Here is a 65,484-nt window from a genome sequence, read left to right on the forward strand (position 1 = left end):
CTTATCTATTAAGCACTTCTTCACTTCGGTTGCAAACCCCCAAGCAAATTGTCAAACGGAAGTAACCAATTGCACGATACTTCAACATCTCAAGACAAGGCTGGGAAGTGCCAAGGGAAAGTGGGTTGAACAATTATCCAATGCTCTGTGGGCATATCGAACAACCCCACGAACAGCAACAGGAGAATCCCCATTTAACCTAGCTTTCGGAACAGAGGCTGTAGCACCCGTCGAGATTGGCGAACCCTCTTGGAGAGTCATCAATTATTCACAAGAGGCAAATGAAGAAGCAATGAGAGCTAACCTTGATCTCGTCGACGAACTAAGAGAGATTGCCTCCATCCGACAGCAAATGTACAAGAGTCGCATGGCGAAAGCTTATAACTCCAAAGTCCGCTCTCGCTCTTTCCAAATAGGAGATTTAGTTCTCCGCAAAGCCGAAGCCTCACGCCCAATCGGTAAACTCGACCCGAAGTGGGAAGGACCATATAAAATCACGCAACTGGTCAACAATGGAGCATATCGTCTCGAGAACCTCGACGGACACCCTATACCCCGAACCAGGAATATAGGGAATCTCAAAAGGTTCTATGCTTGAGGTATACATCCACCTTAAATCAAATTTGTTTATGTTTGCATCTACATTTTCCTCGTACGAAAGTCGCTTAGAAACAACTACCCTTGCAGGCTTCACAACCTTCCACGTCTCTCTTCTTGCAAGAATGTCTCTAAAAGCTCGAGAAGGGGCTCCATAACGAGGTGCGTAAACATCCCTCCCAAACTGGGGGGCTATTGATATTATCTACATCAACATTCCATAACACGTCTCATCATCTTCTTACAGATTAAGAGTCAATTACGAAAGGATGCCTACCGCCCACCACTCGCCCAAAGAGAGAAGATACTCCGTAATATCTCACAAAGGGTAACACCACTTTTTACTAAGTCATATCACAAGCACATTAGTGGATCTCTATACTAAACAATAACGCCATCTTCTTTGACAGGCAGGGTTGCGCAGCAATTCACCACAACTCATGAGTTGATCTCATATCTCGGAATGCGAAAAACAGAAATAGTCCCCATATTGGGTACGTGATCCCAAATACGCATCACTCCAACTTATGAAACAATTAAATCTTCAATACAAGTACTTGAATTTTTCTTTTTACCCCAATACTTTTCAGGCATAGAGACACCAAAGACAGTAGACATACTACCCATACACCAAGTACGGATGAGCACAAGGAAGACGTGGAAGAAGAATAAAACTCTTATAGTTACATAGATTACTTTTCGATATTTCGATTTATTTGTTTTTACGAGTTATTTCCCTTCGCCTCACGGAGGCTTATGACATTTCGCATTCCCTATTAATGATTAAATCAAGTTTCTACTTTACTCTCAAAGTTATTGTTCATATATTACTTAACCGTTACAACGGGTTCATACCGGGCTCTTCACGAAAACAGAGCAAAGGGGTTCCCAGGGCTAACATGCACGTCTATCCAAAGGGTGCCGAGGAGCGTAAGGGTAGTTATCCCATCCCTACCAGGCCTTCTCCCAGAGAGTACGCAAGCAATCCAGTGATAAAGCAGGAAGCAAGGTCCTTGCCATTCGATGGTGGTCCAGGAAGCCAGTTCAAGCGGCGGTAAAAGGCTATAGGCTAACATTCCAACCCTACAAACACTTAGAGAAATTAAGATAAGGGGTAATATGTTAGACACCCCTTAAATCAAACATAATTAGATATGAGGAACAACCTCAAATAAAATAGTTTAACTAAATCCTTAGTTTTAAATAAAATTTGAACCACATCCTTTAATTTTTATTTAACCCGAAAATACCCTTAATATAACTAATAAAAAATCAGATTTATTTCTCATTTCTCTCTTTCTCCTCACCCTTCTTTCTCTGCCACGCCGCCCCACCCACTCCTTTTCTCTCACTTTTGTTTCAACTGCAACTCTCTCTCTCTCTCTCTCTCTCTCTCTCTCTCTCTCTCTCTCTCTCTCTCTCTCTCTCTCTCTCTCTCTCTCTCTTTTCTCTATTTCTTTATTTTTTTTTTCTACCAGATTTGAGTGCTACATCGAGGGGTATGGTGGGTTGTTTATTCTCTCTCTTCGTCTTCTCTCTATTTTTTTTTTGGCAGATTTGAGTGATAGGGGGCGGCGGAGGGTATGGTGGATCGTTTATGGAGGCGGGTATGGTGGCAACGGCGGGTATGGCGGCTACGACGGGTATGGCTGAGCAAGTTGAGGCGGATCTCTGTTTGTGGGGCTTGGTTATGAGATTGACTATGATGGGTGGTGGACCTAGCAAGTAGCAGCGTATGGTGACGATGGGTATAAAGGCAGGCTACCATCGTGGATGACAGACTGACGATACGGCTATGGGGTCGGTCGGGATGGAGGCAGTTACAGTGGTGGTGGTGGATGCAGTTACAGTGGGGAGTGGTTATGGGGAAAAGGTAAGGCGGTGGCTATGTGGGCGGCGCGGCTGTTGTTGTAGATCTAGGGTTTCGTTTTTTTTACAAGTGTGACTATGAATTACTATGGTTTACTATGAGTATCTACAGATGGAGGACGGCTAGGGTTCAAAGGCAAAATTACGGTTTTTAAATTATGAGTACGAATGACTATGGGCGACTATGATTACTATGGGTTCCTATGGGTGTCTACGATTACTACGGGTTCCTATGTCTGTTGGTGACTATGGCAAAAAAAAAATAAAAAAAATCATAATTTTCAATAATGTAAAAAAAAAGGAAAAAAAATAGATTTTTATAATACTAAAAAAAATACAAAAATGGAAAAAAAATTTCGTGTTCTACAAAAAAATATCAAAATTATTAGATGTAAAAATTAACAGTGTATATTGCAGATTTTTTTGATAAATACAGTTTAAAATATTACTTAGTGCAGATTTTATTTTTTGTGTATGGAGGGCATTTTTGGAATAAAAATTATAAAGGATGTGAAGCTAATTTTATTTAGACTTGTCATTTAGTTCTAATAAGGTTTGTCACCAGGGACTTATATCTTAAGACCCCTTAAGATAATCCACATAGCCTGGCCAGCTGGATTATCTGAATCTTTCTATGTTGATTTATAGGGTCCTCATATTTAAAACGTGGCCATGGTCTAAACAATACTCCGACCTACGAGGTCCAAAACAAAGGGCATGATCCCAAAAAATAAAAAAAAAATCTTGAGAGACTGATCCCCTCATCAAGAATATTTCGAACAATGCTATATGCAAAACATTAGTGCGAAATCAATAAATAAGAAGAAACAATAACTTTGATAGTAAAATCAACGTCTCAAGGTGCAAACAAATATCAAGTCATGAAGCATGCAAAAATACTAGTGGACATACCCACTTAATAAAAATAAAAAATAAAAATAAAACCAAGTCCTTTTCTAAGGAAAATAAACTTAACATCACACCAAACTACACTTTACGAGCAGAAGTAGCTTCGGTAGTTCGGTCATCCGCTTCCGCATCCGAGGCAATTTCAGTACACTCGACATCGATATCCTCTCCATCATCAGGAATGTCCTCTTCCATACCTCGAATAATCTTCTCGTCAATTCCACCAACCTTGCGTAAGTACTGACGACACGTCCTAACCAAAGAAGCATAAACCCCAGCTATTGCTCGTTCTTCGATCATAGCTCGACAGATATCACTCTTCTGAAAGCGACGTTCCCCTTCTAACATAACCGATTCCTTGTAAGCAGCTCCAGCTGAGGAAGCCAAAAACCTCTTCCCCGTAAACTTCTCGGCATCATACTTCTCCTTCAGCTCGTCATAGCACCGATCTAGTTTCATTAGTTTAATTTTACTCGCCTCGGTCTCGCTCCTACTAATCTCCAATTCATCGGTCCTCTGAATGAGCAGAGTCTCGGCCACTTCTAGTTTGGATTCCGCTGCCTCCAATTAAGCCTTTAGCTCTTTCTCCGTTGCCTCCCAACCAGCACGCTCCTCATCATTGGTCTTCTCGACTTGCTCCTCCTGCTCCACAAGATACCTCCATATAGCTATAAGCTATATCAAAATTCAAACAGATAATATTAGATTATCGAGACTTATAATTTAAAACGAAAACATATTAACCTAAAACAAATGTTTACCCGACACATGTCTCCTCCAGCCAACGAAAGCATATGAGCACGACCTTTACCCGACATCTGACCTAGGTCGTACTCCCCAACGAAACCCTCGGTCTTCCTCAGTGCGATAGTATGATCGGTCGTATCCCAAAAAGAATCATTTCCCTCTCGGTTCACCCCGTACGTGAACATGCATTTGCCTGCACCCCCTCGAGGCACATGAGAAACCTCAGGATCCACTCGAGGCCGTTTCGGTGCAGGCACATACTCGATCTCAACCAACTCATCCTTCCCATTATTAACCACTCGATCCAGCTCATCCCCCTCAACACTATGATTACGATCATCTCTGCTCACATACGGGGCCTCCACGCGGGTCACTTCGCGCGATTTGCTACTACTTGATTTCGCTTGCTTCAAAGGATCCCTCTTCGCTTGCTTTTTCGCACCTCCAGTAGCCTTCTTCCGAAGAGCCGCGAAATCAATACACCCATCTATTAAAAAAAAAAAAAAAAAAAAAAAAAAAACCATTTACTCACAGATGGATAAAATAGAATAGCAGAGACAAGACAAAATAAGGCACAGAGACATAAAACATGTAGACTACACGCAACGGTGTAGGCGTCTGACCCTTTGGAATAAGACAACTCGGATCGAACTCCAAAGCACATAACCTCGACTCCTTAATACGTTTCTTCATATTCTTCATTATCTTGAAAGATTCGCATACCGGATTCCAAACAAGGGGAACATCGGACGTCGGAGCCTTTACATAAAAAAATAAAGTACTCCATTTTTCCCACTTCAATTTAATCTCCTTCAAAAATCTGTAAGGAACCCGAGGATGTGTGCAGAAGAAGGGTAAATCACTTGAACGATGTAGGGTAAACAAGGCCTTGAACATCTCAACACTAATCGGTAATCCTACTTCGATCATTCTTTGTCGAAAAGCTTCGAACGTGAGAATCACGTTCGGAGTTAATTGACTATATCCTACCCGAAATTCCTCACATATCTTCAAAAGAGTGGAGTCAGGCACAATCTGCGAGGAACATGTCAAATATGCGACGTATTGGGTGTGGAACCCTACAGGGGGTGCATACAATCGTTCACCTTTTTTAGGTAAGAGCATCTCAATATTCCTCGGAGCCCCAACTAGCTGACGAAGAATACCGAATTGAGATTCGGTTAACGAAGTATCAAAATCCACCAACTTCAGATTAAGTGGTTTTATTTTCTTCCCTCTATTTTTGTCTATAATGACATCTTCGCGTGGAATATCATCACCATCTCCCACATCTCCATCCGGATTTACATCACTCTCGGATCCCTCGGATCCCTCGGACTCGTTAGAAGAACTCGACTTAAGCGATTCTTCACTATCACTCCCAAAGTCCACAAATTGAGAACCCCCCCTACCCCTCTCCCTCTCTCTCTCTCTCTCCTCCCTACCCCTACCCCTACCAGCCCCACCTACCCTCTCATCTTCTCTCTCTCTCTCCTCCCTACTCCTACCCACCCCACCCACCTTTATCCTTCTCTCTCCACCACCCCCACGTGAATACTCCCCAACAACCCCACCTACCCCCTTTTCTCTCTCATTCCCTCTCTCTTCTCTCTCCATTCCACTCCAGGCTTCGTGCCCGGCTTCACCCACACACACCGATAGCGCGGCTCCACTTCGCGCGGAGCCAAGCCGCGCGACTTCTCTCACATCCTCGAGCCGCGCGGCTTCTTCTACTGGTTCCGCAGCAATTTCTCCGGATAACCCTAATCGCGTGCAATCGGAACGCGCGTTTTCTTTTTCCGGTGCAATTTTTTTTACCAGAACTCGACCCAATTACCTTCCCTACGGTTCCAAAGGTCATCTCGGTCTCTACAATCGACTTTCGCAGGATTATTTTCAACTGTTTCGCCTTCACCACTTGGGACATATAATTATTTAATCTGTTGATCTTCTCAGCCAGATAATATATTCTTTTCTACAACGAAGTATATGGAGCAAAATAAAAGAGAGAGATATATAAAATAATAAATTTGATTACTCACCCATATTTATTCGACGTGGTTCTTGATACTCCTCTCTACCGATTTCACAAGGAATTACCTACTCCAAGGCAAATTTTTATATTTAAAGCACTTTAAATATGGATCCGCTCACCAATTGGAGCCCAAAGTAATAATAATTTTTTTTATTTATTATTATCCTCACGTCAACGACACAAACAAGAAGATCGATATACAATTCTACTCTCGACACGATCCAACACCTCTCTACATTCGCTCCCACATCGATTCGAGAGTGGGGGGCTTAATGATATGTCTATTGGCCCAGCCCAATAGACCCACATTTAATGGGCCACAGGCCCAACTTAATAGTTATTTCTACAGAGGCCCAATCACATCCAAATAAGGTTGGGCCCGATAAATTGTCTCGGCCCGATCAATAAAGTATAAATAGAACTTAAATTCATTTAATGAAGGTACGCATTTTATTATTCAATCACTTCCTCCACAGAAACTCTCTCAGCTATTATTATTATCCGCACGTCTAACTTGAGCGTCGGAGGGGTTTCCGCCGGATCAACCCCCGGCTTAGATTACGTGTTTTCTGTTCGCAGGATCCGTGAGTAAATTAAAGTTTTCAGGACCATCTAGCTCGTGTGCACGTGACCTACTTTGCCCTCCCAGCTTCACACCCAGGTGATTTATTTAATACGTCATCACGTTTCAATATCAAAATTTCAGACAAAAAAAGAAATCAATTTAATTAAATGAAGCAATGGGAACGGTTATTCGGATAAGAATAGGTGATAATATTAGTTGTGACGGTTTTTAGCATACCTCATAGGTGATAAATTACACTCACACCTCTGAGGTATGCTAAAATAACTTTAAGATCCTTGTGGTATCGATAATTACACTCACCTCCCTGTAACATGGTTAGAAACTCATTTGGGATAATGCATTGGATACGTTATTTTGATAGAATTCTAATGGACTATTAGTTTCAGGAAGTGGCCGGTGGAAACAACAAAGAACTATTGGTGATTTAAAAAATGTTGGGGGAACCATGTCACCTTCTAACTCTATGTTGTCTCTACCACTAGCTAAAAGTAATAGTCTGTTAGAACACTATCGGAAGAACGTATCAAATGCATTATCCTATTAGAGTTTCTAACTATGTTTCAAAGTGTTAGTGTAATTATCGATACCACAGAGACCTTAAAGTTATTTTAACATACTTTAAGAGTGTGGGTGTAATTTCCCCTAAAATTTAACATAAAGACAATGAAAATTAAATATCATTATTAACAAATAAAAAGTTTATCAGAACTCGACTTTTTACCCAATCAATTACCATGTTTATTAAAATTTAGGGGTCTTAAGATATAGGTTCTTGGTGATAAAATTTATTAGAACTAGATGACAAGTTTAACTAAACTTTTGCTTCACATCCTTTATAAATTTCATTCCACAAATGTCCTCCATACACAAAACATGAAATATGCACTAAGTAATATTTAAAGTGCATTTATCATTTTTTTATTCTGTATTTAACATTTTCACTTTTGTATCTAACATTTTATTATTTTATTTTACGTAGAAACACGTTACTCTATTATTTTTTTAATTTTTTTTTTTATTTTCGTATTTTTCACTATTATAGAAATCTATTTTTTCCCCTTATTTCTACATAATATTGAAAATTATGAATTTAAAAAAAAATTCGGTCATAGACATTTATAGACACCCATAGGAAATCGTAGTAATCCGTAGACATCTCTGATCCCATATTCTAGAAACCCTAACTATTTTCTAGCCGCTAGACACCCATAGTAACTCATAGACAAATGTAGAGATCAAATCGATTTTTTTTAGATTTTCCCAACCAAACCCTAGCTTGTGACGCCAAGGCCACCCACCTCATCCACGCCATCATTGCCTCCCCCACCCACGCGGCCATCGTCTACCCCACCATCACTGCACCACCAGCATCATCCTCGAACCCCGAGCGCCGCCGCTGGCTAGAGTCATCCTCCGTGGCCCAACGCCGCACCACCACAACACCTCATTCCATCGTCGTCGCTTCCTTACCTTCATAAATGTCTTCCCTATGCCGCCCCCTCCACTGTCTTGGTCGTCGCCATAGCCACCACCTTCCTCAATCATGGGGAGAGGGAGGGAGGGAGAGAGAGAGAGAGAGAGAGAGAGAGAGAGAGAGAGAGAGAGAGAGAGAGAGAGAGAGAGAGAGAGAGAGAGAGAGAGAGAGAGAGAGAGAGAGAGAGAGAGAGAGAGAGAGAGAGAGAGAGAGAGAGAGAGATATATCTGATGGAGAAACGTAAATATGTAGTTATAAGATTTAGAGTATAAGGGCAAGATAGAGATTAAATTTTTTTTAGGGATGTGAGTCATATATTATTTCAAACTAAGGATTTAATTTAAAAAATCAATTTAGACTTGTCATTTAGTTCAAATTATATTTTGTTTGAGGAAGTCATAGCATATTACCCCTAAAATTTATCTTATTTGTTGTTTGTTATTTTGTTTAATATTTACCTAGTCCATAGAATTTTACCATGAATATTTGAAACTTATAATTTCTTCTGTATTTAAAAAAGATAAATATTAAAAAGAAGAAGAAAAAAAATTATGTAAAATAAAAAAATGGTAATTCAATCATTTTTCTCTAGTAATTGCGTTGATGTTAAAAAAAAGCAAACATCAAACACTATTGAATAATGGAAAGCTAAGAAATTCAGAATTTGATAAATCGTACTCCCTCCGTTTCTAAATAGGTGTCGTTTTTCACCTTGGCACAAATCTTAAGAATCTCAATAAATATGTCTTGATTTTAGGAAAAAAAAATAGATATTGATGGACCAAAATACCATTTTTTATTAATTAATGCAGGAAGAGTGCTATAGAGTTAATAAAGGTAAAATTGAAAAATAAGCAATTAATGCAGCATTGGAATTGTAAAGTGACAGATAATAAGAAACAAAAAAAATTCTCAAAGAGACGGATATTATGGAACAGAAGGAGTATTATTTTATACGAGAAATTATCATATCAGAACTAATCATAGCAACCAAACAGACCCTACCTCATAATTATGCTATTAATTTCACCTAATATAAAATTGGGAGGATTATATTATCACTCACTCAACCGACAAACCAAACAGTGAACAACAATGGCAGCAGCTTCTCCTCTACCACGAATTCCCCACTTTGTCGTCTTCCCATTTATGGCCCAAGGCCACACCATCCCTATCATCTACCTCGCCCGCCTCCTCCGCCGCCGTCACCATCTTCACCACCGCCGCAAACTCCCCTTCCATCCGCGCCACCCTCCGCGGCGTCGACGGCGTCTCCGTCGTCGAACTCCCATTCCCGGAAAACATCGACGGCGTCCCCCCGGGGGTCGAAAACATCGACAAACTACCCTCCCTATCCAGCTTCCTCCCCTTCGTCAAATCCACAAAGCTCATGCAGAATAGCTTCGAACAAGCCCTCGAAACCCTAGACCCGCCGGTATCGTGCATTGTCTCCGACGTGTTCCTCGACTGGACCCTCCGGTCGGCCCGGCGGTTCGGCGTCCCGAGGCTGTGTTTCAACGTGACCGGGCAGTTTAGTTTCACCATGTATCAAATACTTCTCCGGGAAAGGCCGCACGCCGCCGTGGATTCTCTCGACGAGCCCTTTTCGGTGCCGGGGTTTCCGCATCTCACGTTGACGAGGAACGACTCCGAGCCGCCGTTCAACGATATCGAGCCCTCCACCGGGCCGTTCATGGCGATGGCTTTCGAGCATATGGAATCCGTGAGAATGAGCCAAGGGGTTCTTGTCAATAGTTTCTACGACATGGAAAAGCGCTACGTTGATCACTGGAACGAGAAGATCGGGCCGAAAGCTTACTGCCTCGGCCCGCTCTGTTTGGCGGCGCCGCCGCCGCCGCCGGAGAAGCCGGATTATATCCGGTTCCTTGACGAGAAGTTGGAACTAGGGGAGCCGGTTTTGTATGTGGCGTTTGGAAGCCAGGGGGATTTGGCGAAGGAGCAGTTTGAAGAAATTGCTAAGGGTTTGGAGCAATCGGAGGTGAGTTTCTTGTGGGTTTTACGGACGGCGGCGGCGGCGGCGGCGGCGGAGAACGGCGGGTTGGATTTAGAAGAATTTGATTCTGCTGAGTTTGAAGAGAGGGTTAGAGGAAGGGGAGTTGTGGTGAAGGAGTGGGTTGACCAGGTGCGGGTGCTCTGGGGGGGTTTCTGAGCCACGCCGGATGGAACTCGTTCATGGAGAGCATCTGCGGCGGCGTGCCGGTTATTGCGATGCCGTTCATGGCGGATCAGCATCTGAACGCGAGGTTTGTGGTGGAGGAGGCGGGGGCCGGGCTGAGGGTGTGGCCGCGGGGTGGGTCTGTCAGGGGGTTGATGATGGCGGAGGAGGTGGAGAGGAAGGTGAGGGAGCTGATGATGGGAGGTGAGGAAGGGGCGGAGGTGCGGCGGAAGGTGGCGGAGTATAGAGATGCCGCGTGGCGTGCGATGGAAGAAGGCGGTTCTTCTATGCTGACGTTGGATTTGCTGATTCATGAAATGGGAACAATTGAAATAGCAAAAACATAATAATTTGTAATATTATTTGTTAAATTAAATAAATTTATGATAATTCAATTGTATTATTTCCGAATTCAACAATAATCTCTCAAAAGTCAAAAGTCAAGATCTATCGTGATAAAAATTATTTGCCAAACACCAAACAAAATCGAATTATTTAATTAAGGGCGTATTAGAATCACCCACGTGAGATTAGATCAAATTACAAAAATACCCTCTTGTTTGGATAATTATACCTATCTATTATCTTAAATATTTTTACATAAAATTTATGTAATTCAGTTATTTACCGAACCAAATCGTATATTCAGTTCGGTAAACGGTTTATTTTTACCGATTTAACATCCCTAAATTTTCTCTGGAGGGATATTTTCGTAAGATAATACGTAGTCGAGGGGGGTGACAGTATAGTTACCCAAACAGGAGGAAAGTTTTTGTAATTTGACCATAACTCAGGAGTAACCATAATTTACCCTTTAAGAATTGAATACAAAATAAATTACAAGGATTCTTATGTCCCACATTACATAAGTTATAAAATTATCGATGGTCCCGCAATGGATGGTCTCATGGTTGGAGTAAGTGAGTTTGTGTCAATTGATCCACGGTTTAAATACCTTTGCCAACGTTTGCTAGGTCGGGTTTGTCACAAATAGTTAGCTTAGTGTGGTTTACGTCTCTCGTATGGTTTGCAAGCTATTATACGAGACCGTAGATTTGCGCAATACATCTATATAATTAGTTGTGGATTACTTCATTACAAAATAAAAAATAAAAATTATCAAGGTGTTAATGTAACCACGTCTACATGAAGACAAAGTGATTAATTAATTTAGTTAGTGGTCACAATTAATCCCTATATTTTGAGATGATTACCACTTGGATTATTAGATTAGATTTTGAATTAAGTATATCTCCAATGTCAATGTTATGACATAATGGTCATTTAATTTTTTTCATTATTAATTTTCTGAGTCTTTGCTTATTTATTTATTTTTTCCCTTTTTGAAGCAATACCAAGAAATAAATAGGAAATAAATAGGAAAGGTAATGACTTTCGCAATTTGCAATTTATAATGTTATTTATTGAGGCATACTTATACTTTGCACCTTCGAAGCAGTTGCATTTTGGCCCTTGACACCGTTGAGAAAAATAATAATAATACTTTGCACTCTTGAATTACAAGAAATTATTCGCACCTTGAATTAAGTATTTAAACTTTAATGAGAGAAGTTTCATTTTGTATTGATTTTTTTTATTTTCATGCTGCAAAATAAAAAAATAAAATTATTATTTTCTTCCATCACAGTATAATTTCGAGCTTACGAAATGCGGAAAAAAAAAATCACAACGAATTATTGAAAAACCTATATTTTCTTACAAAAAACATCTCACTAAACTATTCAATTGATGTATTTTTTTTAATTAGTGAAAATATTTGGTAGAAATCTTTGAAAAAAAAATATGTAATTTTCAAATAACTTGATACTTATATAGCTGAGGAATTTCAAATATTAATTTATACTAATATAAAAATAATTTATTAGATTTATTTTTGTGGGTATGACTTCAATTTGGAAATAAATTTAATAATTCTAATATATATATATATATATATATATATTTTTTTTTTTTATTTTTTTTTTTTTTTGGTAATGAAGGAACCCGCAGCCAACCATATAGGTGCACTGGGTAAACCTACACTCTCGTATAATAGCTTGCAAACCATACGAGAGATGTAAACCACACTAGGCTAACCATGTGTGACAAACTCAACCTAGCGACCGTTGGCAAGGGGATTCGAACTTGGGTCAATTGACCCAAGCTCTCTTGCTCCAACCACTAGGCCACCCTTGCGGGTATAATTCTAATATATCGTCTACATATACATGTATCATGTATGTTCCTAATTTATTTTCTTAACTTAGGATCTTAAACTAATGTCATTTATAATATTACTTTTGTATCTCTGTCTGTGATCCAAGTTCTCTAGCTACTTATCATTCATCAATTTATGAATCATTACTTGTTCAATCATGTGACTTTGACATAAGATAGTATCAACTTTAATTATACTATCCCAACAATAATGTTATTATTATTATTATTGATTAAATTTTATTTCGTGAAGATATTAATTATTTGTGTCAGATTCGATTTTTTGTTACGGTTGCGTGATGTGTTGCAATAGTTCGTGAGACAGTTTGTAAAAACAGAAATAAACGAGACACAAATTTAATGTGGTTCGGATACAATTGTACCTCACGTCCACGAGGATCTGCAAAATGCATATTCACTATTTTAGTTTTACAAGCACAATGTTAGAACTTAAACAATAAACTAAAGACTCCTCTTTATCTTGACCCCGTTCTTGTGCAATACTCAAAACTAGTGACTCCGATTGTGCCAGTCTCCTGTCCCTTCGGTTGAACTCCCTTCAATGTTGAATCCCTCAGTCGGCGGATCGATCTCCTCCCGAGATCTGTTTAAGCCCCTTTCCCGAAGAATCGATCTTCTTTTTGTATAGAAGAAGCAAACTTGTGATAATCCTTTAATCTTGGTGTCTTCACCACAAAGCCTTAAAACCGATATATTTTCTATGAAAATCACGTATAACAATGGAGCAATAAAAACGAGAGGAAAAAAATATTTTCTCTGACCTCCTCTCGATAAAAAGTCACAGCACTAACGTATCTTTGCTCTTCTTTTATAAGTCTGATAAAGAATCCTACAAGAGTCCAACATCAAATACGTATCAGGCTTATTAGGAATAAATCTTATCAAAAGATATTAACTTCTATTCAAACACTAATTCCCAAAAAATATAAAATACCAATTAATGACAAATAATAAGAAAATATAAAAATGAATTATCCCTTCTCTTGATTCTCACACGTTTGTGTGAAATATATGGAAATAAGGAATTCTTCTTTCACAAGACTTCTACACAAGTCATTAAGTTAAGAATAACAATTTTTAATTAATAAGATAGTTTCCTATATAAAAGAAACAATTAATAACAAATTAAAGAATTAAAGTAAACAAGGAGACTTTCCTTTTTGTGTTTCACGGTACATAAGGACTTGTTGCACAAGTCATTACATCCCTTGTTTATTAGAATTCAATTAGATTCTAACAATCTCCCCATTTGTCATCGATTGATTCTAATTATTTTCTCCCTCTTAGTAAAATGCCTGAAAATAAAACAATAGAGGATTGAAGAAAACCAATAAAGCTAAGATCATCATCAGCATCAAAGGAACAACTCATCATCATAATCTCTTTCGGCAGCAAGAGTGGCATAAATTGCTGTTAAAGTTTGAGCCCAATGAAATGATCTGTGAGGGATATGGGTCATGTACTTAAATAAATTGCAGCCCAATTCCTGAAATCGGGCCCAAATCAACATAAGCCCACTGATCCAGTCAAACCTACATCTGGACCGTTTATTATGGGGTTTCAATCTCAGCCCTTCATTTGCCCCACTCTTTAACTCTCCTCTCAAACCCTAGCAGCATTTCTCTTCTGCGCCAATTCTCTCTCTTCTCCTTGTCCCCTTCTCTCTCTACAGTATATCGTCACTCATTGTCGTTTTCCGGTGACACCGTCGCAGGTCTAGCCGGACAATGAGTGTCCTTGCCGTCGCAGCTCATTTAATGCTGAAGACCGTTGAATCTTCGTGTATAAATACTGTGGTGAGAGAGAGAGACAAGTGTGATTCACCTTTTATTCAAACCGAGACTTTTCTGGCCTTAATCCTCTTCTGTGAGGGTTTTGGTAGTCTGACTGAAGAAATCTGGGTTTGTGCTGAGTGGAGAGGGTGAGTTATTCACTGAGTTGATTGTGCATGTGTTGGTGAGTCAACTCAGAGTGAGTTCGGGGGTCAGATCTAGGGTTTTGGATCAGAGGCTGTTGCTTGGTGCTTGTTTTTCGTTTTGGTGTTACCACCTGACATTGGATTGACTGTATGAACACTGGAAAAGGGAACCGAGCCGTTCTAATTCATTCTACAGTTTTATTTCTCTTCCCTTATTTCTTTGGTTCTACGGATCTATGGCTGAATTTGGAAGAACCTGTACCTCACAACTGCTGCGACAGTAAGTGCCACAGTTAGAGCAACTGTTCCAATGGCTTCGGCAGGTGGTTCACAACGGAGTCAGCTCCCCCTGTATGTGTTTCTTCTCCTGTACGTGGTACTTGGGCAACTCCTCTTGTAAATGACTTCATTATTTCCCTTTGCGTACTTGGCTTGGTAGACTTGGAGGGCGGTGGAGGGTGACGTGGTAAATCATTCACGTGATAAAAGACTCAGCAAATAACGTCAGCATTAGCTACTCCTTTTATATTCTTGTGAAGACCTCATACTAATACAAATCTCCATAGAATTCCACTTGGTGTTGTGGAGTTAGAATCCCACCGAGATTCTTCTAACAATTATTATATATATACATGGTAAATTATGGCAACACCTGAGATAAGGTCAATTACAAAACAAACCCCTCATGTTTGGGTAATTACAACCACCTTTCAACTATAAATCTTCTTACACGTCCACCCTTGCGCGTGTCAAATTTAGTGTAATTTTCTGATTATGTGGAATATTCTCTAATTTGTACCCGTTTTACCACATTCAAGCTCCACATTTTGAAACAAGATGATCATAAGATGTGTCTCTTGAAATGTAAATATTAGATTGTAATGCATCATAAACTACATTATTTGTGCACAAAACGGATACAAACTAGTGAACATTCCACGGAATGTAGAAAATTTTGTTGAATTTGATACCATAATGGTGGACGTGTAAAAAAATTCATAATTGACGGTTGATTGTAATTACCCAAACATGAATGGTTTTTTTTTTTAATTTGGTCTTCCATCGGTGGGGTGGCCGTGTATATAGTATATCACAAGAAAACAATTTCTTAGGCCACTTGTATCAAAATACCATTTTCAATTTCATGTTTGCCCACCAAACTCTTTTTCCCTTTTTTTTTTTTTTCAATAATTCCTACTTCAAGAAATTGTTTCAATTCTACTCTATCAAATGAAAAAAAATGTCAAATGAACTCACCAAACATGTCTTTTCCTTATCAATGAAATTAAATATCATCTATTTGATAGTGTAATTTTTGAGAAAGTGTGTTCTTTCTATTGCAAGTAAGAAAAAATTAGGTGCTATAAGGAAGTGTTTGGCAATCAGGTATGGGATTAATTATTCTTGATCTTCAAAAGCTACGATTATTCGATGTTTTCTAGCTCGTAAAAAAAAACGAAGGGCATAATTAATTATGGTAGTGGAAATAATAATATCTGTGATTCTACTATTAGTTGGAATAGCCGTTCTGGTTACAATTCATGTTTGTGTTGTGGGAAGAGCTTTCGGGGGAAGAGATTCCGTCAACGGTGGGAATCCGATTCCGAGTCCGATCGTGCGGATTCCGAGCATGGATGCGGAGAGTATAAAGGAATTGCCGTGTTTTAATTATGAAAGAGAAAGAGAAGTCGGGATTGTGGATTGTGCGGTTTGCCTCGAGAGTTTCGGCGCAGGTGAAAAATGCAGGATTTTGCCCAAGTGTAATCACATTTTTCATGCTGAGTGTATAGATTTGTGGCTTGTTAAAACTGGTGCTTGTCCAATTTGTAGAACTGGTGCAATTGCAACTACTTGTTAGAACAACATAGTAATATTTTATATACTATATTTAGTGATTCTTGATTCTTGATTCTTTAGTAATATTTTATATACTATGTATAGTGATTCTTGATTCTTGATTTTTGGTTCTCTCTCCCAAATTGAAATTATTTATTTTGGTTATGCACAGGCAGAGTTTTTGGAGTCTTGGTAAGAATTATTGAACCAGGTGATCAATTTTGAATTTTATATTTTGAGGCAAATTACGGCCACTCCCTTGAGTTATGGTCAAATTATAAAAACCCCCTTCTGTTTGGGTAATTACGGCCACCCTCAAATATGTATTATCTAACGAAAAGAATCCTCTAGAGGTAAATTTAGGGATGTTAAATCAGTAAAACCGATTCGAAATTTCGTTATGCCGACGTTTCATTCCATTTACCGACTAAATATACGATTTGGTTTGGTAAATAAATTACATAAAATTTATGTAAAAATATTTAAAAGGAGGGGGCTGGCTGTAATTATCCAAACAAGATGGTTTTTTTCGTAAGTTGGTCATACCTCAGGGTGACCGTAATTTGCCCATATATATATATATAAAATAAAAGATGAAAAATAGAAAATAAAAATCAGAAATGAAAAGTAATATTAACTTCAAATATCGATCCAAATATTGTTTGATATGTTAAGTATTCTGGTCAAATTGTTCAAGATATACTCAATTAAATACTTTTCCAGTCAATCCTTTTTTAACAGTAAAACTAAATTTGAATAAAGCTTATGTCACATTCGGAACAATAACTAATTCATCTCCACTGGAATTATTTACATCAATAATTATAATTAGGTTAAGTGATGTTAGGGTGATTTTTAATCTTTTATCTGCACACAGTCGCACACATATCTATGTGTATGTGTGTTTAGTGGGTGGATTGTCACTCCATTAATTGACAAAATCATTCGGTGTACATAACTCAGTGTAGCATCTAAACCCTCGTAACAATTGATTTTGAAATTTTATTATCCTGCTATCAAATAGCGGGGAAATCTTATGATATATCGGATTATTTACTCCGTGTAGTCATCTAATCTCATCTACTGTTTCCAATCATCCGACGCAAATAACCCGGTATATAACTTTTCATCTATGTATCTCTTTAACAATGTATATAACTTTTTTCATATTATGTGTCGCTTTCAAATTTGAAGGTAAAATTCCTTTTTGTCTACCAATTTTAGAATTATTAGTAGGTATTAATATGTCTCTAGACAAGTTCACTTTATAAGTTTCTTAATATTCTTTAAAAGATAATTTTTTTTTTCCGGTTTATGATTAAAATCATTGGTTATGTTTGTTAAGCTTTCCAAATTCTTTTCACACTTTCCCCAAAATAAAAATTATCTTTCTACACTATTTTCAAAAACTTTCCCCAAAATAAATTCAAATATTTCTCTCTCTAACAAACATGATTTGACCGCTACAGTGAAAATTGTCTTCACTAAAATACAAAATCAAATCACTTTATCTTTTAAATTCTTCTTCCAAAATACCTTTTCCCAACACCTTTCAGACATGATTTGACTTGCTACAGTACAAATTGTCTCCTCCCAAAACACAAACAAACTTTATTTAATTTTCAAATTCTTCTCCCAAAACATCTTTCCCCAAAATAAAATGGAAATGGAAGCCCAAAAGCTTACCAAAAAAAATTCATTAGAAGGCAAGATAAGTCAATGTAAGGCAAGATAAACCATGATTATATAATTTTGGCGGGTCGACCCGGTAATTTATTGAGGATACCAAGCATCAAACTAAGTCTTATTATTTAATTAATCATGCCTTATCTTGACAACAAAACGGGGCCTTAATATATAAATAATAAGACTATTTTTTTCACGACGGACTTCCATAATAAAATCTACAAAATTTATCAAATTATGTAACAATTATATATTATAAATTAACAACTATTAAATTAAAAAAAAAATTCGAAAAATGATTTCAGCAAAAATACTTTTAATGGTATTTAAATTTAAGTGTGAATGGCAAAAATGATCATCATATGGGACTTAAATGCACATTGGTCAAAAAAAAAACATTCTCTCAATTAAACGCATCCCCATGTCTTTAGTCTAAAATACCCTTCATAATATAATTCTTACCAATTCCATCCATTACGCTCTAACTTTCTTAATATTACACATTGACCCCGGATTTAATCAAATATATCACATTAACCCACAAAATATTTTTTTTTTCAGAAAATAAATTTTTTTGGGTAAATTACAAAAACCCCCTGAGGTATGATCAAATTACAAAAATTCCCCTCTTGTTTGGATAATTACATCTACCCCCTCAACTATGATTTTTTCTTAGACCTCCACCTTTATGGTGCCAAATTCAACATAGTCATCTAGATTCCGTGAAATGTGCTATAGTTTGTACTCGTTTTGTGTAAAAAATACAGTTTCCGATGCATCACAAACTGATATATACAAGCTAAAAATCACATATTATGATCATCTTGCTTCATAATGTAGAGTTTGAATGAGATAAAACGGGTACAAAAGTGATAATATTCCATATAATCTCGAAGATTCCACTAAATTTGAGGAGTTGAGGGGGTGGTTGTAATTATCCAAACAAGAGGGGTGTTTTTGTAATTTGACCATACCTCAGGGGGGTGTTGGTAATTTACCCTTTTTTTTTATATCACATCCCCATGAAAAAAAAAATTCCGACAAGATTCCGGCGTTGATTTTTTTTTTTTTTTTTATCACATCCCCATGAATTTTTTTCCGGCAAGATTCCGGCGTTGGATTTTTTTTTTTTTTTTTTTGAAAACTTTTTTTTTTCCTGAATTTTTTTCCGGCCGGTCAACCACATTCTGGCGTTGACTTTTGTTTTTCTTAGAAAAAGATATTTTAATTAATATTATTGTCTTGGCTACTAAATTACTGTCTCAGACAGTAATATTATGAATATTATTTTCCCGAACAGTAATATTATTGTCTAAGACAGTTAAATTACTGTTGGAGACAGTAATTAAGCAGCCAGGGCAGTAATATTAATTAAAATAAATTTTTTTAAGAAAAAAATTTCAAAAAAAAAAATCAATTAACAGTTAAATTACTGTCTCCGACAGCTCATAACTGCTGGAGACAGTAACTTAGCAACGAATACAGTAATATTAATTAAAAATATTTTTTTAAGAATAAAAAAGTCAATTAACAGTTAAATTAATGTCTCCGACAGTTAAATAACTGCTGGAGACAGTAATTTCACAGCCAAGACAGTAATATTAATTAAAAAAAATTTAAGAAAAAAAAAATTTATTTAAAAAAAAAAGTCAACGTCGGAGACTCGGCAGTCAACGACAGTTGACCTACCGAAAAAAAAAAAAAAAAAGTTCAACGCCGGAGACCGGCGGCGACTGGCGGTCTACGGTGGTGGCGGGTCAAAATTGAAATTAGGGTTAAAATTGGTTAATTGATGAAATTGAGCTAAATTGTGGTGTAAATCATGAAATTGGAGTTGAATTGGGTTTCAATGAATTGGTGGACATTTTGGTATATATAAAAGGATTTTCCTTATTTGCAAATAAGAGGGTGTTTGGCTAAGCTTATAAGATGTTAAAAGGAGTTTATAAGATATTTTAGAGCTTATAAGCTCTTCCAAAGTGTTTGGTAATTTTTTTAAAAAAATCTTAATTTGTTAAAAAATAAGCTGTTGGAGAGCAAATCAGATCTTTTTAAAAAAACACCTCTACCCCACCTTTTTATTTAAGATCTTATTATGAGTAAAAATAAGAAATAAGCTAGGGTAAATAGCACATAACCCCCTTGTGGTTTGACCTTTTGGCACATAATCCCCTTGTGGTATTAATATAAGCATATAACCACCCTGTGGTTGTCCATAGGTAGCTGCCGTTAAGTTTTCTGTGAAAAGTAACAGCGCGTGCAATTCAACCGCTCCAAAAACGTGTGGTGATATTTTCCTATGTGTGAACTTTTTAAAAATGCCAAAGTGCCCTTTTTCTATTTTCTATCAATTTTTTTTTTTTGATAACTGTATTTTCTATTAATTAAAGGGTAAAAAGCATTTTACCCCCTGGACTTTGGGGTGTTTTGCACGGCGCCCCCCCAGCTTACAAAATTTGCATGTTTTTACCTGAACTCGTTAATTCGTTGCACGATGCCCCCTAAACTCAATTTTCCGGCAATTTGGACCGGAATGTTAAAACATGTGCTTTGAACGTGAGATTTTGAGGGGTAAATTCGTCCATTCACTTGCATCTTTAATATAAAATACAAATAGATATTAAAAAAAATAAAAAGAAAAAAGAAAAAAAAGGATGACAGCTTCTTTTTCCTATGGCAAATGGATAACAGCTTCTTTTTCTTTTTTTTCTTTTTTCTTTTTCTTTTTTTTTTAATATCTATTTGTATTTTATATTAAAGATGCAAGTGAAGGGACGAATTTACCCCTCAAAATCTCACGTACAAAGCACATGTTTTAACATTCCGGTCCAAATTGCCGGAAAATTGAGTTTAGGGGGCACCGTGCAATGAATTAACAAGTTCAGGTAAAAACGTGCAAATTTTGTAAGCTGGGGGGGCGCCGTGCAAAACACCCCAAAGTCCAGGGGGTAAAATGCTTTTTACCCTTAATTAAAAGCATAACAAATTTCCTCATACATTCTTCTCAACAGCCCTCTTTCAATTTCTTCTCAAGTCTGTTCCCCACCCATTTCACAAAAAAACAGAGGGCTTTGTGAAAGAAAGATGAACACCCACCCCAAATTGTTCTATAAATATTTTAGTTTGGTCTGATTTGGTTTATCTCTTCTCATCTCATCTCAGTTCTCTGTAGACATCGCAATTATTTCCCTCAATTTCTATGGCTTCTTCCAGCAATAGCAGAGATGGTGCATCCCTTTTTCCATGAAAGCTAATTCAACACCAGGGAAGATGATAGAGGGTGGATACTATAGGAAGAATAGAATAGGAGAAAGAGAGAAATAATAATACGTAGAATAGAAACCCCCATTGTGTTATGGGTTGATTACATGTAATATATATAGAGAAATATTGCAAGGTAATAGAGTTTGACTAGGTAACTAAATCCTAACTAATCTAGGTAACCGAATCATACTAGAATCCTAATATTACAAGAGTTCTATAATATAATATTCTCAATATTCTCTAACACGCCCCCGCAGTCGAAACGTGACGAACGTGAAGACTGGACATTCACTTGCTAGCACGCTCCCGCAGTCGGAACGAATAAACTTCAAAACGAATAAACTTCAAACGTGAAGACTGGAAACTTCAAACGTGAAGACTGGAGAGAAACCGCGAAACACATCGCTAGAGAATTCCTCTGTTGAAATATCTGCCAAATTTTAAAAATAATAATAAAAATAATAACGGGAGAGAGAAAATAAATTGCTCTTCAAAAGAGTTTTTTTTTTTTTTCTCGAGAGAGAGAAGATATGAGAGGGAGAAGATCGACTAAGAAGAAGAAGATGTCGGAAGAAAAAAAAGAAAGTTACCACCACCGGGGGAGGGAAGAAATTGTGGTGGTGGTCGCCGGCCATGGAGAAGAAGAGAGGCGGCGGCTAGGTTTTAGGCCATGGAGAAGAAGAAGAAGAAGAAGAAGAAGAAGAAGAAGAAGAAGAAGAAGAAGAAGATAGAGAAGATACACCACTGAGAGAGAGAGAGAGAGAGAGAGAGAGAGAGAGAGAGAGAGAGAGAGAGAGAGAGAGAGAGAAAATTCGGTTTGGTGGTCGCCGGCCATTGAGAAGAAGAGAAGCGGCGGCTAGGTTTTAGGCCATGGAGAAGAAGAAGAAGAAGAAGATAGAAAAAGATAGAGAAGCACCACCGGGGAGGGAGAAAATTCGGGTGGTGTTCATAGAAATAAAGAAGAAGAAAGATATTAAGAGTACCACCACCGGGAGGGAGAAAATTGGGTGGTCGCCGCCATGGAGAAGAAAGGCGGCTAGGTTAAAAAACCTGGTGCTCTGATACCATATAGGAAGAATAGAATTGAAACCCCCATTATGTTATGGGTTGATTACATGTAATATATATAGAGAAATATTGCAAGGTAATAGAGTTTGACTAGGTAACTAAATCCTAACTAATCTAGGTAACCGAATCATACTAGAATCCTAATATTACAAGAGTTCTATAATATAATATTCTCAATATTCTCTAACAGATACGATAATGACTTCTACGAATACAAGGGTGAAGTCAAACCAGAAATACTGAAATTGGTGATGTTTGGTGGCATAACGCAAAATTGATAAAATGAAGAGAGCGTTTTTGTGATTTTCGATTCGATGCAGAGGATTCTCGAAAGAAAAAAAAATCTAAACCCAAAAATCGATTAAATGGTTTTCTTGATATGAAAGATAATTTTTTTATGAACATAGAATATCAATCAAAGAAAAATCTGATTTTTTTTAGCAGAAAAAAAAAAGTGTTTAGATTGAATAATTACATTGGAATCTTGACTTTTTGTTTCCTGGTAGAGTGAGGATTAAAGAAAACGTAAATTAACTCCGAAGTCCCAGCAATAACACCTAATTGCAAAAGGTAAATACATGAACTTTAGAGGGGTATATTTGACATTTACATTATTCTGTTAGTTTAGCTAACGTTAGCTACCCCTTGATAACCACAAGGTGGTTATGTGCTTATATTGATACCACAAGGGGGTTATGTGCCAAATGGTCAAACCACAAGGGGGTTATGTGCTATTTACCCAATAAGCTAATTATTCAAACGCTCTAAAAACTAATCATAAAAATAAGACGTAAGCTTATCAGCTTTTAAAACATCTTTATGGGTCCTTGTCCTATCTATTTGCCATTTGCCATAAATTTAAATGGTGTAAGTATTCATGAATTTAAAAGTCAATACTTGTAGTGGGCTACCTTTTCTTTTTTTGTCTTTTTCTTTATAAGTTTTTAGTGGGCTACCCTATCACTATTTAGTAACCACCAGTCGTGGGCATTAACTCTACTTCAATTGACCAAACATGCATGCTCTTAATTGTACACAAAAATTCACCATGAATGAATTCCAATGGTAAATCTAATTCAATACATGTGAATACGATGTATAAATTATATGTAGATCTACAGTTTATATTCATCTACAGTTCATATTCATCCGATATAAATAATCTAGTGTGGCATTCCAGATCTAACTTAGACGTCCTTAATTGATAAAAGGCCAAAATGAAGTTGTACACCTATAAAATAAGGTACCATTAAATTCACTCAAACCACAATTGAGAAAAAAAAAACACACACACACGCAAACACACACAACATGGGTTCTCATCCACAACCACACTTTGCCATTTTCCCATTCATGTCACAAGGCCACATCATCCCACTCCTCCACCTCTCCCGCCTCCTCCGGCGGCGGCAATCAGCCGCCGCCGTCACAATCTTCACCACCTCGGGAAACTCCCCTCCGATCCGCGCCGCCCTCCATGACACCGACATCTCCATACTCGAACTCCCTTTCCCACAAAACATACAAGGCGTCCCGCAAGGCGTCGAAAACACGCACGATTTGCCGTCGATGTCGTTTTTCGTGCCGTTCGTCGAATCCGCTAGACTCATGCGGGAAAGCTTCGAGCAAGCCCTAGAAACCCTAAAACCGCCCGTTTCTTGCGTGATTTCCGACTTATTCCTCGGTTGGACTCTTCGATCGGCCGAGAGATTTAATGTTCCTCGGCTCGTTTTTTTCGGGATGGGGCAATTTTCTTTCACCATGTACCAAATCTTTGGCAGAGAAAGGCCACATGCAGGAACAAATTCTCTCGACGAGCCCTTTTCGATGCCCGGTTTCCCTCATTTGAAATTAACGAGAAACGATTTCTCTCCGCCGTTTAACGAAATCGAGCCATCGGGACCGTACGTCGATTTCATGGCAGAGCAGGTAAAATCCATGGTTATGAGTCAAGGGTTGATTGTGAACACGTTTTACGAACTCGAAAAGTGTTACATCGATTTTTGGAACGATAAATTTTGTCCGAAAGCTTACTGCGTCGGCCCGCTTTGCATGGCGACGGCGGCGGCGGCGCCGCCGCCGCCGGAGAAGCCGGATTATATAGGGTTTCTGGATGAGAAGTTGGGGTTGGGAGTGGATGTGTTGTACGTGGCGTTTGGCACTCAGGCGGAGTTGTCGGAGGAGCAGTTACTGGAAATTTCCAAGGGTTTGGAAAAATCTGAGGTGAGTTTTGTTTGGGCTTTGAAAGCAAAGGGTTTGGAATTTGTTCCGGGTTTTGCGGAGAGGGTTAAGGGTAGGGGTGTAGTGGTGGAGGGGTGGGTGGATCAGCTTGGGATACTCCGGCACGGCGGCGTGAAGGGGTTTCTGAGCCACTGCGGCTGGAACTCGGTGATTGAGAGCATCTCCGCCGGAGTGCCGCTACTGGCGCTGCCGTGCATGGCGGAGCAGCACATGAACGCGAGGTTTGTGGCGGAGGAAGCTGGGGTAGGGCTGAGGATGAGGCCGGCTGGGGGGTCGTCGGTGCTGGGGTTGGTGGAGGCGGAGGAGGTGGAGGGGAGGGTGAGGGAGCTGATGATGGGGGGTGAGGAGGGGGCGGCGGTGCGGCGGAAGGCGGCGGAGCTTGGAGGTGCTGCGGCTGACGCAATGAAAGAAGGCGGTTCGTCGATGCTGACGTTGGATTTGCTAATTGAAGAAATGGGTGGCATCTAGTAAAGGCTTTTTCGTCGGTGAATAATGACGTCATTATTACGAAGTGACAAGAGTTTGTCTCTTTTCATGCTAAATAATTAAAAAAAATAAAAATAAAATAAAAATTAAATAGAAATAAAATTCCATGCATCAATTATTCGATTGGACCCCTAATCAATAGAGACCAACCATTTTCTGAACACTATGTTGTATCATGCCTAGGGATGGCAATGGGGTGGGTATGGGGCGGGTTTTGCAATCCCCATCCCCGCCCCGCAATGAAAATCTCCATCCCCGTTAAAAATCCTCACGGATATTAAAAGAATCCCCATACCCGTCCCATAAAATCCTCACGGGTATCGGGGCGGGTAAAAATCCCCGTCTATTTTTTTTTTCTTTTTTTTTAATAATTTACTTATAATTTAAATGTTTATTTCAACAAATAAATCAATATTTAATTATAATACTAATATGTAATTATATAATGGAAACCTAAAAATCCTCATTTTTAACTAATATTTAATATATTACTACTATTTAATTAGTTATATTTAATATTATAATTAAAAAATATATATTATATATATAAATAATGCGGGTCGGGTATGGGGACGGGTACGGGGCGGGTCTACGGGGCGGGTATAGGCAAACCCATCCCCGTACCCGTACCCGGTCAAAAAAAAAATTCAATCCCCATACCCGCCCCATTTTTTTTCGGGGCGGGTAATACCCGAAAATTTCGGGGCGGGGCGGGGCGAGGATCCGTCGGGGCGGGTCAAATTGCCATCCCTAATCATGCCTCAATTCTGAAAATGCATCACAATATTAATAATGTTGGTAGGGAAAATATGATTTTTGTGACATGCTTTATAACGTGCCATATTTAATAGCAATAATTGTGTCGATTACCTTGTCCGCCTTTGACCTTGTTTTCAGTTAAATTAGATGCTTACACCTAATTATTTATATTGGATAAATTTAAATCGTAGATCTATAAATAATCATATATATATATATATATATATATAGGTGGTATTTGCAAAAGCTTATAGAATTAGATTATGAGTTTTTTTCTGCGTATAATCTATTTTTACGTGTTTGCAAAACAAGCTTTTGCTTTTGTTTTTTTTAAAATAAGCTGCTTTAAGCTATAATTTTAAAAGCAGTCATGTACCCGCCTTTTCTATTTTAGTTGATTTTCTAACTAATTTGCAAAGACCCACAACTTTTAGAAATAAGCACTTAATTCGAACTTAAATCAAAATTACTAACTTCTGCTTTTACATAAGCTTTTTGCAAACACCACCTTAGTGGGTAGTTATTTAATCAAATTTACGGTTCAAATCCACCCGGTATAAATAATCAGGTGTACCATCTAATTTCCCATTGTCTATGGTGGTGTTGGTAAATGTTTCTAGAAATAGACTATGATCGTTTTTTGGACATATGTTTTTAGATGTTTTGTAAAACAAGTTTTTGTTTATGTTTCTCTTGAAATTATAATTTTAAAGCACTCAGATAACTGTTTTTTTCTAATTGAGCTTATTTCCCATTTAATTTACAAACACCTCCATCTTATAAAAATAAACATTTAATACCAACATAATATAAAATTGGGACTATTAGCCATAACCCCCTCTAGTGTTTTTTTAATAAGGGGGGATCCGGCCATATTTTCAATATTAGTATAAAACCCACTATTTTAATGATTCCCGAAATAGCCTTCTGAAAGACACACATCACAAAATCCGGAAATTCACAAAATACGGAAATTTGAGATCCCTACAATCGTGTGTGATTGATTATATCTCCAAAAAAAAGATCCCTACAATCGTGTGTGATTAATTATATGACAAAAAAATTGCTTTCCAAATCTTTCCATAAACTGCCATCTGCAAACTATAATTTTTTTTATATAATTTCAATAAATTTAAATTTTTCGTTTTTATTATTTTATTTAAAAACTAACAATAATAGCTTTAAAAAAATATTTTTCTTTAATTTTTTATTTAAAAAATGTTTTAATTTTTTTTAAAATTTTTTTAATTTCAGTTTTTTTGTTAATCAACTATAAAAATTTTGAAACCAACTATAATATTTCCGAAATCGACTATAATTTTGATTTTCTTATTTCATTTTTCTTAATTTTAATTTTCAGTTATTTTTGGAATTAGAAAACAACTATTTCTTTTCCATTTTTTAATAAAAAACATATATTAATTGTAAAACAACTATTTGAAAAACTACAAAAACGTATCGAAAACAACTAAAAATAGCAGAATAACGAAAACAAGTAAAACAAATAGTCGAATAAGGAAATCAACTATAAAAATAGCATAATAGCGAAAACAACTATAAATATAGGAGAATAGCAAAACCAACTATATTCTGGGAATGATAATCAACATCAAAAGCATCAGAAAAAAATTAAAAAGAAGACGGCGGCGGGGTGGAAGGGACAAGATGCGGCGGCGGCTGGGTCACCAGATCCGGTGGTGAAGACGATGGGTAGAGATAAATAGGGATTTATGCGTTCTTGTTCTTGTCTTATACCACTGTATCGAAAATTATAGCAACGATTGCAACGACAACGACACCGAGAAGATGAGATTTTTTTGAGAATGTTTCGTCATGGGAGTACTGGGTAGATTGAGTGAATTTTTCACCATCACGGCGTTGAGAAGCGGCTTTTGGCAGCGTCGGTCGGAGATGGCAACAATGAGATTTCTCATCCGCTCATTACACTTATTTTGGGCAGTCTGATTAGTTCCTCGGCAGAGCGGCTCAAAGACTTCGTCAGTAAAGAGGCGGCGGCGAGCGGAGGGAAAAGAGAGAACTTGGCGGCATCAGATCTGAAGTGGAAAGGGGCGATCTCGGCGATGGGGCTGAGATGAAAGGGGAGAGAAGGCGGCGTAGAGAAAAAAGGGAGAGAAGAAGAAGAAATACCATTGAACATGATAGGGTTTGGCAATTTGAGAAATAATAAATCTGAAATAATATAAATAAATTATAATTTTGGGATAAAATAGTCTTATCGTATAAGATTTTATTAAAATATTAATTTTAAATGACAAGTGAGGGGTATGACTAATAATACAAAAGGGGCTGAATCCAGCATAATATAAGTAAAAGACTTGGGGAGTTTTCACTAATTATCCCTATAAAATTAGCAACTTCTAATTTTAAACAAGTTTTTACAAACATAATACATGGTCAAATCTATGTGATAGATATCTCTGAGTATAAATAATATCATTCAGTTCATGGTTGGAAAATATGTTTTGACTTAATTTTATTTTAGGGTCTATTAGATATAACCCCCTTAGACATTCAAATAATAGGGGTAGACCCAAACTTAAATTTGCCATTTTGATAAAAACCCAAACTTTTCTAAATTACATAAGTACCCTCAATCAAATCCAACAAATCCCGTTACTTTACCTTTTGAAATAATATCAAATCCCACCCTATTTTCCCGTTAAAACACTATCCCCACAAACTCACTACCAAAAAATCTGCAAACCTCTCAAAACCAGAAATTTATACGGATCTCGCGGACGGTGCCGGGGGAATTAGATGAGGAAAGTACTTGCTCCTCGCCGGAGTCCGATGGAGACACCGTCCGCTGTGGTGCAGCGTCGTAGCAATTTTCCGGCGCTGGATTTCGCACAACAGCCTTTTCTCGTCTTTTCGAAAGCATTCATTGGAGAACTCCCACCGATCAGGCATAACCTTCCCAAATCCCTAAAAATTCATCAGATAAGCAACTCAATCAATAACTGAAAAAAAAAAAAACCAAAATTCCTCGATACAGATCGAAGGATTCGATTAGCAAAAGCTCACGTAAGTATTCAGTTGCCGAACGAAACTGGAGAAATTGTTGTGCTTGAAATACTTGGGCAGCAAATCTCTGGCAAACTCACGTAATTTGGCCCAACGAAACCGACAATATACTAATAAACTATCCCACTGATATAATTTGACTATGGATCTCGTTAATCGACTATGGGCCGCCGTCACTGCTCTAATCTAGGGTTACTCAAATCTAGGATTACTCAAATCTAGGGTTCTGATAATTCTTCGGCCCATAGTTGATTAACGAGATGCATAGTCGAATTACATGTGTGTTAATATACTATCCCATATCATTTAATATACTATCCCACTGGTATAATTTTACTATGGATCTCGTTAATCGACTATGGGCCGAAGAATCATCAAAACCATAGAATAATAATAATAATAATAATAATAATAATAATAATAATAATAATAATAATAATAATAATAATAATAATAATAATAATAATAATAATAATAATAATAATATATATGGAAACTGAATAATATGTTTGTTTGAAATACTAATCAATTAGGGTAATTTTCCTTATTATATGAAAACGATTAGGGTAAATAATAAATATATATGAAAAAATAATAATATAAATGGAAACTGAATAATATGTTTGTTTGAAATACTAATCAATTAGGGTAATTTTCCTTATATCATGTAATAGACTATCTCATTGATCTAATTCGACTATGGATCTCGTTAATCGACTATGGATCCCGTATTATTCAACCACATAGTATATTAATAATTTCAATATAGTACATTAATCTGCTATGATAGTATATTACGGTTATAGTAGTGATATGAAATTGTGTTACAAACAATACACCACTGAAATGACAAGAACATTGAGAACAAAACCAACGTAAAGTATTCCAACATAACCAATAAAATAGTACATTAATAATCTCATAATTTCAATCTAGGGTTTTGATAAAATACTTAAAACACATCATAACACAATCAAACCAATATGTCGAGTTAAAAAACTCTAGTACATTAATAATCTCATAATAGTATAATAAAATGATAATGGTAGTATCATATGGTATTCATAATAATATACTACTGTATTACAACGGTTTAGCACTTAACCGACGTTACCGAGCCATTACATCGTAAACACCTCTTTATAGCAACCAACCCACCAAACCTCGAAATCATGTCCTCATCGTCAGCCAAGATACATTCACCAACGCCTTCCAGCCTATATGTCATGCTTATATCCCACCCATCGAGTTGTGGCCACTTTGAAATAACAAATGCAACCAATGAACCGCGAGTATCGAACATCTCTTTATAGCAACCAACCCACCAAATCTCAACAAAATCCGTACAAAATTCGCCATCGATAAAAACCTTGAATCATGATACGACATTAAAAATACAAAATACTAAAAAATATATTAATATGATAAAAAATAAACTTAAAATGCAAAATTCATACGATAACTTAAAAAAGACTACAAAGTATATTTTAATGTACTACCCAGCGTCCTAAAATCCGCTGTTATAAACAAATAAATCAACTATCGACCGGGATCAGACACATGAACTCCACGACCGCGGACAGTTATTTCAATTACTACGTAAACCAACTACGATGTTCATATAAAATAACTCTGGTCCAATCTGCGTGAACAATCCTTATCTAACTCTGTCAATCCTCTTCCAAACAAACATCATCCGCCAAAATTAACGATGTATATATGACGGAATAATTTTGTTAAAAAATGTTCTACATAATATAATCAAGTATCAACACAACTCTTAAAATTTCTAACCACCGTACACGACGATCCTAGCCATTGAACGAAAAATAAATCGAAAAACGCATTCATACCCGGTTAACAACGTCCAACAGATGAGCGCTCAATTCGATCCTATTTCCACGACGGTGCAGAAATCTTCAAAGATAAAAAAACCCTTGGAACGCTGAAAGAGAACATCCGAAAATATTATACACGATTTGGTATAACGGCCAATGATCTCACGTAATATTATTCCGTAATTTTAGGCAACTTATCAGCAAATCTCAAATCACGTATTAAAGAAATTAAATGCCGTTTAAAAATAAACAGGGGTATTAAAGGAAAATTATATAATATATTTTGCCAAGTTGGCAAAATTGGGTCTATCTCACAAAGTGGAAAAAAAATTGGATCTACCTCATTAGAAAATATGAACAAGGGGGTTATCCCTAATAAACCCTTTATTTTAATATTGAAGTTACTTTTTTTTTTTTTTTTTTGTGTGTGTCCTTTATTGGGTGAATGTAAATTAAAGTCATTTAAAATAAATATAATAGCGGTTGTGATTGGACTAAGAGCATCTCCCACCCATCACCAAATCCTATAATTATCATCTAATTTAGGTGTTTTTAGTCTCCCAAACTAAATCTCTAAATCACCATTACACCTAAAATTATAGTGATTTAGTTTAGTCTCCCACCCTGGTCAAACTCTATATCACTATATCCCTAAATCCTATATTTTCAGCAAATTTTTTGGTGAAGAAATTTTCATCTCCCACCCGTCCACCATTTTACCATTTTTTTCCACCAAATCCTATTTTTTCTATCAAATATAGAAGTAAAAATAGGATTTGGTGTAATTAACACCATTTTATAATTAGCATATACAATTATATCGCAAAGATGTAGAACGGGCATTTGGAGTTCTTCAAGCTCGGTTTGCAATTATTAGAGGAGCAGGTCGATTTTGGAAGAAATAAGACTTACACGAAGTCATGTTTGCATGCATTATTATGCACAATATGATCGTTGAAGAAGAACGTGGTGGATATCTACACGGCAACCTTTACTATGAAAGTTTATCCACTGTCCCGCCTGCTATGCTTTCAAGAGATTTAGATAATACAAAATATGTTAATTTTCTTAGTCGACATCGAAATCTGATAAATCGAGGAGAGCATAATGAACTAAGGAGGAGATTGGTAGCACATTTGTAGGATAAAAGTGATCAAATAGATGATGTTGAAGATGATAACGATAATAATGGAGAATGAGACTCATCTGCTAATAAGGGGTACTATTTCCTTGTTAGGCCAAACAAGGTTTTAACGAGGCCCCTGTTATCAATGAAATATTTTTTTTGGCCAAAAACAAATGTTGTAATACTTTAATAATTAACTTATGTTGTAATGTTTTTATAATTAATTTATGTTGTAAGGTTTTTAGGAAATAATTAATGAAACTATTGTTTATTCGTGGTTTTATTATATGTATAATAATCTAAGTCGATTTTCATTCACGTTTCAATAATTTTTTTTGATATTTATCATAATTTTTAAATTATATACTTAATAAAATCATTGTTTAAGATCAAATTCATAATCAATATTTTGGTAATAAAATAGACTAAATTTACGATTAACATTAAAATTATAATTTTGTAATATATTTGGTGAAATGCTATGGGAGACCAAACCAAATCCTATTCTCTATAAATGGTAAAATGGAGAGATATTAATATTTTATTATTTGGTGTAAAATTTGATGGAATTGGTGGGAGACCAAATACACTATTTTGTCACTAAAAAAAGAGAAATTATAGAATGGCGTGTTACGGGTGGGAGATAACACCATTTTTTCACCACCAAAAATAGGATTTGATGAAAAAATGGTGTTAAGGGTGGGAGATGCTCTAAGAGCATCTTCCAACGTCATCACTATTTTTTCACCAAATCCTATTTTTTGTGGTGAAAAAATGGGTTTATCTCCCACCCTTAGCACACTATTCTACAATTTCACTACTTTTGGTGAAAAAATAGTATATTTAGTCTCCCATCAATTCTATCAAATTTTACACCAAATAATAAAATAATAATATTTCACCATTATCAAATTTTACACCAAATAATAATAATAATAATAATAATAATAATAATTATTATTATTATTATTATTATTATTATTATTATTATTATTATTATTATTATATTTTCTATTGATATACTAATATAATTTCTATAAATATATTATATACTAATATACTAATATATTTATATATTATCATATTCATTAATTAACAATAATATATTTACTATAAATATGTTCATAAATTGGTAATCACGTGAAATTAGCTAATATAATAATTTTATATGCTAATTATAAAATGGTGTTAATTACACCAAATTCTATTTTAATTTCTATATTTGATATGAAAAATAGGATTTGGTGGAAAAAAATGGTAAAATGGTGGAAGGGTGGGAGATGCAAATTTCTTCACCAAAAAATTTGGTGAAAATATAGGATTTGGTAATATGGTGATATAGTTTTTGACCACAATGGGAGACTAAAACCAAATTATCATAATTTTAGGTGTAATGACGATTTAGTGATTTAGGCTGGAAGGTTAAAAACACCTAAATTATGTGTAAAAAATAGGAAATGGTGTAGGATGGAAGATGCCCTAAATATCATCATATGCTTGATTATATTTCAAAAACGTTTTGTAATCACATACTTCAAACTTAAACCTCAAACATTTGACCAATGTTGTCAGAACCGGACCGGTCCGACCGGTTCGACCGCGACCCGCCAAAAATAAGGTCTGGTTCAACCTCAGAAACCGGAGAATTCATTAACCGGGGTCATTAAGTCGAAAACCCGGTTCGACCGGTAAACCCGGTAGACCCGGGAACCATTTAAAGAACCGGGTTTTAGGCTAAAACGATGGTAGATGGCCGGATTTGCGTGGAGGATCACCGTGCTCGGCGGATCTGGGCAGGGGATTGCCTTGGACGGTCGGATCTAGGTCGGAGTTGTGAATGGCTAGATCTGTGGGCTGAAGAAAAAACAAAACCGAGCAAAAAAGATGAAGAAGTGAAGCGTAAAGATGGAGAAAAAACAAAGAGAAACATGAGTAGACGAGGAAGGTGATGTTTTCTCGGGAGAAAAGGGAGAAAAAAAAAGAAAAAAAAAAAAAAAAAAAAAAAAAGAAAAAGAAAAGGGATTGGGGCCTGGATGTTGCAGAATGCAGAACGAAGAAGAGGAAATAAAAGTTGAGAGTGGGGTAGGTGAGTGAAGAGGTAAGCCGTAAGAGGAGAAAATAAATTAAAAAATGATATATTAAATTTTTTTTTTTTTGAGGATAAAAAATGATATATTAAAATTGAATTATAAATATTGGAGTAAAAGTGAAATAAACTAGAGGAATACATAAAAAATATAGGGAATAATATTTTTATATTTATAAAAATAATTCAATAATTAAAAAATAAAAATAATAAAAAACTCGGGTTGACCCCGGTCGAACCGGTCCAACCGTGACCCAAATCCTCACCCGGTTTTGTGTCCGGTCCGGTTTTGATAACATTGCATTTGACACAACTTGCATGATTATATTGTCTATAAATCATATTCCCAAGTGAGGTCATAATATTGTTGACTGCAGTCAACATAAACCTCAATAGACAATCAGATTAGAGAAGGAAAAGAAAATTACCCGTTAAGATTTGATTTCCCTCCTAACGAGAGGGCCGGTTCTGAGGGGAGGCGAATTAGGCGATCGCCTAGGGCCCTCGGATTTTTACGAAAATTTAAGGCCCCCAAATTATTTTGCACACTTTTTATATTAATACTTATTTTTTAAAATTTATTATGTGCAATATTTTAGAAAATCAGTTCTAAAATAAATTTAAAATATATAATCAATAGATATTTTTACAATTTTCTAAATATCTGAGGCCCTAAATATTAAATTTATAATGTCTTAATTATTTATTTGTATACCTGAAATAAGAATCAATATTCATTAGTATGTTTAAGTTTTATAAATAACTAGTACTTCACCCGTGCGTTGCAAAACAAAATGGGAAGAAATAAAAAAAAAATTGTCTCTTAATTCAGACTTGTAACATATGAAATTCAATTAAATATTACACAGAAGAATACGCGAAGCGCGCAAAACACGATATGAAGATTAAGTGAAATCATTTAAAACATATGCTATAACACTATTTCATGGAATGCAATCTACTACACCATGTGAATCTTCTGCAAAATAACTAACTTAATAACAAACACAGAAGCAGAGAGGTAACACCATAGATACTCAAATAGCCTGCAAGTTTATCAGTAACAACATTCAATTAGTCATGCACATGACTCAAACAACAACACAACTTATAAATATTGCAAAAGAGATAAGATGTATACGCCACTACCAATTATGATACCAATATTGATATCAATATTGATACTAATACTGATACTCTGATACTGATACTGATACTGATACTGATACTAATACTTATACTAATACTAATACTAATACTAATACTAATACTAATACTAATACTAATACTAATACTAATACTAATACTAATACTAATACTAATACTAATACTAATACTAATACTAATACTAATACTTATACTAATACTATAAACGTTATACAATAAATAATTTCATTTTACAAAATTTTAAAAATGGAAATTAGAAAATAAATATAACTTATTATGATGGGGAAACAGAAAACTTAATAATATTCCACTAATTTAGATACATAAATTGTAAGTTAGACAAAGGAATTCATGTATTTCAATACCAAAAATATAGTGAAATATATACAGTGTTAAAATATTTAATAATTATTTACGCTATAATTAATACCCTATATTAATATTTTTATTTTCATATGGTTCAAAATTAATTTAAAAATTTGTCAGAATATTTGTAGCTAGACATATTTTTTTCCAATGATAGGTAGTAGGGGTGGGCATTCGGGTCGGGTCGGGTTATTCGGGTTATTCGGGTCGGGTTATTCGGGTTTTTTGCAAAAAAAAAATTACCCGAACCCGACCCGAGATAACCGGGTACCCGGCAACCGGGTACCCGGTTATTTCGGGTCGGGTTCGGGTCGGGTTCGGGTTTTGCTATTTTCCTCTTTTTTTTTTTTTTTTTTTTTTTTTTTTTTTTTTTTTTTTTAAGGTATACATATATATATAGCAATATACATATATATATTTATATATATATATATATACATATACATATACTGATATATATATATATATATATACACACACAGACATATACATATATATACATACAAATAGAGACATATATATATATAGTATGTATTACAGATATATATATATATATATATATATATATATATATATATATATATATATATATAACTGATATATATATATATATACACACACAGACATATACATATATATACATACAAATATAGACATATATATATATATATATATATATATATATATATATATATATATATATATATATATCTTTATATATATATAAAAAAAAATTTTTTTTTTTTTTTTTTTTTAAACCGGGTACCCGATCGGGTACCCGGGTAGAATTTCTATTACCCGGACCCGACCCGGTTTGGGATCACCGGGTACCCGAACCCGGGAAAAACCCGGCTATGTAACAAATTACCCGATCCGGTCGGGTAATACCCGACCGGGTCGGGTTATACCCGAATAACCCGACCCGAATGCCCACACTATAGGATTGTAGTAAATCTCATATAAGTTCGATATAGTACCAATATCGTGCCAAATGAAATGATAACCACTAAGCTCGTATTTTATAGATAATATTTTGTTGGTATACTATAATACTTGATATTTGAGAACTTTTTCCATCCATATATAGCCACAATATTGCATCAATCTTTCTCAATTTGAAAAGACACAATTTCTCATATAAATGTAGTGCGTTTATGTAATATATAAATATTTTATTGAGTTTGTAACTAAAAATGGATTGTATAAACTACTGATTTGCCGATTGATATTGTATTTGTTAATATAAACTATTTACGGCAAGAGCACCTTGAGTGGGGTTATTCAATGAGCTATCAAAACATTTAATCACCATTTTCATACTCAAAAATAGTAATCTTTAATTCCAATAGTGTTATGAAATGAGGGTTGTATTTTGATATTTGATCTTTCAGTATGTAAAAATACATTATACAATCATGTAGAATAAAATATCAAACATGAGTTATGAATTTAACCACCTGAATGTTCATTTAGAAAATAACATGTGGCAATTAGATATATAAATAAATTTAATTAAATTTAATTAACAACTATTTAATACCTATGGTTGGAGCAAATAAATTTAGATAAATATCAAAATAAAATATTAAATGACACATAAACATTTGCAAACTCATTTTGATACTTTTGGCTTGGATTTGCTCTAGATATTACTTGATTATATTTATCAGAGTTATAATGAAATACTTATTAGTGGAATACAATATATGATATATACGTTCATTATACATTTTAAACAAAACAATTGGTATTTTTAATGTTTGGTATTAAATAAAGTGAATAAACGAATTTAATACCAAAGATTTAGAATAACATTGTTATATTTTGAAATATATAAAATCAATTCGTTTTTTTTTTATCAATTGATTAAACTTAAGTTATGTTATTCAATTTATTAGTATAATCATGATAAAGTTTGTATTTTAGTTAGTATACAATTTAAAAAAGTTAAATCAATCGTAAAATTTATTGTCACTGGATTTAATTCAGTGAAGATAAAATAATTTTTTTAATAATAACATGAAATTCATGTAGTATAATTTTCAATATGGTAAATAATTGGGAGTACATTACTCTACACATGACAGAAAAAAATGCTGTCAATTTTCGCAATACAGTAAATTCGAACATTTATCTTTCTTTTTTACAATAATATCAATATATAATATTAAATTAGTAAAAATAAAAACGTATTCTCTGGTCATGTTCATGTAAAATATATAATATTAAATAATTTATTATGCAGTATTTTTTTAATATAAATCCAAGTTTATGAATTAAAATACAAAATTTCAGTAACACCACCAATTAATAATAAGGGAAGATTTTAAATTGAATTTAACTAAATTCAAATTAAATTAATTATAAAATTAAATTCAAAAATAAATTTATTTAAAGTTTCCAAGAAAGTTGATATATTTAGAGCATTTTATAAATGGTAGGATATAAATATATTAATAAAATAATAAGATATATTTAATTACCTTTAATTTTGGAAAATGATGACATGTTTTTTATGATTTATTTCCACCAATCAATTTGGCACTTGGGAAGAAATTGAGGACGTGTCACCAATTGCAATAGCCAAATATCAATCAATTAAGTGTGAAATTCAACTTTTATATATTATATAGATTATAAAGTCTATTTGCTATAAAGATTACACCTCATGGGGAGTGATACGCGTAAAACCTACGTATGAATAACCGCAAGTGTACAGTATCGCGTTTTGTAGAATAGTGAATTCCAGATATCGATCCACAGGGAATTAAGTTCCTAAATCTACCAAGTACCGTAATTATACTATCCTACACTTTATCTAGACGATCGAAAGGGTGGGGGTGAAGCTAAAAAGAGAGAACCAATAATAAAAGCAACGGTCCGCCAGTAAAAGCGAGGAATTCCGACGTGTGATGGCTTCTAGGGTAAAATCCACCAATGTACTATCGATAAAGATCTACAAATCCGAATCTAATGTCAATTCTATATTCGCTAACCCAGACACTAAAATACCCTAATCCCCGTCTCCAGTGTAGTTAGAGTCTACCCACAGGTCCGACGTCTCCGTTCAGAACCTGATATTAAGAGAGCATTTAGGTCAAGTCCTTAAGGGCTACCCGAGGTGCATCACGTCTCCGTTTCCACAACCCGAGCTATGTTTTCCTAAAATCAAACGAGAAATCCTCTCTCGAGTTCATTCCCATTTACAATCAATTCAACTGTTGGCCAAACAATCGAAAGCATTTAATACAGGAAAACATAAACAGAATCAAAGAACGACAAATAGATCACAGATCTGGAAATCAAAATCAATATATACAAGGTTTCATTTCCCTAAAAAAAATGCTTAGTTCATTACAAACATAGATCAAAATGAAGAACATGAGAAATCATAAACTAAACGTAAAGAAAAAGCTTATGAAAAACCTAAGACAAAACCCTCGTCGAAGCTTCCCGCGAAGAACTGGCGAGAACCGAAGAGAAAACCGAATAAGAAGTCGAAGAGTCGGTCTAAGAAGTTCTCCCTTTTGAAGAGTGAGGCATGTTCTATTTATAGTAAACTTTGCCTTTTTAGATATTTTTTACGCTTCCCGAGGCCGTATCGCGATATGGGCGGCAGTATCGGGCGATATGGTAAAATTGCAAGCTCTCTGTTTCGTTTTCTGCCATATCGCGATATGGGGGGTGATATCGCGCGATATAGTAAAATTGCAAGCTCTCTGTTTCGTTTTCTGTCATATCGCGATATGGGAGGTGATATCGCGCGATATGGCAAAAGCCCAATCGCTCTGTTTAGTTTTCTGCCATATCGCGATATGGGAGCTTATATCGCGATATAGTCACTGCAATAACTTCAAGCTCTGTTTTAACCATTTTTCAATCCGAATATGGCAAAAATGCATTTCTTCAAAGTTGTAGCCCTCGCAGTTGCCTTTGTAAATCCATTTGAATCAGCTCAATCGGAGGTTGTATGAAGAAGTTATGCGTAAAATACAGAACGATGCCACCATCCACTTGATTGCTAATTTTGCTCTTGTTTGACTTGATTCTCGCCTTCGCTTTCAAAATCGTTTCGAATCGGCAAAAATAGCTAACAAAACCTTAAAATGGAAATAAAACAAGAAACACAAAAATATATACAAATATAGCCGAAACTCGGACGAACGAAGACCAAAACTCGAAGATTTGATAAGCAAAAATCGTGCAAAACGAACACTTATCAGGGAGGAAGTGAACCAGCAAATCATCCTATTAATTTTGAATTATTTTCCATATTTTAAGTTATTTTTATATTCATACATTTCAAAATAAAACAATCGATCCAATATTAACCGAAAGAAATGATTACTCAGTTTTAAGAAGGAAAAACCAATTAAAAAAAAAAAAAAACTGATTTTCGACTATTATGCTGTAGAGATCACCGTTTCCGAAAATCTCATATTTATCGGCAGGAAAGAAACAAAGAACTGTACGAAAGTCTGTCTGTCGACTGCTAATGTAGTGTTATTGCTAACATCGAATCTATAAACAAGGGGGACCTCCGATACATACATGAAAAGGGACAAAATTAAAACAATGCCGGAGGCATATAATCTCCGAAAATCAATATATTGAAGATACGTAAAATTTGCAGATATATCTCCGAAAATCAAAAATCGAAAGTGTTGTTTGTAGAGAGCCTTTAAACACCCCCAAACAAGAATTTACAGAGCAATAAAGCTAAGGAACAAATTGTAACAAAAAAACAAGCCCCCTAAATGCAATAAACAATGTCTGAATCAAATATATACCTTGATCGATTTCAAACTCGTCGTCGTCTTCAAAAAGATCGATCCTTGCTTCCTCGGCAGCGGATCGACGTGATAAAGGTTCTCTAAGGACTCGTTTGGTTGATATATAAGATTAACCAAGATAAGAGTAAATAATCTGTAATTAAACCCGATTATGTTATTGGATCATAAAAGATCCAATAAAAAAAACATTCTAAGCCAAGATAAACCGATAACATAGTATTTACATTTCGATCCGGGAAGTTATCGGGTATACAGATTGTTGAGTGTATATTTCACACTCAATGTATACTTTCTTACGAGGATTTTTTGTATACTTTTATTGATTTAATGATACTTAATAAGTGGTTTATTGTATTTTAGGTACAACTTGACGATTTGGAAGTTCCAATGATGAAACGAGCCAAAAAAGGTCAAAAACGGGCAAAAACAGAATAAAACAAAATATGCTGAAAATTGGCTGAAAAGTGGCCCGCGCGGCCGTGCCAAATTTAGCCTATTTTTGGCACGACCGTGCCAACTACATAAGTTGGGCAGAAGTTTTCGACGATTATCGCGCGGCCGTGTGAGAATTGCACTGATTCTCGCGCGGCCGTGCCAAAACACGCTGGAGACAATTTTGGACTTTTAATCACACAAGGAAACCTAAATTCTTCTACCAAGTTGGGGCATCTATTTAAGGGCAAACTAAGCACAAATCGAAGGACTTTTGACACAATCTTGGAGCCAGAGGAGCGAGAGAACGAGGAATCGAAGACGGAGAATTGACAAATCTTCATCACAATTCTTCTTTTATCTATCTTTTCTTTTTATATTTTTATGATGTTTTTCATAGAGAACATGAGTAGCTAAGTTTTTAATATAGGATTTGGTTGGAACCCTATGTGGGGATGGTGAACCCGTTTTTTTGAGATTATGCAATTATGATTTTATGATTATTTCTTATACTTGTTATGATTGTTAGTGCATGAACTTGATCAATTTATGTGCTTTATCTATGATTATTGGGATTGACTCGACAGAGCTATTTTGATAATTAGACGGTAAGTATAAGAGCCTTCGAGTAGTTTTCACCGGATGAGTGTGTCAATTGCATGTGGTGTCGTAGACATACAGATATCACCTTAGGTAGCCATTTACGAGACTTGTTAGTTAATGCTTTATTCATAATTTGTTTGCATAGACATATAGTGAACCGTTTATGAATAATAGACTCATAATACACGCGACAGCGGGTTATGAGTAAATTAGTGGCTCGGGTTAATTATTATGAATCATATATTTCATAATTGAGGGGTTTTGGCTGAGCAATTCTTGCATAGGGGGAAGATAAAATCCTAGATCCGTTTTTATTGATATTATTTCGTGTTTATTTGCTTTCATAATTAGTTTAATTGTTTAATTGATTAAATTTGACAACTTTGCGTAGGCTGGATAAAAATCATAATTGTTACAATTTGGTACTTAGGATTAGATAATTTGAGTATTCCCTGTGGGATCGACATCTGACTCTCACGAGTCCACTTTTACTACTTGTTTGCGATACGTGCACTTGCGTGTTAGGTATTTAGCCCCAACAAGTTTTTGGCGCCGTTGCCGGGGAATACGGCTAAATTATCTATTTATCCTAATATTAAATTTGAGCAACTTTTCTTACTTCGGCCGTTTTATTTATTTTATTTAATTATTTTATTTATTTTAGGTACTTTTATGCGACAATGGAAGAAGAGAATAATCGTAGGGGAGATGACCAAGGGCGCCTACCGAATGCGGCAGGAAATATCGTCAACGAGCAAGAGCAACTTCAACTAATTAATCCACCACCTCCTCAACGAGCATTGCATGAGTACACTGTTCCAACACTCAATGGGTTTCAATCAAGCATCCAGCAGCCCCCCATTGAAGCCAACAATTTCGAAATTAGAGCGGGACTCCTTACTATGCTCCAAAATAATGGGTTGTTCAGCGGATTAGCTCATGAAGATCCGCATCTCCACTTGGTCAACTCCCTCGAAACGTGTGATTCGCATAAGATGAACGGAGTGTCACCGGAAGCACTGCAGCTCCGCCTCTTCAAGCACTCTCTCCAAGGAGCCGCAAGAGAATGGCTACAAACTCGTTCACCACACTACATATCGTCTTGGTCCCAGCTAGCACAACTCTTCATGAACACATATAACTCCCCAACAAAAACTGAGAGAATCCGGAGAGAAATACAAAACTTCATACAAGAAGCCGGTGAAGCATTATTCAAGACGTGGGAGCGGTTCAAACAACTTATTCGGAGATGCCCGAATCACGGTCTTCAAGAGTGGCGGCAACTTCAAATATTTTATGACGGATTGCAAGATAATTCGAGAACGGTGCTCGATTCAGCAGCTGGCGGTATGTACATGAGCTGGACATATAACGAAGCTTACGGACTTTTGGAGCGGATCGCAAGGAACAAATACATGTGGGCATCGGACCGGTCAAATAGCGGAGCCATTAAGACGGGAGGAATTTTAGAGTTAGACGGGGTCACCGCAATCACCGCCCAGTTAGAAAAGCTATCAAAGCAAGTAGCAGCTTTGCAGACTCAGCAAGTCCATGCAGTCCAAGGTCCCGACCGGTGCTTAGAAGAAACGGAGTCTCTAAATTACGTGAATGACACCAACCGACAACAGAGGAACCCGTACTCCAACACTTATAATCCGGGATGGAAGGATCACCCCAACTTTGGATGGGGAGGAAATTAGCAAGGACAAAGGCCAGCTCCCGGATTCCAAAATCCGCCTCAAGCTCCACCTCAAGGTAGAGATCTCGCAAACATCTTAGCTCAATTTATGACATCAACGCAAGCTTCCATTCGAAATTTGGAAACACAGATGGGTCAACTTGCAACCCAGCTAAACGCGAGGCCGTCGGGAGCACTGCCGTCCAATACGGAAGATCCTCGAAAGAGCAACATCGAGCAGTGCAATGCAGTAACTTTGCGAAATGGGAGGCAATTAGAGAAAGGTCCTAAAAAGTCCGTTGCACCACCGCCTATTATAGAGGAGCCCAAAGAAAAGACCGAGGTCGGGCCAAGCAACACAAAGATCACAGTAAGTGAACCTACTCCCAAGGTACCTTTCCCTCAACGTTTTCAAAACTCTAAGCTTGATATGCAATTTCAGTTATTTTTGGATTATCTTAAAAAGTAGCATGTTAATATTCCTTTTGTTGAGGCACTTAAGCATATGCCGAATTGGGTTAAGTTTATAAATGAACTTGTATCGAAGAAGATGAGGCTTCCGGAGTGTGCAGCAATTGTAGACCTCAATGAGCAAAGTAGTGCTATCCTTGCAAATAAAATTCCACCGAAGCTTAGAGATCCGGGCAATTGTACCATTCCATGCACAATAGGTACTAGGTATTTTGGGCAGGCGTTGTGTGATCAAGGGGCGAGCGTAAATTTAATACATTTATCAATTTATGAGAAATTGAATTTAGGAGAAATTAAGCCCACTTCCGTGACCTTGCAGCTAGCCGATCGAAAGATCTTTTACTCACCCTTTAGGTATAGTGGAGGATGTATTGGTCAAGGTAGATAAGTTCATACTCCCGGCCGATTTTCTAGTACTAGACATAGAGGAAGATGAAAATATTCCCCTTATCTTAGGACGCCCCTTCTTAGCAACCGGTAGATCAATTATTGATGTAGGAAAGAGAGAGCTAAGAATGAGTGTGGGGGAAGAAACAGTGATCTTCAAGGTGTACCGGGTGGATGAAAAGCCTATTACGGCTAATGGATGTTATCTTCTTGATGAGGTAAGTGATTCTAAACTTTTTCCTGTTAAATTACATGATTTAAATTTTTTTGTGGATATTAATGTGCATGTAGGAGACCAAAAGAAAAAGTTTGAGTTGGTTACAACACCTACTCAAAACACCGTGATAAAAGACGATGTTGGCAAGCCTCATGACATCAAGAAGAATAAATTCAAGGGCATTCCTAAGCGAACCAGTCGAAAGAAGAATCGGATCAACCCATTTATTCAAGACTTTCTCCAAAAAGAAGTAAGGAGATGGGTTCAAAAGCTAAGGAATTGAAGAGCAGGAACAAAGTCTGGCTGAAGACTGTAAACTAAGCGCTTCTCGGGAGGCAACCCGAGATTTTCATTTTTTTTTTATTTATTTTTCTTGTTTTATTTTATTTATTTATTTTATAAGCATGCAAGCTAACAATTTAAACATGTTTTAATTTTTAGGACAAAAAAATTTCAGCTCTGGAGCTCATACGGCCGTCCCAAAACAAGGCAAAAGATCATACGGCCGTCCGGAAAATCTGGGAAGCTACTGCCCAATTTTGGCTTGGGGCGCGGCCGCGCGAAAAACATACTATAATCTCACACGGCCGTGCGAGAAACAGACAGCTACTGCCCACTTTTGACAATTCGCACGGCCGTGCGGAAAACAGTTCAAAAACTGACACGGCCGTGCCAGATGTATAGAAGCACAATAAAAGGCGAAAATTTCAACAACCCGCGGAGATGGCCATGTCGACTAGTCAGGTGTTTTCTATCCTTGAACTTCGTGCTAATTACATTGAGGGCAATGTAAATTTTAAGTTTGGGGGTGGATAATTACTTGCTTTTATGTGCTTTAATTTTTTAGTTTGCACAAGATTTTTTTTTTATGTTTAGTTGTTTTGGTTTATTTATTTCTTTCGAAAAAAAAAATGTGTTGAGATAAATGCTTCGATGAATCATGATGATGAAAGATGGTTGATGTTTAATGATGAAATTGCTTGTTTTATCTTGATTGTGATTGAATTTTGGTCAGCTTTTGATTCAAAGTGTCGTAGGAAGGAGTCATTGTTAGGAATCATGAATTATGCCTTGCTTTGGTTGAAAGTTTTGTGTTTTAAAACGTGGAATTAATTTATACTATATCATATGCTATTCGGTTTTAGAACTTGCCTTATGAATTTACAAAGTGAAATATTAAATTGTTGAGCAATTTGGGAAGTGATTTGGGTCATCTTTGAACCGTTTGAGCCTTTCAAGCCTACCTTTAAATTTTTATTATTCGAGCCTTGATTGAGCCTTGGAGAAACGGTGTTCTTTCTTTTAGCCGAAGTAAAGTGGGTAGATTAGATGGTGGTTTCTTGATAATTTTTCCCTTGGAGCTTGGTTAAAAAAAATTTGTTAAGTTTTTCTTCTCTGCAAAAAAAAAAAAAATAAATAAAAAAAAATAAAAAAAATAAAAAAAATAAAAAAAAAATAAAAAAAGAGAAAAAAATAATAATAATAATAATAAAGAAAAAAAAGAAAGAAGAAGAAGAAGAAAGATAGAAGGGGAAGAAATGACTTGAGAAAGATTTTAAAGTAAAAACTCGAAACATCATGTTAAGAGCAAAAGTGGAGACTTTTGAACTCTTAACAAATCGAGTTAGGTGATAAGTCCTTCGAGGTGAAGTAATAAGTCCAAAAGCTAAATCTTAGCAAAAACACCTCTAGTCAAGAACGAGAGTTAAAAATTCCGTCAAGTGCAACTCTTAGTGACTAATTGTGAGATGAAATGAGAAGAGTAGCCACTTTTACCCATATTTTCTACCTTGTACCAAAAGCCCAACATTTGAAAGCCAAAAAGTCCCAATGATCCCAATAGCTCAATTATTTGATACTAGCCGAGTAAAGAAATTTGGTGAGTCTTTGGAGTTGAATATTATTATGTAAGTATAAATTTTCTCCATTTTTAATTTGCAAATATGGGATACTTGAAGCGATAGCATGGTTTGTGGTTTTTGGCAAGGGTGAGTGAATACGTATCTTTGAATTACGAGCTTGTAAATTTTTTAGAATTGTCATGATAATTGCAAGTTCTGAAAACATGAAAGTTGACCATTAATCTATGTGATGAGAGGCATTTGTTGAAAGTGTTGCTTTGATAGTTGCTAGTTTTTGCTTGAGGACAAGCAAAAGTTCAAGTTTGGGGGTGTGTTGAGTGTATATTTTACACTCAATGTATACTTTCTTACGAGGATTTTTTGTATACTTTTATTGATTTAATGATACTTAATGAGTGGTTTATTGTATTTTAGGTACAACTTGACGATTTGGAAGTTTCAAGGACGAAACGAGCCAAAAAAGGTCAAAAACGGGCAAAAACGGAAGAAAACAAAATATGCTGAAAATTGGCTGAAAAGTGGCCCGCGCGGCCGTGCCAAATTTAGCCTATTTTTGGCACGGCCGTGCGAACTGCAGAAGTTGGGCAGAAGGTTTCGGCGATTCTCGCGCGGCCGTGTGAGAATTGCACTGATTCTCGCGCGGCCGCGCCAAAACACGCTGGAGACAATTTTGGACTTTTAATCAAACAAGGAAACCTAAATTCTTCTACCAAGTTGGGGCATCTATTTAAGGGCAAACCAAGCACGAATCGATGGACTTTTGACACAATCTTGGAGCGAGAGGAGCGAGAGAACGAAGAATCGAAGACGGAGAATTGACAAATCTTCATCACAATTCTTCTTTTATCTATCTTTTCTTTTTTGTATTTTTATGATGTTTTTCATAGAGAACATGAGTAGCTAAGTTTTTAATCTAGGATTTTGTTGGAACCCTATGTGGGGATGGTGAACCCGTTTTCTTGAGATTATGCAATTATGATTTTATGATTATTTCTTATACTTGTTATGATTGTTAGTGCATGAACTTGATCAATTTATGTGCTTTATCTGTGATTATTGGGATTGACTCGACAGAGCTATTTTGATAATTAGACGGTAAGTATAAGAGCCTTCGAGTAGTTTTCACCGGATGAGTGTGTCAATTGCATGTGGTGTCGTAGACATACAGATATCATCTTAGGTAGCCATTTACGAGACTTGTTAGTTAATGCTTTATTCTAATTTGTTTGCATAGACATATAGTGAACCGTTTATGAATAATAGACTCATAATACACGCGACAGCGGGTTATGAGTAAATTAGTAGCTCGGGTTAATAATCATGAATCATATATTTCATAGTTGAGGGGTTTTGGCTGAGCAATTCTTGCATGGGGGAAGATAAAATCCTAGATCCGTTTTTATTGATATTATTTCGTGTTTATTTGCTTTCATAATTAGTTTAATTGTTTAATTGATTAAATTTGACAACTTTGCGTAGGCTGGATAAAAATCATAATTGTTAGAATTTGGTACTTAGGATTAGATAATTTGAGTATTCCCTGTGGGATCGACATCCGACTCTCACGAGTCCACTTTTATTACTTATTTGCGATACGTGCACTTGCGTGTTAGGTATTTAGCATCAACACCGATACCAAACATCAAACAAAGTTCAATTATTTTAGTTAACTATGTCTAATTGCCCCAACCAAACGAGGTCTTAGCATACAGTTTCTCAAACTTACAAATTTGAAATAACCTACTTCAATTTTTGGAATAATCTTCTCTCTCATTTCTAATACAAAACAATATGTATTGATTATCCATAACATTTTTTCTGCTAATAAATAGCCCATCTGCAAAACATTGCTAGTGAAAATTCCACATTTTTTTTTTAAATCAACAACTTTTTATCTTATTGTAAAAAATAAAAATAAATAAATAAATAATCAATATTACTATCACAAAAGTTCTATTTGGTAATTTTCCAAACATATATATAATCTCACACTGTATTCAATATTCATTACAGCAAAAGAATTTGATACATACACGTATATCTGTATCTCTACATAGGTACTAATTAGCTCTCAAAAAAAATCGAGCTAACCACCTCAACAAATCAATCAACCTATCTATACATACACTACACAACAAAACAAACGAATATTCGCGTAAAACACGAAAGCGAATCTTATTGGGTTTTTTTCCGCAAATTCACCGAACATTGACGAATCGTTTTTCGTGCCCGACCTCCCCGATCATACTAGACGAACATTGACGAATCGTTGTTCGTGCCCGACCTCCCCGATCATACTAGACAATCTCGTCTCGCAAAACTTCTGCAGTATCTTAATAAGCGACCTCGCTTTTCTGCCCGCAATGCGAAGTGCCTTCGGTCAGAAGCGAATACAGCACCGACATAAGCGAGGCTTCCTTCGATAGCACATCGAGAACATCGTCCCCGCAATTGAGGCACAAAGAATGAAGAATCGAAACGGAATATTCTTTTCCGGCACGCGTTTCCACGTTTTGCAAGCATCTCAAGATCAAAGATAAATCCGAAGAGGAAGCGCGTACTATTTCGACCGATCCGTCAACTCAATCGGCCAATGCGGATAGAACCGCCAAAGCATCCGTCTGAAGCTCGGCTTTATCGGGAGAAGCTTCTAGAAGGTTCAATAGTGTCGACACCGCACCTGCTTCGATTGCCCTAGTCCGATTCTTGTGGTGGAATAGTAGCGCGAAAATTGCAACCACCGAATTTTTCTTCCCGCAAGTCGTCCCGTTTTTCACTACCTCCAATAAGGAAGGGAATATTCCGTGTTGCTCGCCGATTATTCTACGGTATTTGTGCACCGAAGATAGGTAAAATATAACGGCGGCCGCAGTTTGTCGGGATTCTTGACTAACCCCATTTTTAAGCACTTCGATTATCGGATTCAATCCACCGTTTTTGAGTATCGATGTTTGTCCGCTCGGCTGCTTCGATAGCTTCAGCAAAGCAGAAATCGCGTTTTCTTGCAACATCCGATTATTACACATTTCGAGTAGTGGTGGGACAGAGCCCGATTCGATCAAACGGGCCCGGTTAAAAATATTCGATTTCGCAAGCATTCGTATTTCGTAGGCTGCTTTGTTCTTCTGATGATCCGTACCGTAACCTAGGTTCAAAACGAGATATTCGGACAGGAATTTGATAGCTTCGGCATTTGCCGGACTCCCGGGTAGAATCGTGCTCGATATATCCCGATTTTTCTTCCTCGACTTCGCAAGCGAGACGTCGTACTCGGTGCAGAATCGTTGAATTAGCTTCCTAAGATTCGTGTTCGGGATTAAATCCGCGGTTTCGAGCTTCTCCCCCGTTTTAGGGCAGAGCAAACTCCCCTGTTTCAGCCATTTCTGAATCGAGACACGGTCGTACGTCTGCCCGGTCGACACGGTCACCGGGTCGGTCATTAACTCGAGCGAAATCGGGCATCGAAAATCCTCAAAACTCAAGAAACTAATCGCTTCGAAACCGCTACTACTCCTCCCATCGGAATCATGATCATTAAAATCGCAGTCATCGAATAAAACTGCTCTGCAGTAGCTAAGAAACCCGAGCAAACCGCTCAACAACGGAACCTCTCTCTCGTCGGACTCGGCCCGTATCCGATCGTCCAAGAACCGGGTCTCTTTACGACACTCCGACCACGTTTTGATGCCTAAACTAGATAAAAAAATCCGAAAAATGTATTTTCATTTGTTATTGCATGGAATCCAAAGCATATGGATTATATAATCCTCTCAGTTGTAAGATTTTGATTCGAAGAGATGTGGTATTTGCTGAAAATGCAAAGTGGGATTGGCATAAACGTGATGACAATGAGCAACAAAATATTCCTCTGCCCATGGAAAATTTTCCAAATGGAAGTGAAAGGCAAATTCTTGAAAATTCTTCACCTGGTTCTTTAGTGGCATCACCTGTTGGAATTTTCATGATTTCCAATAATTAATATTGAGTAATATTAATTAAATTATGTAAAGATTAATTTCATTTATTTACTTGATCATAATCATGAAGTAAAGTGAATGAAAATTTTCTTGAGTAAATGGTTAAAGTTCGAAAGATGTGCGCTCGATGTGATCGAGTGATAGGACTAGTTTGGGTTTAGGTGTCCACAAATATTACTTTGGGGACATTTAGTAATTAGTCAAATTATTTGACCCAAAATCCAAATAATAAAATATTTGGCCCAAACCAAATATTTAATTAATTGGCCCATGACCAATTAATTTTCCTACGTTTTTTAACTCGTAAAAAGAACAGACACATCATTCTGCTTCTTTTCCAACCATTGCAACCCTCTGTGAATGGATCTCTACAACCTATAAAAAAAGGCAGAATCTGGCCAATTCTGCACTGAATTTAATCGGCAATTAAGAGATAGTTCTTCATATTTTTCTTTCTCTTCGTCGAAGTTCCGTTCGTTGTTCAAGTTCGCCGCGGGTCGAATATTCGTGCAAATATTCGACAACCGATCGTTGTACCTTGGGAGACTACCGGGAAGAGACTGTGCACCGTTGACAGCCCGAAAATATTGTCTTAAGGGAATTGCTTTGGCAAGCCTCGATCGTTCTTTGTGGTTTTCACAATTCCTCTTTTCGACAAACAAGTAAGTATTTTTCGTTTACGCAGATTGTTATATATATATATATATATATATATATATATATATATATATATATATATATATATATATATATATATATATACCAACATCACCCAGCTCGTCCACTGCATCATCACCGAGCCAAAACTCTTCGTCAACTCTTGAAGATTCTTCGGATGAGTCAACACCAATAAGGTATAGATCATTGCAAGATATATATGCATCTTGTCAATTTGCTCTTATTGTTTCAAACCCTCTTACATATGAAGAAGCGGCTGCAAAAGAAGAATGGCAAAAGGCATCTATGAAGGAGGAATTGACGGCAATAGAAAACAACGGAACATGGGTGATGATGCACTTACAAGAAGGCAAAAATGCAATTGGCTTGAAATGGGTATTCAAAACTAAGTTTGCTGCGGATGGAAGCATACAAAAACACATAGCTCGACTTGTGGCAAAAGGGTATGCACAACAATATGGTATTAATTTTGAAGAAACATTCTCTCCGGTAGCTCGTTTCGAAACCGTGAGGATTGTCTTGGTGTTGGCTGCACAACTACAATGGCCTGTGTATCAATTCGACGTTAAGTCGGCATTTTTTAATGGTGATTTGCAAGAGGAAGTTTACGTCGCTCAACCGGAAGGTTTCGTCATTGCCGCCTTGCTTGCGTGGACAGCATCTGAACCAGCTCCGTAATTTCCGGCGAGATTCCGATCGAGTTCAGAGGGAGGAGAATATCCAGTGTGGTTGCGATGACCCGAGTTAGGGTTTGGAAATGGGTCGAAACCGAATTCGATTTCATCAGCTTTCGCGCCTTCGCAGCTGCAATCCTCCAACTGGAAACGGGTCTTTTGGAAGGTGATGTGGAGCTCCAACAAGCAGAGCGCGATTGAATCCGATATTTCCGGAATCCTTACACAAATGCATTGTCAATACAATTATCTTAATTAGCTGTTATTGAAAGTATAATTACGTTAATTTACTGTCAGTGACAGCATGATTACGGTCAACGTTTAGCGGCGGACGTAAAAAACACAAAATATAAACTAAAGAAAAAAAAACACTAAAAAAGGTCAACGTCAGAATCCGGCGGCGGAAAACAAAAAAAGAAAAAGAAAAAAGTCAACACCGGAAACCGGCGAAAAAATTCGAAAGAAAAACAAAAAATTGAAAAGTCAACACCGGAATCCGGCGGGAAAAAAAAGGTTTTGAAAAAAAAAAGTCAAAATTGGATTTTTTTTGGACAAAATTGATTAAATTGGGGTTACAGTTAAGAATTGGGTATAAAGGGTTGGGGGTAATATTGTCATAATATATATGAATGTTTTTTTTATTTATAATAAATATTAAAGAGATGGGCTTATTAGTGAAAAGGATATAGCCCCTAAACCTAGAATAATAAAGATGTTTGGTTAGGGACTTATGCACAAAAACCCTTTTTTTTTTTAATTTCTTTTAATTTTGTAATGAAGAACGTAAAACAATCTTTAGATCAATTAATACTAATAATAATGATACTGAAACTAATAGACATACGCATACGCATACGCATACGCGCATACGCATACTCTTATGAGAGTATGGATTTTAATCTTTTATTAAGCATCTAGTATATTCATTCCTTTTATGTGTCTCTTTTGTTGAAGACTAATTCAAAGTCTGACTAAGTATTTAGATTAGTTAGAAGTGGTCTAATATTATGTTTTGAGTTAGTCAAATAAATTCCTAATTTTTAGCTAATTAGTAGTGGTTAGTTAATAGTGAAAAAGCTCTGTTTTTTTTCTATAAATAAAGAAGCATCTCTACATTTTTTTTATAAAATGATATACACAGTGAGTGCTTCTGCAATTCTTTTCCTTTACAAAATACTGCTTTTTATATTTTTTTCCCAACATCTTTTACAATGTATACTTTTTAAGTTTTTTTTTTCAGATTATGCGTTGCTTTCGAATATTAATTAAGCTTTTGTTTTTGTCCACCAATTTTGCCCTTTATAATTACTAATAAGTATTTATCTGTAGAGAATAGTTCATTTATGACTTTCTTAATATGCTTAAAGGATAATTGTTTTTAAATTTATGATTAAAATAAGTTATATTTAAATTTTTTATATGTGTGCATCTACAGTGTGTGTATATATATATATATATATATATATATATATATATATATATATATATATATATATATATATATATATATATATATATATATATATATATATATATATATATATATTAGGGCGACTGGCAAAAGGGCTCATCACATGAGACTTAAATGCATTTTGGTCCACAAAAAAAAACAGTCTCTCAATTAAACTCATCCCCATGTGGCCATGTCTTTAGTCTAAAATACCCTCCATAATATAATTCTTATCAATCCACCCATTATGCTCTAACTTCCTTAATATTATACATTGACCCCGGATTTAAACAAATATATCACATTAACCCCCCAAATTTTTTTTTTCAGAAAATAATTTTTTTTCTGAAATGTTTTTTTTTCGGCCAGATTCCGGCGCTGACTTTTTTTTTTTGTTGAATCTTTTTTTTTTAGAAAAAAAATATTTTAATTAATATTACTATCTTGACTACTAAATTACTGTCTCAGAAAGTAATATTACTATTTGGGACAGTAATATTATGAATATTATTTTCCCGAACAGTAATATTATTGTCTAAGAAAGTTAAATTACTGTTGGAGACAGTAATTTAGCAGCCAAGGCAGTAATATTAATTCAAATAATTTTTTTTAAGAAAAAAAATTTTAAAAAAAGAAAGTCAGTTAACAGTTAAAATACTGTCTCCGACAGTTAAATAACTGAATACAGTAATATTAATTAAAAATATTTTTTAAGAATAAAAAAAGTCAATTAACAGTTAAATTATTGTCTCCGACAGTTAAATAACTGCTGGAGACAGTAATTTAGCAACGAATACAGTAATATTAATTAAAATATATTTTTTTAAAAATCAATTAACAGTTAAATTACTGTCTCCGACAGTTAAATAACTGCTGGAGACAGTAATTTAGTAGCAAAGACAATAATATTAATTAAAATATTTTTGAAGAAAAAAAAAAGTCAATTTACAGTTAAATTACTGTCTCCGACAGTTAAATAACTGCCGGAGACAGTTATTTAACAGCCATGACAGTAATATTAATTAAAATATTTTTTTTAAGAAAAAACAAAATTATTAAAAAAAAAAAGTCAACGCCGGAGACCGCGGTCAACGGCAGTTGACCGGCCGGAAAAAAAAAATCTAAGGTAAAAAAGTTTTTCAAAAAAAAAAAAAGTCAACGCCGGTCAACGGCTGCGACCGGCGGTCTCCGATGGTGGCGGGTCAAAATTGAAATTAGGGTTAAAATTGGTTAATTGATTAAATTGAGCTAAATTGGGGTGTAAATCATGAAATTGGACTTGAATTGAGTTTCAATGAATTGGGGGTAATTTTGATATATATAAAGGGATTTTCCTTATTTGCAAATAAGTTTGAATGGGCTGGATTTATTTGAAAGACAAAAAAGTTGGATGTCCATCTTTTAATTAAGTGCCCTTATCATGGGTCTATTTGCCATTTACCCTTACAAATAAGTCCATCAATTGGTACTTATTTATAAAGAGATCAAGACAAAAAACTCATTTACCAATAAGTCCACACATGGTCCAGATTTTTGTAAAGGACTAAAATAACCCTTCATACTTTAATGTACTCCAATTTCATCATTAACTTTATTTAACCTCAATTTGACCCCAAATTTCACAAATTATTCAATTTTGACCCAAAACTTTTTTTTTCAAAATTTTTTTTTTTTCAAAAACTTTTTTTTTTCCCGCCGAATTCCGGCGTTGACGGGCGGTCAACGCCGGTCTCCGGCGTTGACTTTCCAATTTTTTTTTTTTCTTCTGGATTTTTTCGCTGGTTTCCGGTTTTTTTTCTTCTTTTCTTTCTTTCTGGAACCTTTTTTTTCGTTTAAAACCGCAATATTGCTGTGATTGACAGTAATATTAACTATATTACTGTTAAACACAGTAAAATTAAACTGAATTACAGTTTAACACAGTAATATTGCTATATTAATCTCTAGCAGAGTAATATTAACATAACAAAACTCATTATTATTGTGGCATAGAGTAATATTACTATGTTGACCGTTCAACAAATGTAAAAATAATAAAAACCCAAAAGAATTAATATTACTGTGAGTGACAGTAATATTACTATAACCACAGTAATATTACCGTCAACCACAGTAATATTACAATAATAGACAGTAATATTATTACGTTAGTCCGTGAATAACGCAAACAAACAAAAATTCCAAACAAAATAATAATATTGATGTGGTTGACAGCAATATTACTATACCAACAGTAATATTACCGTCAACCACAAAAAAATTTATTGTGTTTACAGTAATATTACAATAATAGACAGTAATATTATTACGTTACTCCGTGAATAACTCAAACAAAACAAAAAACCCAAAAAAATAATAATATTGATGTTGTTGACAATAATATTATTGTGTTTACAGTTATTTTACTGTCAACGACAGTAATATAATTACGTTGACTTGTCAACAAATCAAAAAAAAATAATAATAACAATAATAATAACAATATTACATTAATTTACTGTCAACGGCAGCACAATTACATAAATGTATTGTCAACGGCAGTACAATTACGTTAATTTACTGTCATTGACAGTATAATTACGTTAATTTACTGTCAGTGACGGCACAATTACGGTCAACGTTTAGCGGCGGACGTAAAAAAAAAAAAAAAAAAACCAAAAAAAAAAACTTAAAAAAACACTAAAAAAATCAACGCCGGAGACCGCCGGAAACCGGCGAAAAAATCCGGAAGAAAAGAAAAGAAAAAAGCAAAAAACCAAAAAAAAAAAAGTCAACGCCGGAAACCGTCGAAAAAATCAGAAAGAAAAAAAAACAAAATTTTTTTTTGTTAAAAGTCAACGCCGGAAATTGGAGCAAGTTTTGGGTCAAAATTGAATAATTTGTGAAATTTGGGGTCAAATTGAGATTAAATTAAGTTAAATGATGAAATTGGAGCATATTAAAGTATGCTCAAAAAAAAAGTCAAAATTGAATTTTTGTGGTCAAAATTGGATTTTTGTGGACAAAATTGATTAAATTGGGGTTACAATTAAGAATTGGGTATAAATGGTTGAGGGTAATATTGAGATATACATGAGTGTTTCCTTTATTTATAATACATATTAAAGGGATGGGCTTATTGGTGAAAGAGATATAGCCCCTAAACCTAGAATAATAAACATGATTAGTTGGGGACTTATGCACAAAAACCATATATATATATATATATATATATATATATATATATATAGTCTATTCAATTATTTCATTTAAGCCCACTTATTTTTAGTCCATTACTCAAAGTCCCCCTATTTATTTGTTCTCTTCCACAGTCACACTAATAGCGGTTAAATTGCCACCCACCGGCAATCGTTTAGCATTTGACAACTTCTCTCTCATCTTAATTTTCAGATTGGATATCAATTAGAAGTCGATTGTGTCAATTTGATAATCGACTTGATATTCATGTTTCTTAAATTTTCATAGCAATTAAGTTTTCGCGATTCGTTTTGGTATTATCTTCTTAAAGTGATTGACATAAGCCCTCTCACAAAACTTTATGGCCTCGCCAATATATATATATATATATATATATATATATATATATATATATATATATATATATATATATATATATAGGGATTATTTTGTAGACCCCCCTCATTTCCAAATTATATAGAACTAACTACCAAGTGGATTACACTCTAGGTGAAACCCCCCTCATTTCGAAAATATTTTGACATACCCCCCTGGGCTACCCTGAAATTCCTATAATACCCTTCTAAAATCAGTTTTAACCCTAGCCACTCACGGTCTCTCTCTTCTTCTCCCAGATTCAAAATCCCGCATCTACAAACCTCTCACCGGCGAAATTGCTTCCCGGAGCCATAACTCTCTCTCCGGTGGTCGGAATTCGATGGTTTAACTACCGTTGGATTCCTCTCGTCGAGCTCTTTCTTTTGGTGGTGATTTCATTCAGTTTCGAGCGCGGATCTGTTTCTGCAATTTTTTTTCATTCGAGGACGGTGGTCTTGCCGGAGCTTTATTTTGTGTTCCACCCGTCGAAATTTGACGAGTCATCCACCGTTGGATTCCTCTCGTCGGGATCTATATTTTGATGGTAATTTCGTTAATTTTTATCTTTTCAGATTTATTTCTATATTTTTTTGCATTTCCCAGCAATAACCTCTCTCTCTATCTCTCGATCTCTTAATGTTTGGTGAATTTTGAGTGTTTTGATGTTTTTATTCAAATTTGTTGATTTGCACTAAAGTAATTTCTTTTTGTTTTGATTTTGCAATTGCAGCTTAATGAAGGCCATTGATCCTTTCCTTGAAGGTGTCAAATTCTTGTTTTTTTAAGTTACATCAGATCTGTTCAACAGACTGTATACATTACTATACATTAGTATAGTAACATGCAGTGTTCTAAATAGCGGTCGTGGCGGTCGATATATCGGCCGCCATATCGGTATCGGTTATAAACCTTTACGATTTTGTTGAGGCGGTTTGGAATATCGGTTTTTTACGGCGAGGCGGTTTGCGGCGGTTTTTTGGCGGGTCAAACCGATATATCGGTCAACAAATCGGTTTTTTTTTTTTTTATTTAAATTAAAATTAAAATGAAAATATGTTTTGATTTTTTGTTTTTCTCCAATTCTTTCAACTTCCAAAACCAAATCAAGTACTACTCCGCAATTTATGCTTTGTTGTGTTTATATTAATTGTTGATGCGAAAGACTTGCGTAGTATTTGTATTTCGTAAGAATCTTTTATTATATTATGATCTTATTATTTTTTTAAATTTTTATTATTTATTGAGTAATTAGAATTATATAATAACATATGAATGATAGGATAGAATTATGTTTAAGTATTCTTTTATATATATTTTAAGTATTTACAAATAATATTTAGAAATATATTACACTATATTTAAAAACCGATATATTTCCGATTTATCTCCGATAAATCACCGCCGCGCCGATTTATCGTGTGGCGGTCCCTAACCGCCACGTACCCGATAACCGCCTTTTAGAACCTTGGTAACATGTAGTTACATGTAGTTACATATGCGTATTTTTATGTATTTTCGATTTGTATTTTATTGGTTCTGATGTGATTTATAATAAAAATATTTAAATTTGTAAATTTTTGTTGGGGTTTTATGAATTTATTTTGTATAAGTCAGTATTCGTGTGTGTATACGTACAATTGATCGACTAAAAATATGGGGAAAAAACGAACATAACTATGAATTACTATAGGTACTATAGTTACATGTAGTTATTTTCAGTACTGTAAACATATTGTTTTGAAAATTAAAAAAAATAAAAAAAAAATATTTTTTTTTATTTATAAAAAAAATTAAAAAATTAAATATATATATATATATATATATATATATATATATATATATATATATATATATATATATATATATATATATATATATATATATATATATATATATATATATATAACAAACAGATTTATTAAAAAAGAAAAAAAAATAATAATAATAAATAAATCAGCGAAAATTAGGGGTGTGCGCGGGCCATAAACCCGCGGGTTCTATTAAAACCCGCCCTCGTCCCGTCAAACGACGGTTCTTGATTTTGAAGAACCAAACTTGTGGGTTTTTAACGGGTTTACGATAGGCGGGTCCATGACGGGTTTGTAGTAGGACCCAACCTTCACGGGTCGAAACTCGTTATCGTCTAAACTATTTTTTTATATATATATATAATTTATAAGTTTTACGGGAGAATAATTAGAAACTAAAATGAATAACCTAAAATCTTACATTGAAACCAAACATAAATAATGTAAATGTCAAGAGTAAATAAAAATTAATATAAAACTAAAAATAACTAATTCATAACTTAAAAGACAAAATTTAAATGAAATAAATATAACATTTTTAAGCATAACCAACGCTATTCAGCTCCATTCAACACTATTTTCTTCCTTTTTTTTCTGCTGTGTGTTGACCGTTGTATATATATGTTTTTTTTCCTACATTTTCTTAGAGATTTTCATAATCTTTATAACTATTACTTCCACAATACACTAGAGATACTTTATTTATTCATTAATATTATTAATTTATTATACTATATAATGTAAGCAAAAGGACGTAGTTTTCTATGGCGGGGCGGGACTGGTTTCACGGGTATTAAAAAAAATTGAACCCGTCTAAGCCCCAAACTCACGGTTCTTCACCATTTTAGGACCCAATCCTATGGATGAATTTATCCGTCCGGTCCCAACGGGGCGGTTTTTCACGGGTTTGACGGGTGTAGCGGGTTGATGGGTCCGACTTGCTCAACCCTAGCGAAAATGATAAATGCAGGACCATAAATGCTGAATGCAGTTTGGCCGAAAATTGCACAGAAGGGTAGTATAGTACTTTCGCTTCCCCAGGGGTATGTCAAAGGATGATTTGGGCTTGGGTTTATCCCTAGTTTATTTGGTGGCTAGGGGAGTATGTAAAATAACCCCATATATATATATATATATATATATATATATATATATATATATATATATATATATATATATATATATATATATATATATATATATATATATATATATATATATATATATATATATATATTATAAAATACCAATTATTAAATACGATAAAGATAAACTTTATTAAATTTGTTGCGACACCGCCGCACAGTATGCGGTGAGGAATTAGATGCTTACACTTAATTATTTATATTTTCTTAATTTCAATCATAAATTTGATTGATTAAATCAATATGAATGTGTATAATTAATTATATATAAAGATTTATGTTGAAATTCTCTAAATATATATAAATAATCAGGTGTGGCTTCCCGCACCTAACTTAGTCGACCTTAATTAATATTTAATAAAGGCCAAAATGAAGTTGCACACACCTATAAATTCACTCAAACCACAAATTGAGAAAGAAAAAAAAACATCACCATGGGTTCTCATCCACAACCACACTTTGCCATCTTCCCATTCATGTCACAAGGCCACATCATCCCTCTCCTCCACCTCTCCCGCCTCCTCAGGCGGCGGCGATCAGCCGCTGCCGTCACAATCTTCACCACCGCGGGAAACTCCCCTCCGATCCGCGCCGCCCTCCACGACACCGACATCTCCATACTCGAACTCCCTTTCCCACAAAACATACAAGGGGTCCCGCAAGGCGTCGAAAACACGCACGACTTGCCGTCGATGTCGTTTTTCGTGCCGTTTGTTGAATCCACTAGACTCATGCAGGAAAGCTTCGAGCAAGCCCTAGAAACCCTAAAACCGCCCGTTTCCTGCGTGATTTCCGATTTATTCCTCGGTTGGACTCTTCGATCGGCCGAGAGATTTAACGTTCCTCGGCTCGTTTTTTTCGGGATGGGGCAATTTTCTTTCACCATGTACCAAATCTTCGGCAGAGAAAGGCCACATGCAGAAACAAATTCTCTCGACGAGCCCTTTTCGATGCCCGGTTTCCCTCATCTGAAATTAACGAGAAACGATTTCGCTCCGCCGTTTAACGAAATCGAGCCATCGGGACCGTACGTCGATTTCATGGCGGAGCAGGTAAAATCCATGGTTATGAGTCAAGGGTTGATTGTGAACACGTTTTACGAACTCGAAAAGTGTTACATCGATTTTTGGAACGATAAATTTTGTCCGAAAGCTTACTGCGTCGGCCCGCTTTGCATGGTGACGGCGGCGGCGCCGCCGCCGCCGCCGGAGAAGCCGGGTTATGTAGGGTTTCTGGATGAGAAGTTGGGGTTGGGAGTGGATGTGTTGTACGTGGCGTTTGGCACTCAGGCGGAGTTGTCGGAGGAGCAGTTACTGGAAATTTCCAAGGGTTTGGAAAAATCTGAGGTGAGTTTTGTTTGGGCTTTGAAAGCAAAGGGTTTGGAATTTGTTCCGGGTTTTTCGGAGAGGGTTAAGGGTAGGGGTGTAGTGGTGGAGGGGTGGGTGGATCAGGTGGGGATACTCCGGCACGGCGGCGTGAAGGGGTTTCTGAGCCACTGCGGCTGGAACTCGGTGATTGAGAGCATCTCCGCCGGAGTGCCGCTACTGGCGCTGCCGTGCATGGCGGAGCAGCACATGAACGCGAGGTTTGTGGCGGAGGAAGCTCGGGTGGGGCTGAGGATGAGGCCGGCTGGGGGTTCGTCGGTGCTGGGGTTGGTGGAGGCGGAGGAGGTGGAGGGGAGGGTGAGGGAGCTGATGATGGGGGGTGAGGAAGGGGCGGCGGTGCGGCGGAAGGCGGCGGAGCTTGGCGGTGCTGCGGCTGACGCAATGAGAGAAAGGGGTTCGTCGATGCTGACGTTGGATTTGCTAATTGAAGAAATGGGTGGCATCTAGTAAAGGCTTTTTCGTCGGTGAACGATGACGTCATTATTACGAAGTGACAAGAGTTTGTTTCTTTTCATGCTAAATATAATTTATGTAATTAAAAAAATAAAAAAATTATATAGAAATAAAATTTCATGCATCAATTATTCGATTGGACCCCTAATCAATAGAGACCAACCATTTTCTGAACTCTATGTTGTATCATGCCTCAATTCTGAAAATGCATCACAATATTAATAATGTTGGTAGGGAAAATATGATTTTTGTGACATGCTTTTATAACGTGCCATATTTAATAGCAATAATTGTATCGGTGACCTTGTCCTCTAGCTCTCAGGAAAAATTAAATATTGCCCCTGATTATTTATATTGGGTAAATTTTAAATTGTAAATCTACATATAATCACGCATATATATATGCATGTATATTTAGTGGATAGTTATTTAATCAAATATATGGTTCAAATTCACTCAATGTAAATAACCAGATGTACTATCTAATTTCCCGTGTTCTAAGATGGTGTTTGGTAAATGTTTCTAGAAATAGATTCTGACCCTTTTTTGGACATCTGTTTTCAGGTGTTTTGCAAAAGAAGTTTAATTTTTGTTTCTCTTGAAATTATAATTTTAAAGCACCCAAATAGCTGTTTTTCTCTAATTGAGCTTATTTCCCAGTTAGTTAACAAATACTTCCACTTTTAGAAATAAATGTGATATGTCTATTGGCCACAGGTCCAATAGACCCATATTTACTGAGTCACAGGCCCAGTTTAATAGTTATTTCTACGGAGACCCAATCACATCCAAATAAGGTTGTGCCCGATAAATTGATCTCGGCACAATCAATAAAGTATAAATAGAACTTAAATTCATTTAATGAAGGTACGCTATTATTATTCAATCAATTCTTCTATTCGAATTATCTCTACAATTATCAACTATCCGCACGTCTGACTTGAGCATCGGAGGGATTTCAGCCGGATCAACCCCAGACTTAGATTACGTGTTTTCTGTTCGCAGGATTGTTGAGTTAATTAGAGTGCTTTAGGACCATCTAGCTCGTGAGCACGGGACCTACTTTGCTCTCCTAGCTCTTTCTACTTCAATTATCTAAGGTGATCTAACTCTAACATCATCATTTTGGCGCCGTCTGTGGGAATGCATACCCGATCACGTAGCCAGCAAGATGCTCCTGATTCATCCACTCGGAGAGAGAATGACACAGCTAACAACCTTCCAATTCGCGGAGGCTATGACTTGCCACCTCCTCCGCGTGCTCTGGATCCACCTCGCGAGGTTCAGGTGATTCCCCCTCGGGACCCACCACTCGCCAATCCTCCACTACCGGCTCCACCTTTCCCTGCTTTCCGAACGGTTCAGATAACCGAGGAGGCTCTTCAACGAATGATAACAGAAGCTTCTACTCGCGCCGCTGCTGAGGCGGTGGCCCAATACATCGCCACGGGAGCAAATGCTCCCCCGCGATCCTAGCTAATGCTCCACTCGCAATGCCACCCAGGACACAGCAACCGGCCCAGAACAACGACAATCGGATAAGTGTGTCCTCATCCACCTCGGACCCACGGTCCCGGATGCAGCTATCCACCAATCACGGGGAGCCACAACCCAGACAACAACACCAGCACTCACCCCAACGGAGTAATAGATCTCCACGAAGATCTCATTTCCTTAATGAAGGAGAAGACGAGATAAATAGTAGAGTATCGCAAACAAGTAGTAATAGTGGACTCGTGAGAGTCAGATATCGCTCCCACAGGGAATACTCAAATTATATAATCCTAAGTACCGAATTCTAACAACTATGATTTTTATCCAGCCTGCGCAAAGCTGTCAAATTTTATCAATTAAATAATTAAACTAATTATGAAAGCAAATAAACACGAGAAAATATCAATAAAAACGGACCTAGAATTTTATCTTCCCCCTATGCAAGAATTGCTCACCCAAAACCCCTCAATTATGAAATATATGATTCATGATTATTAACCTGAGGCACTATATTAATTATAACCCGATGTTGCGTGTATTATAATTCTATTATCCAAAACTAAATTACTATATGTCTATGCAATCCGATCATGAATAAAGCATTAAAGCATAAGTCTCAACAATAATTACCTAAGGTGAATATATGTATGTCTACGATACCACATGCAATTAACACACTAATACGGTGAAAACTACTCGAAGATTCTTTTACTTAACGTCTAATTATTAAAATAGCTCTATCAAGTCAATCCCAATAATCACAGATAAAGCACATAAATTGATTAGGTTCATGCACTAACAATCATAACAAGTAGAAGAAATAATAATAATAAAATCATAATTGCATAATCTCAAGAAAACGGGTTCACCATCCCCACATAGGGTTCCAACAAAATCCTAGATTAAAAACTTAGCTACTCATGTTCTTTACGAAAAACATACTAAAAGTAATAAAAGTCATAGATTTAGAAAAGATAGGTGAAAGAAGAATTATGATGAAAATTCGTCAGGTCTTCGTCTTCGTTCCTCCGTTCTCTCGCTCCTCTTCCTCTAAGATTGTGTTCAAAAGTTCTTTTAATTAGTGCTTGGTTTGCCCTTAAATAGATGTCCCAACTTGGTAGAAGATTTTAGTTTCCTTGTGTTATTAAAACTCCAAAATTGTCTCCAGCGTGTTTTCACATGGCCGCGCGAGAATCAGTACAATTCTCATACGGTCGCGCGAGAATCGCCAAAACTTTATGCCCAAATTCTGCAGTTAGTGCGGCCGCGCCCAAAAATAGGCTAAATCTGGTACGGCCGCGCCAAGCCAATTTTCAGCCTCCGAATATTTTCTTTCGTTTTTCCCCGTTTTTGACATTTATTCGCTTGTTTGATCCTTGGAACTCCCAAATCTCCAGATTGTACCTAAAATACAATAAACCACTCATTAAGCATCATTAAATCAATAAAAGTATACAAAAATACTCGTAAGAAAGTATACATTGAGTGTAAAATATACACTCAACAAGTATCTCGCCAAAACTATTTTCCCCAAGTGAACAACCCAATTGACGGAAGAGCGTCAGTCCCAACAAGGCGCAGTCCTTTCACCATGAACATCCTCAACGAGGTATTGCCTCAAGGAGTGAAAGTATCAGGCTTACCTCAGTTCGAAGGAACCACCGATATGCAGGAACACATAAAGAAGTTTCACGCTATGGCAGATTCGCATGGCCCAATGGATGCAGCAATGTGCAAGATGTTCCGCACCACTCTCTCCAAGAGAGCCATGAATTGGTTTAATGCTCTACCCACAGGATCAATCGACACTTTCTCTCGATTATCACAATGCTTCACTAACCAATTCGTCATCAATAAACAATACGCTAAAACCCCAGCACACCTCTTATCTATCGTACATAGAGACAATGAAACACTCCGCAACTATACCAGGCGTTTTGTGGAAACTGTTCATGAAGTTCCCAGTGTAGGACAAGACATGCTCTCTGCAGGGATCATGCAGCAAAACCTGAAGTCGAGTAGGTTCAAAGAATCTATCGCCGGAAGGCCTCCTGGAAACTTAGATGAGTTGTTAAATCGAGCTGAAAAGTACATACGCACGGAGGAAGCCTCTCCCAATGCCCCTCCCAAGAAGAAGAGAGAAGATGATCGCCAGGATATTAGGAGACGAGATGATCGACGTCCTCCACCTCCATCTCAAGCCAACCATTTTCATCTTATAATCGATTCACTCCACTCAACACTCGGCTCACTGAAATCCTTCATGTGATAGAGAAAAATGGTCAAGCAGGGCCACTTACGCGAATACATCGATAAGCCTCGAAATAAGCGCCGTGATGACCTCCCACGCCGAGATAACAATCGAGATCAGCAACAACGACGGGAGGAGGGGGGTTATCGGCGCGACCAAGATAACAATGATAACTAACCCACCCGGGGAGTCATTGCCTTTATCTCCGGAGGACCAGCAGGTGGTGATTCACAAAATGCGAGACGCACCCTTGCTCGATCAGCACGTATGAATCAAGAGCATGCTTCTCCATCCGCATTTGTCTATCAGATACGAAGACCTGATCATATCATAGTCTTCAACTCATCGGACATTAAAGGTCCAAATGAAGATCATGTAGACGCGTTGGTAATCACAGCATCGGTGGCCAACTTTTTGGTTAAGAAGACATTAATGGACGGTGGGAGCTCAGCCGACATCATGTATCTCCACACGTTCAAGCAGCTGGGCATAGATAACGCCCGATTTAGCCCCATCACTACCCCACTAAAAGGATTCACGGGAGAGGGCGTTTTATCCATGGGAGAAGTGGAGTTTCCCATCTACTTAGGGGACAACCCTTGTCGAATTACAAAGATTATAAAATTCCTCATTGTCGACAAACCATCCCCCTGT

At 36.1% G+C, this 65,484-nt stretch overlaps 3 protein-coding genes and 3 pseudogenes across 4 annotated transcripts in view; 5 read left to right on the forward strand and 1 right to left on the reverse strand.

The window, feature by feature from the left end:
- Positions 1–9,251: 9,251 nt before the first annotated feature.
- Positions 9,252–10,790, forward strand: LOC148767837 (UDP-glycosyltransferase 90A1 pseudogene; annotated as a pseudogene).
- Positions 10,791–15,701: 4,911 nt separating this feature from the next.
- Positions 15,702–16,478, forward strand: LOC105952149 (RING-H2 finger protein ATL14). Its single transcript, XM_012975665.2, has one exon. It carries the CDS (start codon positions 16,024–16,026, stop codon positions 16,405–16,407), a length of 384 nt encoding a protein of 127 aa, XP_012831119.2. The 5' UTR covers positions 15,702–16,023; the 3' UTR covers positions 16,408–16,478.
- Positions 16,479–23,603: 7,125 nt separating this feature from the next.
- Positions 23,604–25,182, forward strand: LOC148767838 (UDP-glycosyltransferase 90A1 pseudogene; annotated as a pseudogene). The gene has a single exon (XR_016033614.1). The product of XR_016033614.1 is annotated as a UDP-glycosyltransferase 90A1 pseudogene (transcript).
- A 22,779-nt stretch (positions 25,183–47,961) lies between these two features.
- On the reverse strand, positions 47,962–49,923 carry LOC148767839 (U-box domain-containing protein 18-like; annotated as a pseudogene).
- A 9,748-nt stretch (positions 49,924–59,671) lies between these two features.
- On the forward strand, positions 59,672–61,259 carry LOC105952212 (UDP-glycosyltransferase 90A1). The gene has a single exon (XM_012975743.2). The coding sequence runs from the start codon at positions 59,682–59,684 to the stop codon at positions 61,077–61,079; it is 1,398 nt and encodes a 465-aa protein (XP_012831197.2). The 5' UTR covers positions 59,672–59,681; the 3' UTR covers positions 61,080–61,259.
- A 3,656-nt stretch (positions 61,260–64,915) lies between these two features.
- The window catches only part of LOC148767840 (uncharacterized), a 1,355-nt gene continuing 786 nt past the window's right edge, over positions 64,916–65,484 (forward strand). The window contains exons 1-2 of the mRNA XM_088823341.1: positions 64,916–65,095; positions 65,140–65,482. Coding sequence (XP_088679467.1) covers positions 64,916–65,095; positions 65,140–65,482 — 523 coding nt within the window. The remainder of the gene's footprint in view (positions 65,096–65,139; positions 65,483–65,484) is intronic.

This window comes from Erythranthe guttata, chromosome 9 (assembly GCF_056151865.1).
Source record: "Erythranthe guttata isolate IM_541 chromosome 9, IM_541, whole genome shotgun sequence".
Lineage (NCBI taxonomy): Eukaryota > Viridiplantae > Streptophyta > Magnoliopsida > Lamiales > Phrymaceae > Erythranthe > Erythranthe guttata.

What these genes read in the sequence shown, in the direction of transcription:
- LOC105952149 (XM_012975665.2), top strand. Translation starts at nt 16,024, where the DNA reads ATGGTAGTGGAAATAATAATATCTGTGATTCTACTATTAGTTGGAATA.
- LOC105952212 (XM_012975743.2), top strand. Translation starts at nt 59,682, where the DNA reads ATGGGTTCTCATCCACAACCACACTTTGCCATCTTCCCATTCATGTCA.